The sequence below is a fragment of the Globicephala melas genome, chromosome 5 (assembly GCF_963455315.2).
Source record: "Globicephala melas chromosome 5, mGloMel1.2, whole genome shotgun sequence".
NCBI classification, from domain to species: Eukaryota; Metazoa; Chordata; class Mammalia; order Artiodactyla; family Delphinidae; genus Globicephala; species Globicephala melas.
Window position 1 is genome coordinate 101,266,211 of NC_083318.1, and position 72,089 is coordinate 101,338,299.

The following is a 72,089-nucleotide window of genomic DNA, read 5'->3' on the forward strand; positions in this document are numbered from 1 at the left end:
GATCATGGTCATTCTGACGAGTGAGAGGTGATACCTCATTGTAGTTTTGATTTGCATTTCTCTAATGATTAATGATGTTGAGGATCCTTTCCTGTGTTTGTTGGCAATCTGTATATCTTCTTTGAAGAAATCTCTATCTAGATCTTCGGCCCATTTTTGGATTGGGTTGTTTGATTTTTGATATTGATCTGCATGAGCTGCTTGTATATTTTGGAGATTAGTCCTCTGTCATTTGCTTCATTTGCAAATATATTCTCCCATTCTGAGGGTTTTCTTTTAGTCTTGTTTATGGTTTCCTTTGCAGTGCAAAAGCTTTTAAGCTTCATTAGGTTCCATTTGTTTATTTTTGTTTTTATTTCCATTTCTCTAGGAGGTGAGTCAAAAAGGATCTTCCTGTGATTTATGTCATACAGTGTTCTATGTTTTCCTCTGAGTTTGATAGTGTCTGGCCCTACATTTAGGTCTTTAATCCATTTTGAGTTTATTTTTGTTTATGGTGTTAGGGAGTGTTCTAACTTCAATGTTTTACTTGTAAAAGTACAGTTTTCCCAGCACAACTTATTGAAAAGGCTGTCTTTTCTCCATTGTATATTCTTGCCGCCTTTATGAAAAATAAGGTGACCTTATGTGTGTGGGTTTATCTCTGGACTTTCTATCCTATTCCATTGATCTATATTTCTGTTTTTGTGCCAGTACCATACTGTGTTGATTACTGTAGCTTTATTGTAGAGTCTGAAGTCTGGGAGCTTGATTCCTCCTACTCCATTTTTCTTTCTCAACATTGCTTTTGCTCTTCAGGGTCTTTTGTGTTTCCATACAAATTGTGAAATTTTTTCGTTCTAGTTCTGTGAAAAATGCCAGTGGTAGTTTGAGAGGGATTGCATTGGATCTGTACATGTCTTTGGGTAGGAAAGTCATTTTCACAATGTTGACGCTTCCAATCCAAGAACATGGTATATTATCTCTCCATCTGTTAGTATCATCTTTAATTTCTTTCATCAGTATCTTTTAGTTTGCTGTATACAGGTCTTTTATCTCCTTAGGTAGGTTTATTCCTAGGTATTTTATTCTTTTTGTTGCAATGGTAAGTGGGAGTGTTTCCTGAATTTCTCTTTCAGATTTTTCATCATTAGGGTATAGGAATGCCAGAGATTTCTGTGCATTAATTTTGTATCCTGCAACTTTACCAAATTCATTGATTACTTCTAGTAGTTTTCTCATACAGTCTTTAGGATTCCCTATGTATAGTATCATGTCATCTGCAAACAGTGACACCTTTACTTCTTCTTTTCTGATTTGGATTCCTTTTATTTCTTTTTCTTCTCTGATATCGCTGTGGCTAAAACCTCCAAAGCTATGTTGAATACTAGTGGTGAGAGTAGACAACCTTGTCTTGTTCCTGATCTTAGTGGAAAGGCTTTCAATTTTTCACAATTAAGAATGATGTTGGGTTTCCCTGGTGGCACAGTGGTTGAGAGTCCGCCTGCCGATGCAGGGGACGTGGGTTCGTGCCCCGGTCCGGGAAGATCCTTCATGCCGCAGAGCTGCTGGGCCGTGAGCCATGACCGCTGAGCCTGCACGTCCAGAGCCTGTGCTCTGCAACGGGAGAGGCCACGACAGTGAGAGGCCCGCGTACTGCAACAAACAAACAAACAAACAAAAACAATAAAAAAGAATGATGTTGGCTGTGAGTTTGTCATATATGGCCTTTATTATGTTGAGGTAAGTTCTCTCTGAACTTACTTTCTGAATTGTTTTTATCATAAATGGGTGTTGAATTTTGTCGAAAGCTTTCTCTGCATCTATTGAGATAATCATATGGTTTTTATCCTTCAGTTTGTTAATATGGTGTATCACATTGATTGATTTGCATGTATTTAAGATTCCTTGCATTCCTGGGGAAAAACCCCCAATTGATCATGGTGTATGATCCTTTTAATGTGTTGCTGGATTCTGTTCGCTAGTGTTTTGCTGAGGACTTTTGCATCTATGTTCATCAGTGATATTGGCCTGTAGTTTTCTTTCTTTGTGACATCTTTGTCTGGTTTTGGTATCAGGGAGATGGTGGCCTCATAGAATGAGTTTGGGAATGTTCCTCTCTCTGCTATATTTTGGAGGAGTTTGAGAAGGATAGGTGTTAGCTCTTCTCTAAATGTTTGATAGAATTCGCCTATGAAGCCATTTGGTCCTGGGCTTTTGTTTGTTGGAAGGTTTTTAATTACAGTCCCAGTTTCAGTGCTTGTGATTGGTATGTTTATATTTTCTGTTTCTTCCTGGTTCAGTCGTGAAAGGTTTGCATTTCTAAGAATTTGTCCATTTCTTCCAGATTGTCCATTTCATTGGCATGTTGTTCCTTGTAGTAATTTCTCATGATCCTTTGTAATTCTGCGGTGTAAGTTGTTGCTTCTTTTTCATTTCCAATTCTATTGATTTGAATTTTCTCTCTCTTTTCTTGATGAGTCTGGCTAATTAATGGTTTATCAATTTTGTTTATCTTCTCAAAGAACTAGCTTTTAGTTTTATTGATCTTTGGTATTGTTTCCTTCATTTCTTTTTCATTTATTTCTGATCTGAGCTTTATGATTTCTTTCCTTCTCCTAACTTTGGGGTATTTTTTGTTCTTCTTTATCTAATTGCTTTAGGTGTAAGCTTAGACTGTTTATTTGAGATGTTTCTTGTTTCATGATGTAAGATTGTATTGCTATAAATTTCCCTCTTAAAACTGCTTTTGCTGCATCCCATAAGTTTTAATTCATCATGTTTTCATTGTCATTTGTTTCTAGGTATTTTTTGATTTCCTCTTTGATTTCTTCAGTGATCCCTTGGTTATTACGTAGTGTATTGTCGAACCTCCATGTGTTTATATTTTTTACAGATTTTTTCCTGTAATTCATATCTAGTCTCATAGCACTGTGGTCGGAAAAGATACTTGATACGATTTTATTTTTCTTAAATTTACCAAGGCTTGATTTGTGACCCAAGATACGATCTATCCTGGAGAATGTTCCATGAGCACTTGAGAAAAATGTGTATTCTGTTGTTTTTGGATGGAATGTCCTATAAATATTAAGTCCATTTTGTTTAATATATCATTTAAAGCTTGTGTTTCCTTATTTATTTTCATTTTGGATGATCTGTCCATTGGTTAAAGTGGGGTGTTAAAGTCCCCTATGATTGTGTTACTGTCGATTTCCCCTTTTATGCCTGTTAGCATTTGCTATGTATTGAGGTGCTCCTATGTTGGGTGCATAAATATTTACAATTGTTATATCTTTTTCTTGGATCGATCCCTTGATTATGTAGTGTCCTTCCTCGTCTCTTGTGTCTCTATTTTTAAGTTTATTTAGTCTGTTATGAGAATTGCTACTCCAGCTTTCTTTTGATTTCCAGTTGCATGGAATATCTTTTTCTGTTCCCTCACTTTCAGTTAGTATGTGTCCCTGGGTCTGAACTGAGTCTCTTATATGCAGCATATATATGGGTCTTGTTTTTGTATCCATTCAGCCAGTCTATGTCTTTTGGTTGGAGCATTTAACACATTTACATTTAAGGTAATTATCGATATGTATGTTCCTATTACCATTTTTAAAATTGTGTTGGGTTTGTTATTGTACGTGTTTTCCTTCTCTTGTGTTTCCTGCCTAGAGAAGTTCCTTTACAGTTGTTGTAAAGCTGGTTTTGTGGTGTTGAATTCGCTTAGCTTTTGCTTGTCTGTAAAGGTTTTAATTTCTCCCTCTAATCTGAATGAGATCCTTGCTGGGAGAGTAACTTTAGTTGTAGGTGCTTCCCTTTCATCACTTTAAATACGTCCTGCCACTCCCTTCTGGCTTGCAGAGTTTCTGCTGAAAGATCAGCTGTTAACCTTATTGGGTTCCCTTGTATTTGTTGTTTTTCCCTTGCTGCTTTTAATTTTTTTCTTTGAATTTAATTTTTGATAGTTTGATTAATATGTGTCTTGGTGTGTTTCTCCTTGGATTTATCCTGTATGGGACTCTCTGCACTTCCTGGACTTATTTCCTTTCCCATATTAGAGAAAGTTTCAACTATAATCTCTTCAAATATTTTCTCAGTCCCTTTCTTTTTCTCTTCTTATTCTGGACCCCTTATAATTCAAATGTTGGTGTGTTTAATGTTGTCCCAGAGGTCTTTGAGACTGTCCTCAATTCTCTTCATTCTTTTTTCTTTATTCTGCTCTGTGGTAATTATTTCCACTATTTTATCTTCAGGTCACTTATCGTTCTTCTGCTTCAGTTATTCTTCTCTTGATTCCTTCTAGAGAATTTTTAATTTCATTTTTTCTGTTGTTCTTCCTTGTTTGCTCTTTAGTTCTTCTAGGTCCTTGTTAAATGTTTCTTGTATTTTCTTCATTCTATTTCCATAATTTTGCATATCTTTAATAACAGTACTCTGAGTTCTTTTTCAGGTAGACTGCCTATTTCCTCTTCATTTGTTTGGTCTGGTGAGTTTTTACTTTGCTCCTTCATCTGTTGTATATTGGAAGATAATTGCTGTTTACTATATAGAATGCTCAGTGTGGATGAACAGTGAAAACATAGCCCACGGTGACTGGAGCAGGCCCCTCTGCTGGGGACCCCATCCCTACCCCGTGGACCAGGCTGGCAACATCTACCCCTCCCTGGATCCCCGAGCCTTTTGCATAATGCTGAAGTGGGGGAGCTGCAGGCAGTGAAGTCCATTGACTCAAAGCAAAGACTTGGATGAGCACTGGGGGTATGGCAGCAGTGGAGCAGTTGGGCAGGCCCCTACAGGCTAGGTGGGGGAGCAGCAAAAGTGGAGGAAGCCAGGAGCTAGGGAGATGGTGTCTATTTCTGTTTTCTGAAAACGGGCACACAGGGACCTGCAGGCAGTCAGGAAGCAGCTGAGGTGGGCCATGTGCTGACATCTTTCTCATCACCCGGCTTGGAGGCTTCCAGCAAAGGGTCCCCGGGACTCATCTCCTCCTCCTCCTTGGCCTCGTTGGACTTGGAGTTGGGGATCCAGAGGCTGGAGTTGATGCAGTGATGCCTGTGGTACTTCATGTCGGTGGGGTCCATCTTGCTGATGGCATCTTGTAGAATCTGCACATCATTCACCTCAAAGCATTTCTGGAGTTCCTCAGGGAGGGACTCGTATACCTTGATGGGGTCCAGGCTGCTCAGCCAAGCTGCTGCTTGCACTCTTCCTCCTCGTACTCCTTCATGACCTTTTTTTTTCCTTCATGACCTTCTTTTTTTTTTTTTTTTTTTTTTTCTTCATGACCTTCTTGATGCGCAGCTTGGCCCGGCCCTGCACATAGTCTTTGAAGGCCTCCAGCTTGTCATTGAAGCCTTCCATGTACTGACGGTTGGCAGTCTTGATCTTGGTGAAGAATTGCCAGAAGCAGGCACAAGGGTCCACCTTCAGGCTCTTGGCCAGCTCCAGGATGAACTGCATGACAATGGTCTGGTGGGTCACCTGCTCCATCAGTGCACATTTCTCCTCCACCTTTAGGTCAAAGCACAAAATAACCAGGTAAGTTGGTGGTCTCCTCGCACACCAGGTGGACGTTGTCCAACAGGTACTTCTGGCTGTCATCCCAGCAGCAGAGCATGCTGAAGTGCTTGATCTGTTTCTCGTACTTTTCCATGAAGGCTTTGTGTTTCTGCTCCCTCATCTCCTCCAACTCCACCTCCGCTTGCTCAGGCTTGGTATTGACTATGCTCTTGCTGAAGCCGTCCTTGCTGAGCGGGTCCACGTTCCAGGGCATGCTCTTCTCCTTCTTGCACATCTCCTCTAGCTTCTGCTCCCAGCTCCGCTCCTCCTTGCACAGCTGCTGTGCCTCAGCCTACAACCGTTACAGCTCGGCCCTGCTGCCCACGCCCTTGGCCACCTCCAGCCCCTTCAGCTTCCACTGGCACTCAGACACCTGTCTTCTCATTTTGCTTAACTTACTGTGTTTGGGGGTCTCCTTTTTGCCAGCTGCAGGTTCGTAGTTCCCATTGTTTTTGGTGTCTAACCCTAGTGGGTAAGGTTGGTTCAATGGGTTGTGTAGGCTTTCTGGTGGAGGGGACTGGTGCCTGTGTTCTGGTGGATGAGGCTGGATCTTGTCTTTCTGGTGGACAGGACCATGTCCGGTGGTGTATTTTGGGATGTCTGTGACCTTATGATTTTAGGCAGCCACTCTGCTAATGGGTGAGGACGTGTTCCTGTTTTGCTAGTTGTTTGGCATGGGGTGTCCAGCATGGGAACTTGCTGCTCATTGAGTGGAGCTGGGTCTTAGCATTGAGACGGAGATCTCTGGGAGACCTCTCGCCAATTGATATTACATAGGGCCAGGTTGGCTCTGGTGGCTTAATGTCCTGAATTTGGCTCTCCCACCTCAGAAGTTCAGGCCTGACACCTGGCCGGAGCACCAAGACACTGTCAGCCACATGGCCACAGACGTAAGGAGTTTCTTGCCTTTTGGGAAGTCTGAGGTCTTCTGCCAGTGTTCAGTCGGTGTTCTGTAGGAGTTGTTCCACATGTGGATGTATTTTTGATGTATTTTGGGGGAGGAAGGTGATCTCAATGTCTCACTCCTCTGTCTTTTTCTTTTTCTTTTTTTTGGTAGTACGTGGACCTCTCACTGTTGTGGCCTCTCCCATTGTGGAGCACAGGCTCTGGAGCGTAGGCTCAGTGGCCATGGTTCACGGGCCTAGCCGCTTCATGGCATGTGGGATCCTCCCCGACCAGGGCACGAACCCATGTCCCCTGCGTCAGCAGGTGGACTCTCAACCACTGTGCCACCAGGGAAGCCCTCCTCTGTCATCTTGAAAGTCCTCTCCTGTCACCCTCAAACTGCATGGTCAGTGAGAAAAGCAGTGAGCAATGAAGGGCTCAAGGTGGGTACTGCCAATACTATTATTATCATAAGTCCTAAACTTTTCGTACCTTTCGTAGACACTATACATTTGGAAAACATGGTCATCAATGAAGAACAGAGAATTCATGGAAGGTTCCTACAGAAAACAGGCACTGAGGATGTGAGGGCGATCTGACCACAACAGCTGTCTCCCCTTTAATGGCCAGGGGTGATTTGGCTGATCTGAATATATATATATATATATATATATATATATATATATATATATATATATACACATACACACACAGATACATACATATACGTTACATAGCATGTAAGTTTTTTTGTTTCTTTTACCAAAGAAAGCAGTTTTGAAATGAAACCAAGAAACTGGTAAAAAAGATAATCAAAGGTGGCTCCTCTTTTATGTGCTTACTCTCCACGGCCTGCTTGTCTGTCCTTCTACATCCCCCGGCATGAGAATGCAAACAGATATTCCACTGAAGGGATTTCAAGGAAGGGAAGCAGTAACACACAGAAATGTTATTATGTTTGTAGGGTGGGTGGGAGAGTTTCTGCTGTTAAAGAATTCTGCCTCTGGGGCTTCCCTGGTGAGGCAGTTGTTGAGAGTCCGCCTGCTGATGCAGGGGACACGGGTTCCTGCCCTGGTCCGGGAAGATCCCACATGCCGTGGAGCGGCTGGGCCCGTGAGCCATGGCCGCTGAGCCTGCGCGTCCGGTGCCTGTGCTCCACAGCAGGAGAGGCCACAACAGTGAGAGGCCCGCATACACAAAAGAAAAAAAAAAGAATTCTGCTCTTGGCCCTAGGCACTATGCCTGTTTAGGTGCAGATGGGCAGCTTGCACTCTCACTCGCATAGTTTCTGCCTCGCAAGGCTTCCTCTCTTCATTCCCTGACCTCCTTTCTCCTTGTTGCTCTCTCTTGTCGGCCACGAGGATTATAGGCATGGTCACCCAGTACTACCTGGAGCCATCAGTCTTTCAGTCAGGCAAAAGATTTTCCCGGAGTCAGATGATACAAAACTTACATAAAATCACATGTATCTACTTTGCTTTCCTATATGGAAAGCTTTTCCATTCATTAAAAATAAATTGTGGAAATGTAAATTGATACAATCACTATGGAGAACAGTATGGAGGTTCCTTAAAAAACTAAAAATAGAACTACCATACGACCCAGCAGTCCCAATACTGGGCATATACCTTGAGAAAACCATAATTCAAAATGAGTCATGTACCACAGTGTTCATTGCAACACTATTTACAATAGTCAGGACATGGACGCAACCTAAGTGTCCATTGACAGATGAATAGATAAAGATGTGGCACATATATACAATGGAATATTACTCACCCATAAAAAGAAAAATTAAGTCATTTGTAGTGAGGTGGATGGACGTAGAGTCTGTCATACAAAGTGAAGTCAGAAAGAGGAAAACAAATACCGCATGCTAACACATATATACGGAATATAAAAAAAATGGTATTGGTGAACCTAGTGACAGGGCAGGAATAAAGACGTAGACAGAATGGACTTGAGAACACGGGGAAGGGGGAAGGGTAAGCTGGGACGAAGTGAAAGAGTGCCATTGACATACATACATTACCGAATGTAAAATGGCTAGTGGGAAGCAGCCACAAAGCACAGGTAGATCAGCTTGGTGCTTTGTGACCACCTAGGGTGGTGGGATAGGGAGGGTGGGAGAGAGGGAGATGCAAGAGGGAAGAGATATGGGGACATATGTATATGTATAACTGATTCACTTTGTTATAAAGCAGAAACTAACACATCATTATTGTAAAGCAATTACACTACAATAAAGGTGTTATACTCCAATAAAGGTGTTTTTTTAAAAAAAAGAAAATATGTGGATCGTTCTCTCAGGACCTCAACTGGTAAACACTCTGCGCATTTACTTCACATTCTCATTTTACGGTAGATAATAAAAATAAAGTTAGCTGTTTCCAGCCCTTCTCTGATCCTCTGTGAGAAATAGAAACTGTCAGAGATGAAACAGTAACACATAAGTAACCCTGGCATCTTTCAGCCCCTTATAGGAAATTCTGAAGTATAGAAAGAAAACAACTGAAAAATCAATGGTCCAATTCATATTTTAAGTAACGAAGAAGGCTGAAGTAGACTCTTCCAGATCATCACCCTATCGTATATAAACTACCCAGGTGTGTCCCCACACAAATCTCTGGCTAAATCTGCAAGGGGCAGTACCGTCTCCACAAAGGCTCCCACCCCTCGTTCCAGAAAGCCTAGATTTATACCAGAGGGAAAAATTTATTTAAGGGATTAAAATAAAAGTCATTAATAGCTGCTGAACTAAATGTAGACACCAGGTGCTATTGAAAGAAGAGCTCTTCTCTGTTATCTTTGTAGGATGCATTGTTAAGAGACATCTGGAGATGCTCGCAAATAAGGCATTGACCTCTTTGGGATGCAGCAGCATTCAGGTTAGTGACACGGATGAAGTGACCAAAAGATGTAAGGTCTGTGGTGTATTTCAATAGGAAGAAGGAAAATATATCAGAAAACAAACCCATAAAGAGGCACTTAACACATTCCCCAAGATATATGATCTGTTAACAGAAGAACAGACCTTTAAAAACTGTCCTAGAGATGGTTTGGGCTATTCTCAGCCGCGTTTTGACAAATTCTCTGCACAAAATTGAATAGGAAGTCATTAAAAAAAATCATGCTTGGGTCCCACCCTCAGATACTGTGATGTAATTGGAATGGGGTATAGCCTGGACATTAGGATTTTTAAAAAGTTTCCCAAATGATTCCAATGTGCACTAAGGTTCAAGCACCAGTGGAAATCATTATATTACACCATACAGGGTTTTGTTTCTATTCAACCAACATAGCATTTACCAACCCATTCTATAATAATATTTTCATTAAAAGCAAAAATTAAAATCACTTATCAAATATAGTGGAATGGGAACATGCAGTGTAGAAGACCTGGGCCCACAGCTCTGCCAGTGTATTTACACAGGCTTAAATCTCCCAGATTTGTCTGGATCTGGGCTTCATCAGTTATAATATGAAAAGAAGATTCACGACCAACAGATTTGTTCCCCTAGCACTGTGAAGTATTGTCTCATTTAAACTACACTCAGTTTTGTGACTGTTTACTGTTTATTACAGATGAGAAGATGAACTCAGAATATTCCAGCTCACATAAAAATAGAGACGAACAAAAACCTAGTGTGAAAATGAGGGCTTGAAATCTGGCCTTGCTGCCCCCAGGTGGGACAGTCAGATTCATCCCACTAACATCTTGATGCTCTCAAGAGGCCCCAAGAGCCTTAAGATTCTGTAGGACTATCAGCTACAAATAAGATCGACACTACCAGTTGCTCAAGGAATGTATCATACTGGGGTAAAGGATAGAAAGCAGTGGCACATTTTATTGTTTTTCAAGAAGGATAAGTGTTAAACACTACCAAGTGTTAAACACTACCAAAAAAATTCTTCTTAATGGGATTTAACCTCTCCTTATACCCAAGGGCTTAAAAAATGCATGAAACCCAATTGCACAATGTGACTCAGCAAGAAAAGCCACCAAACAAATTAATAACAAAATCCAGGTCAAAAGAAATAAGAAGAGATAACAATCCTGAAAGATGCCTAAGTTAAAAAACTAGTGAGATCCACTAATGTGCAAAACTTATCTTCAATGAAAATTTCGTAATTTTATATTTTCTGAAATACTGATATAAAACTAATTAATATGAGAAAAAAATTTCTTAGAGAAATTTAATTAATATAAGAGAACCTAATTAATTATAATTAATTAATTATATTTAATTAATATAAGAGAAAAATATAATAGAAAGATGACTAGAAAATAGAAGACCATGGGAATTATCATAATAAGACCCTGGGAATTATCATAATAAACAGTTATAATATTTTCGTTATACATATTGGATAGATCATTTTTCTCAAAGGAAACACAAACCAAAATATTTGGTCTAAGATCTGAGTATAAAAAGTTTTTAACAAAGCAAAGTAAAAAATAGATATACTTTTCATGCTGAATCTCATTTTAAGTAACTACCAACATCATTAAACACTTCTGCCTAATAATAAATAGTCAATTCCTTGTGAATCTTGTAGAGAACTGGTGAAACTTGTAGGAGGGCACAAAAAAATAAAGGGTACACTGGGAAATAATCATCAGGTAAATGCATTATTTCCCTTATGTCTAATCTGTCTCACAGAAACTACTCAGACCTCTTCATGGCAATTCATCATTCATTCACTGTGAAGCTCTCTTCACAGCTCTAGAGAGCTTCATTCACTGTGAAGCTCTCTAGAGAGGTGAAGACTATAGACTAACTGCTGGGTCTACCAGTGTGAAGGTCATCAGTTATCTTAACAAAAGCAGTTCACTGGAGTGGTACAGAATATGTGTTTTTGTCCCAAGTATTACTCTCATCTTTGCTTTGGTTGCAATTCCAAAACTCTATAGAGAATTGTAATGTTTAGTATGATATATTCTAAACTATATATTTTAATGTTTATTTAGGAGGCAAAGCCTTCAAATAAAATTTAAATTCCACAAGACAAGCCTTGATCACAGCCAGTAACCAGTTTCAAGTTGCCAGAATTCTGTAATAATTCTCACAAGAAGAATTTACTAAAGCACGCTAAAAATTTACAAAGCACAGTCAAATTTTATTTTCCTATTGTCTCCTAATTTATTACCAAAAAGTATTATCTCAACCATGAGAACGAGAAGAGAAATAAATATTTAAACTACAAGATAATTTTTCAGAAAGACTTGTCAGAATGACATTTTAAAACTGTGTGAAGCAATTCAATTAAGGTTTTTGCCTATTTCAAGAAAGCACACTAGAAAACAAGCTATATGATTTATATGATTATATGACATATGACAAATATCTTTCTTTGTGGTTACTTATATTTTTTTAAAAGACTCTATAGGTGATTATCATAAACCTAGAATATTACCAGAGTTATTTGTATACTTTTAGCATAATTTTTGTACTGTATTTTTTAATATAGTTAAATAATGCATAACAACTTCAGCACCCTTTCCAATTTTTTTCTGTTTTTATTAGAATGATGCATGAAATAAAATGACCATGTTGTCAAACCACAAGAATACTTTTTTTCAGAAAAAACAGTCAAAATCAATATCCTTTTTCTTAAGGGTAAACGGAATATTAGAAAATCTTTATTCTGTGTTTTTTAAAATTTATAGTTGAAGATATGCAAAAAAACATAATAAAGCATAGTGCAAATATATAGTCTGTCATTTAAAATACAATAATGACACCAAAAGCAAAATTCATGAAAAAAATAATTAATAAGCTAGACTTTATTAAAATGTAAAACTTTTGCTTTGCAAGAGACTTAGAAGACAAGTTACAGGCTGGGCAAAAATATTTGCAAAATAAACATCTGTAAAAGAAATTATCCAAACTATACAAAGAACTCTTAAAACTCAACAATAAGAAAACAAAAATTTCAATTAAAAATGGATAAAAGACCTTAATAGACACCTCACCAAAGAAGATATACAGATAACAAATAAGCATATGAAATGATGCTCCACATAATATGTTATCAGGGAAATGCAAATAATTATCATCAATATCTACTGATATGCATGCCTTTGGTTCTTATATCCACTTTTTTCATCACAAAAGTTATATATGTGCAACTACACAGAGGCAACTTTAATTTTTTAAATTGACATATAATATTGTATTAGTTTTAGATGTACAACAAAATGATTTAATTTACATATATTTTGGGAAATGTTTTCCATAGTAATTTTACCTAACATCCATCAACACTCATAGTTACAAATTTTTTCCCTGTGATGAAAACTTTTAAGATCTATCTCCTAGCAACTTTAAAATACTCAGTACAGTGTTATGAACTATAGTCACCATGCTGTACATTACATCTCTAAGACTTATTTTTCTTATAACTGGAAGTTTGTACCATTTGACCACTTTCACCCACCTACCCAACCCCAATCAATCCTCATCTCCAGCAACAACTAATCATCTGTTCTTTTTTGATTAGTTTGGTTTGTTTTTTGCATTGTTTTTTAGTTTAGATTTCACATATAAGCAAAATCATACAGTACTTGTCTTTCTCATCTGACTTATTTCACTTAGCATAATGCCCTCAAGGTCCATCCATGTTATCATAAATGGCCAGATTTCCTCCTTTTTTAATGCTAAATAATATTCAATTGTTTATACATATTTTATTCATCCTTTCATCCTTTATTGGACACAAGTTATTTCCATGACTTGGCTTTTAAAATAATGCTGCAATGAACATAGGTAAGCAGACATTTTTTCAAGATAGTGATTTTACTTCCTTCAGATAAATATCCAGCAGTGGAACGGCTGGATCATATAGTAGTTCTATTTTTAATTTTTTGAGGAGCCTCCATGCTGCTTTCCATAGTGGCTGCACCAATTTACATTCCCACCAATAGTTCACAATGGTTACCTTTTCTCCACATCCTCACCAACATTTTTTACCTCTTGTCTTTTCATGATAGCCATTCTAACAGGTGAGAGGTGACACCTTATTATGGTTTCGATTTTCATTTCCCTGATCATTAGTGATGTTAAATACCTTTTCATGCACCTGTTGGCCATTTGTATGTCTTCTTTGGAAAAACGTCTATTCAGATGCTCTGCCCATTTTTTAATCAGCCTGTTTTGTTTTGTTTTGTTTATACTACTGAGTTGTGTGAGTTCTTTACATATTTTGGATATTAACCCCTTATCAAACATATGATTTGCAAATATTTTCTCCCATTTGGTAGGTGGCATTTTCATTTTGTTGATGGTTTTCTTTGCTATACAAAAGCTTTTAAATTTAACTAGGTCCCACTTGTTTATTTTTATTTTTATTTCCATTACTCTAGGAGATGGATCCAAAAAGATATTGCTGAAATTTATGTCAAAGAGTGTTCTGCCTACGTTGTCCTCTAGGAGTTTTATAGTTTCCAGTCTTATATTTAGGTCTTTAATCCATTTTTAGTTTATTTTTGTGTATGGTGTTAGAGAATGTTCTAATTTCATTCTTTTACATGTAACTCTCCAGTTTTCCCAGCACTTATTGAAGAGACTGTCTTTTCTATTGTATATTCTCGCCTCCTTTGCCATAGATTAATTGACCATGGGTGCGTGGGTTTATCTCTGGGCTCTCTATCCTGTTCCACTGATCTATATGTATGTTTTTGTGTTAGTACCATACTGTTTTGATTACTATAGCTTTGTAATATCATCTGAAGTCAGGGAGCCTGATTCCTCCAGCTCTGTTTGTCTTTCTCAAGATTGTTTTGGCTATTCTTTTGTGTTTCAATACAAACTTTAAAAGTTTTTGTTCTGGTCCTGTGAAAAATGCCATTAGTAATTTGATAAGGATTGCATTAAATCTGTAAATTGCCTTGGGTAGTATAGTCATTTTGACAATATTTATTTTTCCAGTCCAAGAACACTTCTATCTGTTTGTGTCATCTTTGACTTCTTCCATCAGTGTCTTACAGTTTTCAGAGTACAGGTTTTTTGCCTCCTTAAGTAGTTTATTCCTAGTTATTTTATTATTTTTGTTATGATGGTAAATGAGATTGTTTCCTTAATTTCTCTTTTTGATACTTCATTGTTAGTGTATAGGAATGCAACAGATTTCTCAGTATTAATTTTGTATTCTGCAAATTTACTGAATTCATTGATGAGTTCTAGTAGTTTTCTGGTAGCATCTCTCAGATTTTCTATGTATCATTTTTTGTCATCTAAACAGTGACAGTATTACTTCTTCTTTTTCACTTTGGATTCCTTATATTTCTTTTTCTTCTCTGATTGCTATGACTAGGACTTCCAAACCTATGTTGAATAAAAGTGGCGAGAAGGACATCCTTCTCTTGTTTCTGATCTTAGAGGAAATGCTTTCACCTTTGAATATGATGTTAGCTGTGGGTTTGTCATATATGGCCTTTATTATGTTGAGATAGGTTCCCTATATGTCCACTTTCTGGAGTGTTTTTATCATAAATGGATGTTGAATTTTATCAAAAGCTTTTCCTGCATCTATTGAGATGATCATATGGGTTTTAATCCTCGACTTGTTAATATGGTGTACCACATTGATTGATTTGTGGATACTAAAAAATCCTTGCATCCCTGGGATAAATCCCACTTAAGCATGGTGTATGGTCATTTTAATGTATCACTGGATTTGATTTGTGACTGTTTTGCTGAGGATTTTTGTGTCTATGTTCATTAGTGATATTTGGCTGTAATTTTCTATTTTGTGGATCTTTGTCTGGTTTTGGTATCAGAGTGATGGTGGCCTAATAGAACCAGTTTGAAAGTGCTCCTTTCTCTGCAATTTTTTCTTCTCTGTTTGGTAGATTTTACCTGTGAAGCCATCTGGTCCTGCACTTTTGTTTCTTGGGAGTTTTTTAATCACAAATTCAATTTCAGTACTGGTAATTGGTCTATTCAAATTTTCTATTACTTCCTGATTCAGTCTTGAAAGATTGTACCTTTCTAAGAATTTGGTTGTTTCTTCTAGATTGTCCATTTTATTGGCATATAGTTGCTTGTAGCAATCTCTTATATTTCTGTGGTGTTCTTTGTAACTGTGTTCTTTGTAACTTCTTTTTCATTTCTAATTTTATTGATTTGGGACCTATCTCTTTTTTCTTGTTGAGGCTGGCTAAAAGTTTATCAATTTTGTTTATCTTTTCAAAGAATCAGCTTTTAGTTTCATTGATCTTTTCTGCTGTTTTCTTAGTCTCTATTTAATTTATTTCTGCTCTCATTTTTATGATATCTTTCCTTTTACTAAATTTGGATTCTGTTTGTTCTTCTTTCTATAGTTGCTTTAGATGTAAGGTTAGGTTGTTTATTTGAGACTTTTCTTCTTTTCTGATGTAAGCTTGTATTGCTATAAACTTTCTTCTTAGAATTGCTTTTGCTGCATCCCATAGGTTTTGGATCATTGTGTTTTCATTTTCATTTGTCTCTAGGTATTTTTTAATTTCCTCTTTGATTTCTTCAGTGATCCATTTGTTGTTTAGTAGCATATTGTTTAGCATCCTAGTGTTTGTGTTTTTTTGCAGTCTTTTTTTCTTGTAGTTGATTTTTAGCATTGTGGTCTGAAAAGATGCTTGATAGGATTGCAGTTTTTTGTTTTTTGGTTTTTTTTTTTTAGTTTGCCAAGGCTTGCTTTGTGGCCCAGAATGTGATCTATCCTGGAGAATGTTCCATGTGCACTTGATGTATTCAGCTGCTTTCAGATGGAATGCTCTATAAATATTGATTAAGTCCACTGGGTCTAATGTGTCATTTAAAACCTGTGTTTCGTTATTGATTTTCTGTCTGGATGATCTGTTCATTGATGTAAGTGGGGTATTAAAGTCCCCCATTATTATTGTGCTACTGTCAGTTTCTCCTTTTATGTTTTTTAACATTTGCCTTATATTTTGCAGTGCTCCTATGCTGGGTACATATATATTTACAATTGTTCTATCTTCTTCTTGGATTCATCATTTGTGCCACTCCCTCTGGCCTGCAGAGTTTCTGCTAAAATGTCAGCTGATAAGCTTAGGGGGATTCCCATATATGTTATTTGTTGCTTTTCCCTTGTTGCTTTTAATATTTTCTCTTTATCTTTAATTGTTGTCAGTTTGATTACTATGTGTCTCAGTGTGTTCCTCCTGGGGTTAATCCTGTGTGGGACTCTCTGTTCTTCCTGGACTTGGTTGACTGTTTCCTTTCCCATGTTAGGAAAGTTTTCAGCTATTGTTACTCAGCTAATGTTATCTCTTCAAGTATTTTCTCAGGCCCTTTTTCTCTCTCTTTTCTTCCAGGAACCCTATAATGTGAACGCTGGTGTGTTTGAGGTTGTCCCGGAGGTCTCTAAACTGCCCTCATTTCTTTTCATTCTTTTTTCTTTATTCTCTTCTGTGACAGTGATTTCCACCATTCTCTTCCAGCTGACTTATCTGTTCTTCTGCCTCATTTATTCTATTATTGATTCTTCCTAGTGTATTTTTCATTTCAGTTACTGAATTCTTTAACTCTGGTTTCTTTATATTTTCTAACTCTTTGTTAAAAACTTCTTGTAACTTCTCACTCTGTGAATTCACTCTTTACCCGAGTTCTTGGATCATCTTCACGATCATTACTTTGAATTCTTTCTCAGGTAGGTTGCCTATCTCCACTTCCCTTAGTTGTTCTTCTGGGGTTTTATCTTGTTCCTTTACCTGGAACATATTCCTCTGCTGTCTCATTTTGTCTAAATTCTGGTGTTTGTGGACTCAGTTCCACAGGCTGCAGGATTATCATTTTCTTGCATCTGTTTTCTGTCTCCTGGTGGGTAAGGCTGGTCTAGAGACTCATACAGGCTTCCTGGTGGGAGAGGCCAGTGCCTGCCCAATGGTAGGTGGAGCTGTGTCTTGACCTTCTGGTGGGTAGAGCTGTGTTGAGAGTCATGTCTATAGGTGGCTGTGGGCTCAGGAAAGGCGGTCTGTCCAGCCTGTCTGTTGATGGGTAGGGCTGTGTTCCACCCTGTTGGTTGCTTGGTCTGAGTCCTGGAGCCTACAGGCTATTGGATGTGGCCAGGTCTTGGTGCCAAAATGTCAGCCTCCAGGAGAGCTCATGCTAATGAATACTCCCTGATACTTCTGCCACTGGTGTCCTTGTCCCCAGAGTGAGCCATAGCTGGCCCCTACCCCTGATACCTTCCAAGGCCAATAGGCCCAGTCTCCTATGAAGTCACTGTTTTTGGTCTGGGTCCTGGTATGCATGAGTCCTTGTGTGTGTCTTCCAAGAGTGGAGTCTCTGTTTCCCTCAGTCCTGTGGAGCTCCTTTGATCAAGACCTGCTGGCTTTCAGAGCCAAATGCTCTGGGGGCTCCTCTTCCCAGTGCAGACTCCCAGGCTGGGAAGCCTGACAAGGGGCTCAGAACCCTCACTCCTGAGGAAGACCTTCTGTGATATAATTATTCTCCAGTTTGTGGCTTGCCCAACCAGGGGGTATGGGATTTGATTATATCACAAGTGTGCCCCTCCTGCCATCTTGGTTTGGTTTCTTCTTTATGTCTTTGAATATAGAATATCTTTTTTGGTAGGTTCCAATCTTTTTTATCAATGGTTATTCAGCAGTTAGTTGTGATTTTGGTGGGCTCATGAGAGGAGGTGAGTTTAAGGTCTTTCTGCTCCACCATCTTGTCCAGGAAGCCCTCTTAAACTCTTGTTTCTGATGCTTGTTCAGCCTCTTTAAACTGTGTTTTGTTTTATTTTGTTTTCCCTTTAGTATGCCTTATAATTTTCTGTTGAAATGTAGACATGACATAATTGGTAAAAGGCCTTTAGTAACATAATGGTAAAGTGGGAGGGAAAGCGTCATATGGTCTTATAATTATGTCTCAGACTTTTGGTGAATCTGTGGCCCTGAATTGTGAATTTCACCATTGCTTGTCTGCTTTTCCCCCCTAAGGTGGAACTGGATGGCTAGAGGGAGCTGGATTTGGGTATTTCTTTTCCCCAGGTAAGTTGGTCTCTGCCAAAACCCTACCAGCTTTACCTCTGATAAAATAGTTTCACCAGAAAGCAGGCCTTGTAAAGAAAAGCAAAATGTTCTGGTATTTTCCTGAATAGTTCCTTTCCATTCTCCCTTCCAGAAACACCAGGAAATTTTTCTTCCAAATTTACTGTGAGAACCAGGTTGGACTCTTGGTCGTAGAAGTCACAAAAATGTGGGAATGTTATGACTGTGTTCTCCTGGAGTTTTTAACTCTCAGACTTGTCCAAACAGAGCCTGCAGCAGCTTGGTAATTATAGTTCAATTTTTCCTACTCCAGCACTAGTTTCTGCAGAGGTTTTTGCTCATGTGTTTATGCTCCAATAAGTTGTGATTATCTGTCTATCTCTCCAGGGACAGCAGTTTGCCCTGTGGCCTCACTTTTCTTCTGGATCTAAGAAGAATTATTGATTTTTCAGTTTGTTCTGCTGAGGACAAACTGAACAATTAAGACAGAGTGATGATTTCTAAGCTCCTTACACATTGGACTAGAAACCAGAAGCCCTGTGCTACCTTTTAAACATAATATGTTGCTCTTCACTCATGAAATGTCAATAGTAAAACTCAACATTTGAAGGGTACCATGTGCCATGGAAATGTATGGTAATTATTGTTTAATAGCAGATTGAGCTATCCTAATTTCAGTACATTGGATATGTAGAAATCTTGGGCAATATTTTTCATTAAAATATTAGTTCACACCTAACTTATTAAATTTTTCTTCATTTTGCAAAACAAGTTAACTGCAGGCAGTTTAATTGACCAGTAAAACAATTCTATCTGAATATCTCTATCTGGAATCAATGAATCATCCATCATTCTTAAAATGCATTGAAGCGTCCTCAAATTTAGAACTTTTATCTTCTTGTGCAATTAAACAATAACCACCCAAACCAAAGAATCACCACCCACAAGGGAGAACTGAAATTCAATGTTATAAAACTAAACTTAATAATCCAAAAGTGGACTGCCTAAGCATAGTACCAATGAATTCTTAGCTGAATCCTGATAAATATAAAATTTTTTTCAAGAAAAACAGTCACTATTAAAAAATCCAATGAGTGAAACGAAAAGGAAATCTCACAATGTTTGCGGGATTTATGAACCAAAACTGATATTTTTCCCCCTAATTATTACAATTCCCCTGATTTCGTACAAGCTATTTCCTTAACTGCTTTTGTAATGTTAGCTGCTTCAAATTCATATGCACCATTTAAGAAGGGGGAAAAAAGTAGTTAACTTGTTTTCTGTCTGCCTTATGAAGTTTCCATTCCACTATCCTGAATCCTTGCTTTATGAGATAGGGGTGGAATACTTATATCCCTTGCTCTCAAAATGAGTTCCTGCAACAAAACAGAGATGACTCAGTCTTCCAAGTGCTTGCTGAGCACCATAGGGGCAAGTTTCTATGAAGGTTTACAGGGTACAAGGATTTTGCTTATTGATTCAACCTTCCTACAATTGTTTGGTGAGTACCACAGAGAACACACTGTTTGCTAAGGTTGACAGGGTAAGGGGGTTAGTGCCTCCTTCCAACAGTTTATTATATGCTATGTTTAGGTAGTCTGTCTTAGCAGCTGTATTTATGGTGCCAGGAGGCTATGGAGGTATTAGCAAAGAGCTTCAGAGGGGGTTAATTAACCTAAAAACATTTAAACTAAATATAATAGACCCCAAAATAGAATTTTACTTGGCAAATTTCTAACAGTCTTGCCATCTGACTGTTGGACCTTAAAAGAATCCTAACATAATGACAAATTCCTAGATCTAGAAATTAGGCTATATTTACCATCCAATGGCAAATGTGCTCAAAACAGTGACATCCTGGAAGTACTTTCAGTTTATTATCATAATTATGATCTTTTTGTTCTCACTTTAGGGCTAGAGATAAAAAAAGAGGAAAAGTAGGGTAGACCAGACTAAAAGAAAATAATTTAGTAGACTAGACTAAAAGAATAGAATTATAGAAATCATTAATAACATCATTTTGTAGAATGGCAGTTCGTATCAGTTGACTTAGAGAACAAAATCACCCTAACAGTGACTGAGCTATCAGACAGGTCTCCTGACTCCTGGTCTATGCTCTGTCCTTTAAACCAGAACAAAAGCTGAACAGTGAATTTATAGAAGGAGATGACAAGTCACATCAGAATCTGAAACACTTGCAACAGTGGAGTGAAGCTGGTGACAGGGGTAAGCAACAAGAGCTGAGAGATTGCTAATAACAGGACCAGATGTGCCATTAGGAGAAAAAGGTATATGGCCCCCAAATCAAAGAGAGTGAGCTCTAAAAGATTATCATTGCTTATGGAGATATAGTTCCCACTAAACAAAGTATAGAGAGTTAATGGGAAAGGTTAACACTAATGCAGGGGCCATTTGGGTCATTTCTTGTACCCTGAGACATGATGGGATGCTGTTACACGTCATGTTTTCTAAAACAAAAAAATAATTCAATTTCAAAGAGAATTCAGCATATTGTCAACTTTTATCACACTGCCAGAGAAACAGTATGGATTTCAGTTTGCTTCTAGAATTATCTGTATCAGAATAATGAGGATACATTTGTTAAAACTGTAGATTCCTAGGCCTACAGAATCAGGATCTCTGAATTAGTTGATTCTGTGCAGCACCATAAAGTCTGAGAACCACTGAAAGAAAGCTCTTACCTCTTGCTTACCTCTAAATTCTGCCTTAACTGCTGTAATTCTTTTCTGAGTCACTGAACAGAAGTTTGAAATGCTGCAAAAATCACTTACGTCTTCCTACGTTTTACTCTGAACAGTTTTTAAAGTTTGTTTTCTAATTCTCAGAGCCTTGGATAATATTGTTTTTAAGTGTTTCAAATTTCTGCTTAAACTAGGATAATAATGGTGGAAAAGAAATGCTTTCAAGAGGTATCTAAGATGAGGGAGGTAATAGCCAAAGCTTACAATATGCCAGGCATTATTTTTACTGCTTTAGATGTATTAATTCAATTCCAAAACAAATTTAAGATTTATTACCGCTGATAACATCATTTCCATTTTGGAGTTGTAGAAACTGATGCACAGAAGAGTTAAATAAATTTCCCAGCATAAAGAACTAGCAAATGGAAGAAGCAGGATTCAAGTCAAAACAGTTGAGTATAATCACCAGTGTTCTTAACCATCACCCTAGTGGCTCCCTGTGGAAGTCAGTATTTAGTGACTGGTTGTATATGAACTGCAATGCCAAAGGTGACGCTTTGCTTCTGATAAGTTATACTCTTGATCCACATTCACTGTAATAGGAATAATTACTAACAAGTGCAATTGCAACATAGAATGGTATTGTTTCATGCTGGTCTCAGCCTATCAATAAGCAATGTTGTGGCTGGACCAGATCTTGTGTTTCTTATTATAATTGTAAGACGTCCTTTAGAAACAATCATCAGAAAAACTTGAAAAAAAATAAAGGCTTATTTCTAACAGGATCAGGAAATCACACAGCACATCTGGGGTCACAGAGTGAGGAGGGCATGGGTAGAGTGAGAGAGAGCTTAAGAGCCTGGGGTTCTGTTTTTATTATGGTCAAGGGTGGGGCCAAGGAATTCAAGGACTCATTCTTTATTGGTGAATTTAAAACATAAGAGTGGGAATTTAAAGCTCTGGAAGATGAAAAAAAAAAAAGTTGCCCAAATGTCAATTATCCAAATCAGTCAAAATCTCTAAAACAAAGAAACCTCAGTGAGGCGAGGTCCTGTGACCGGCAGCGTTTACTGCATTCCTGGGATAGATGGGAGTGATAGCCAGCTTTGAAATGGATGCCTAGTAATCAAAAGCCTCAGTCAGTCATTTGCATTACAAAAAAGGGGGGAAAAATAACAACTGTCAGGTTTACACTACTGGTTCTACTGTAACAATTAACATTTTAGAAGAAATTGCTGATTTCCAGTACCAACCAAGATGGAATAAGCCTAGTATGGACTATCCCTCCTAACAGATTACAACCATACACTCTGAGAAAATACAAAAGCAACTACCTGAAAACTCTGAAAATTAAAAAGTAGATGAACAACCAGGAAGAAAAATCAAAACATGAATAATGGCCAGAAGCATATATTCTCATTTATCTCTAGATTTTCACCCCAAAGTGGGCCAAGTCCCAGGACTGTGCAACAGGTATGAACAGTTGGAAACTCCAGGAAAAACACCCTCTCTCTAGCCAGAGAATCAGAAAAGAGGTCCTCTGCATGCTGATGGGTATGCAGAGATTCCCTCCTTTCTTTCTCTTTTTCTTTTTCTATCTCCTGGCCTTCCCTGAGGCCAGCCCCAGTCTCAAAATGGCAATGCTGTGGCAGCAGTAGTACTGGCAGCCGTGTAGTGGGCACCCAAAATCTTAAGGGAAAACCCTTCCCTCTAGCAAGAGGAATGGAGAACTGGACTCTTGTGTTTCTCACAGTGTTGGGAGGAGGGGAGGATTTCTTTCTTTTTTAATTTTCCTCTTCTTTCTTTATCCTAAGGGTAGTCGCCGTTGCACAAACAGCGCAACTGCATGGGGAGCCAAAATTCTGAGAGTAAACCCAGATTCTGAGCCAGAAAACAGTTGCCCTAGGAAAGCATGGCTGAAACTACAGACAAAATTTTACTGATTGCTTTACTATGTAAGTTCCACTCCCCCTGTGGGTTTCAACTACCCTCTGTGATTTATTTGCTGATTATATTCCAGCAAAACCTGTATGGCAATAATTCTCACTCCTACACTCCCCAACAACTATAGGTAAATGGTTAGATGGGGGAATACAGCAGGGTCTTCTTCTGGGTGAGAACAGAGTCTCTGCAGTTTAGAAATTGGAGTTGGTCCCTTCCTCTTACATTGATGGGAAAAAGACAGGAAGAGCACCTTGAACTATATCCTCAACCTCAGAAAATAGTCTCCAGACAACCACTTGTAAGGTTTGAAGTTGATAGCAGACTCTAATGGACTTCTAAATACTTCAGCATGGACCATGTGATAATATATTTCCAGCAGTTGGTTAAAACTTTAAGTTTAGAGGAGTTGCCCTAATCAAGAATGCACAGTCCAGAGTGGTCAACTAACATTATATCAAAAAGGTCCATACTCTAGAAATTGCTATTATAAGTACTTCTTTTATCCTGTACAAATCAACTATTGACACTTTGGCAATTATCATACTATCAGACATGGATCTTTACAACTGAAACTTATGGCTTTAGTGTTTAGAATATAAATCTTAGAAACTGGCTCTTATTGGTGAAACAGGCAAGCATTTATGACATGTGGGCTGACTAAAATACTTGAGATATGCTCCCCATCCTTGGATGAAGAAGTTATAAAAATCTACCTATCTTTCACCTTTAGAGATAAAACTTGAGTCTTGATTCCCTAATCTGTCCTTTGCCTAGTCATTGATAATGAGAGGATTTCTGAATGTCTGATATAAGAATAAAATAATCCCACTTCTGTAATGCTGTTGTGTCTGTTTCAAGTGAACCTTTCATTCAAGGTATGGTCAGAGCACCTAAGTGAATGAAGAGTTGGGACTTTATTGAGCCTATAGGATAAGTTGTAGGAAATATCGAAGGCATCATATGCTAATAAACTTTAGCTTAATACATCTCTGTATATGAGGCATAAATTTTCTTTTGTTATAATATAATAGAGAGATCATAGCCAACCCTCACCACTTTTTCTTTGGCAGCTACATTACATATTAACAAGAACCTAGTTATGGTAAGCGGCCAAATTATTTTAGGTCAATTCTCATAACTATGGGGATGTCCTCCTTCTCCACTGAGGTACTAAACAGCTTGTGATTCATGTTAAGTGCCAGAGCTGTGGATATTTAAGGATTATGGTACAGCATACCTAATAGAGAATATGTGGCTATACTGTGGCTCTGGAAGGGCACAAGAGGGGAACCAGAAAGTTCCCACAATCCTTAGAGAGAAAAGCACAGAGGTTATTCTGGGGAGCAACCTCAGCAGGTTTCCCCTAAAGAGTTTTACCGCTTTGAGAAGATGCCTGCACCCAAAGAGGTGGAGTGAAAACCACTGGTATAGACAGACATCATTTGATGCGTCACCCTGCCTTGGCCAGACCATGGGGAGGAGTAATCAATACGCACATCAAGACCACTCTGGCTACAGAAACCCCCACTGAACACCCCTATGCAACTATATCCATTATAGTAATAAAATGCTCTTGAAACATAGTACAGTGCTGCCAATACCAATCTTATACTAGTTACTGATTAAGCAAGTAACACCATTTTTCCAAGAAGCTCAAGGTTACTGAAACTGAGAGGAAGAAATCGTCAAAATACTCTTCTAGTCCATCAGTCTTCTCCTGGCTTCACTCACCTCCCATCAGGCCTTGACTCCAAACTCAGTCTTTAACCACTGCTCCCTATAGTGTCACATAATATCATGCCTTTCCTCCTCAGCCATGACAATTTTCACCCAAAGCCACTCTCACCATCAGTTTTCTCTAGTTCCACTCCTAGGGCTACCACACTGTTTACTGGGACGACGGAAATTGTAGCTTAATCTTACCTGAGTCCTTACTGATATTCAGTTCTCAGATAATCTTAGGGTTGGAAAAACTTGAGGTGATACTCAGTTCAACGTTCCCATTTAAGACAGAATTGCCCTCTACAATATCCCTTAGAAATCCAATTTATGACTAAACTCACTTAGCAATAGGTCAATAATTTTCCCTGAAATAATTTCCCTAAAGTTTTACACAATGTCTATAAACTGATAAAAGTCAATCTCACTGAGTTTTCTATCAAATGATTTTGGTTCTGTCTTCTGTCAAAAGGAAAATGAATCTGCTCCCTAAGCTCTATATCATCCCCTCAGTCATTTGAAGCCCTTTCCCCTGTGTCTCCTAAATCTCCTCATCATAAAATAAGGTTACGATTTCCTTTTATGACATGGTTTTTAGATCCTTCTCCATCATGGTTGTCTCTTAAATTATAGTGAGTGAGCACAAATTAGATTGGGGTGAGGTGAGGTGGAAGTAGTGAAGAGACAGATCATCTGGTGCCCAAGGAGAACATTATTAAGTTTGAGGAGGAGAACTGGTGGGGAACGGAACAATGGAAAAATAGGGCACTATCAGATGTCTACTTGACAATGGTTTCCAAAGTTTCCACTAAATTAATTGGTGCCTAGTTCCACAGACTACCCTGACCAGCTTTGTTCTACAAGGTCTTATCTAGAGGTACACCTCATTTAGTGCTTGCCACCTAACACACTAGATATTTGAATAAAGAAAATAGAGAAATTCTTGGGTTCTAAGAATTTCTACCTCATAGAGAGATATAAAGTTGCTAGATATTTTCATACTTTAGGAAAAACCTTAGGGTTTTTCTGAGAAAAAAATTAAAATATAAAACTTGAAATTTTAGTGTGCTTTGCAATTTTTGTCATTTCATCATTTTTGAAATGTGTCATCTATAATTTGCTCAGAAAAATCATTATATTTTAGTGTATTTAAAGGTAAAAACCCCAAAGAAAAAAAAATGATATAATTGTTAATTTTCTGTATTGTTAAGTGTGGCTTGTTTCTGTTTTGTTTTTGCATTACAGTCGTAGGGAAAAACAAAAACAAAATTCCTTGGCCAGCAGGAAGAATTTCACTCAGGCCTTTCAAAACCGCAGCCTCTTTCCAACCAAATCCTTCTCTCCCTCTGCTCCCAAGAGTATGCTCCCAATGTATTCCCATTTTAAAGCTACGCTGCTCGCACCCCAGGCTTAGCTCCCTCAAATGAATTTCCTAGATACCCACCAAAGCTACTTTCTTCTGATCTTCAGGTCCTAGTTATGCCTGGGTACCTCTAGGAACTCACCAGCAACTTTCACTCAGCCACCTCTTTTCACATTCCTCCAAACTACTTTTGACTTTTGCTTCAAGGCCTATTGATTTACCTTTGATTTGAATTTTCAGGGATAATCTGTTTCTTCTGAAATCTAGTTGTGTCTCTTTAATTCATAAGTCCTAGAAATAATCCATTCTGTACAGATGCACAGAAATAGCAATATTACACTGGAAAGAAATTACCAACAATGGACAAATAACACAGAAGCAGACTCATAAATACAGAGAATAAACTGGTGGTCACTGGAAGGCAGGGGGTACAGGGCTGGGCAAAATAGGTGAAGGGAATTAAGAGATACACACTTCTAGTTATAAGATAAATAATTCATGGGAATGTCATGTACAGCATAGGGAATATAGTCAATAATATTGTAATAACTTGGCACAGTGATAGATTACTAGACATCATGGTGATCAATTCATAATATATATAAATGTTGAATCACTATTTCATACACCTGAAACTGACATAACATTGTATGTAAATTATACTTCAATAAAAAAAGAAAAAGTCTATTTCTAAAGGGCCAGAAGACAGGGACTTCCCTGGAGGTCCAGTGGTTACGACTTCTCCTTCCAGTGCAGGGGGTGGGGGTTCCATCCCTGGTCGGGGAACCAAGATCCTACATGCCTCACGGCCAAAATACCAAAACATAAAACAGAAGCAATACTGTAACAAATTCAGTAAAGACTTTAAAAATAGTCCACATCAAAAAGAAAAAAAAAGGAATCATAAAAGAGCCGGAAAACAATCACCAACAGGCTATGGTAAACGCAACTATAGTATAGGTAACAACTTCTTTTCTTTCAAGATTGGTTTTAGCAATATAAAGACAAGACAACAGTAATATGGGAGCTGAAATGCAGGAATTGCACAGATTAAAATGTTTTAATAATAATAATTGACTTCTGCAGTACAGTGCTGAACCCAAGACTAATGGGCTTTCTCTGAATGATTTTGGAAATTGTGGAGTATTTTGAGCTTCCCTGAATTCTGTTCAGAGATTATGCTGACATTTTTTGGTGTGGCCAATATATTTCTTATCCGTCTATACTGTTTCATTAATTCAATTAGATGCTGACTCTTCAACTGGGAATTTGTTAAATTCTGAGGCATAGTAAGCCATCTATTCCTGGCTGGGAGCCAGGAATGATGGGAAAGCATTTCACAAAGAAACTGCTTGAATATAAATGTCCCAGGATAGTTCTTGAAATTATGGTGCTAAATGCACCCACCAGCTTTAGATCATACTAGGCAATGCCAAATTCTCAGAAAATGAAATCATCAAGATAGAATGGATATTGAATAAGTTAACCTAAAAAAAAAACTGTTATAAATACAGAAGATAGAAGATTCACATCACATTTCCAGGAAAACCTACTCACATGCACTGTCAGAAAAGCAGAATCTGTGTAACTTACCCAGAAAAGTGGAGGAGCCAATGCAGGGATCATTGACAGGAAAATTCAGCAAAAGAGAGAACTAAGAAAGCATGTGAACTTGAACAAGGCATATAAGCTCCCTGGGCCTCTGTCTCCTCATTATTGAAATAATAAGATGATTGGAATGAGTGAATCTGACTCCAAAATTAATTATAATTTTGACCAGAAGAATTACAAGAGGAATTGTCCATTGTCCCTTCCTTTTTTTCTTCTTTCCACAACATTGATTTTAACAATCCTTGAAAGCATCTAGGTTTGTATTTAATAATTGCCCTCATCTATGCAAAAATTTTAAACTTTAAGTTTTTTGCACACTTACGGTTTAAGTGGAAGAGATATATTTACAGCAATAAAAATAATGGGAATTAAATTATACACAATAGATGTTCAAAAAAGAAATGCAGTAATAGCATTTTTTTCTAATTCACGGAGGTTATGAAAATATTAAAAGTGCCCCACTTCATATGGGATTGGGGGTAATTCATACTTTTTCTTTATTCTGTTTTCTAAATTACCTTCAATGTCCATGTGTAGCTTCTATTATCAGAAAAAGAAAATGAGTTTGTTTATAAAGAAAGGGAAAGGGAAAATAACCTATTTTGTGTATCAACTATGAAGCATTCTTTTTTATATAGAATATATTAATTGAAATGCTTATCTGCATAAGTGTTCTGGTTCTTTCCCATTTTATGATATTTTCTATTTCTTAAAACAATTTTCTCAGTTTTAAGAAAAATCGAGGTAAATCGTGCTTAAATTTAGACTGAAATTAAGGATAGAAGGGAAACATTCAACCTGAAAATAATTTGGTACCTTAAGAGTTTAGTAAATATCACTAGTTATTTGACTTAGTTGGTGTAGGCAAGGAAGGAAGATTTGTCCAGAGCTAAGGGGTCTCTGCAACCATTTAGAGAGAGCCAAAGTGTCAAGGGCTTGAGGGGTGGGGCGGGGGTGTGTGAAGGACACACCTCATAGAACATGTCAGTCACAGCACCTGGGAGTCAAGGCATGAGCTTTGGAAGACTCTTCCTCAGACAAAGGCAGGGATAGGACAGCATGAAACATGGGGGCAAAGAAGAAGGATGGGAAAGTGAGGTCCCCTCCAAAGGTGGGGCCTCTGGGTTCCTGAGGAGCTATCTTTTCTCCCGCCTGGAACCAAGAGTTGTCCCTTTCCCATCTCTGTGGCCCTCAGAATGCCTTGTGTAGAGTCAGAATAACTACTAGCTATTAACAACTACTGACTAACATTTATGAGCAATTGCAAAGTGCCAGACACTATTCTAAATGCCTTACACATATGAACTCATTGAATCCTCACAGCAGCAAATGTTTTTACAGATAAGGAAACCAATTCAGAGTGATCCAGGCACTTGCTCTAAGGGCCAGAGTGTTGGAAGAAGCATTCAGCCCAGGTAGTCAGACCCCAGAGCTGGCATTCTTCCCTGCTTCTCCACAAGTGGAAAAAAGGAAGGAGGGAAGGAGGTGAAATATCTTATAATGAAGAGAGAGGTTTTTCCACGTATAGGGGGCAGTAAAGAAAATCAGCAAAATGTAGCCTAATAATCCACAGGGGCAGAGAGAAGACTCTGGCTTCTGGGTGTGGGTTCCTGTTGTCTTCACCAGAAGCTGCTTCATCAGTTCCCAAGACCCCCAGCTAGAGAACGTCTGAAAGACAAGAAACTATTGATCAGGAAACTATTCAAGTAGGTTAGAGACATACATCTACCATGCGAGAGGAGACTGAAACTCCAGCGAGCAGTGCCAAAATCAACCCTTTCCAGAATGAAAAACTTATCTCTCAGTACTTCTCAATCTAATTGAAATCCACCTCTATGGGATAGATTCACAGACAGCAGATAAACTATATTCCATAGTTGAGTACCCTCTCAGCACAAATAATACTTGGGCTGAATTCTCAGCTGCAAATATTCAAGTTAGACAAAAACAAGAGTAACAGAAAAGCACTGTTTTTACATATCTGAAATATATACCCCAACATCTCCACTTGGGAATAAGAATAGTTGTGTGTATATGTATTTTTAATATAGTATTTGTACATATTACTGTGCCTGGTTGGAGATTGGGGTGGGGATTTTTATGAAAGAGATGTGTAAAGGGAGTGCTCGCCGGAGAAGCCTGAGGGAAGTGGAGGGACTCAGCCAGCACGTGGCTAAGTATGGCTGGAGACAGCTCTTCCTTTTTTCCATATTTCTTGCCATAAGGTCTAAATTTAAATTTGGTTAACAAACAACTTTCATTTCAAGGTCCATTTCATTTTTATTTTCCTATGAAAAATAAATCATATGATGCCAGTAATGCAGACATACTACAGCTGTTTCTCTTTTCTGTATCAAATCTGAAAATAAACTTGAAAAGCTACACCTTACAACTCTGACATTTTCTGAAGTTTTTGTTCTAGTTAAGACTTAGTTTTTTTATACTTACAGAATAAATTCAGTTACTTCTGGTACATAGTAAACCCAAGCTCAAAGTGTTAGGTTCACAAACATATATCCACTTTCCTAAATATGAAACGCAAGGAATGGGCTGCAGCCAATGTGAGAACATAGACCAATGTGCATCCTCTAGAATTTGAACCAGGAAAACACAACCAATGGTGTCCATCCCTATAGTGACACAAGAGGTGGCTTAAAACAACAACATGACTGATGAAAATATTTAAACTCAAAATTGTTCAATTGTAGTCATTTATTTCCTGCTGACTTCAATTTGGAATTGGAAATAGCATCACCCTTAATCTATCTCATGCTAGATTGAGATTATTTTGTTTGGCATCTGTACAAATTCAAAAGTATGTATATTGTAATTTTCCCCTCCTATATGTAACTCAAATGGTTTTACCAAAAAAAAAAAAAAATCCTTTCTGGCCGGTCAAATAAAATAAGCTTGAATCACACCCCACTAGAGGAGATCATTCCTCTAGCTACTCCAAACATTGAGAGGGATGTAGTCATGGATTCAGATTAACCTCTGACTCTGAGCTTTAGCTTATGAATTGTTTTACTCTTATTCTGTACCATGTCAACCCAGATGTAAAACTGAAAACTCTTTCCTGTTTGCCACCAGAATCCACTTGCACAAGGTTTTAGTGTTAAAAGCATCGGCTGAAAGCTTTGGTGAGACAGGGAGGTTTACAACTGAAACTGTAAAGTCAGATCTTAAAATAATTCTTTTTCTACTCAAAAGTTATATTTTGGTAAATTTTTGCTTTAGTGCATTAACCAAAAACAAGTTCCTTTCTGAGCCTTTGAACTACCTGTCATCTTTGCAAGAGTGAGGATTTTGTTTCCGTGCAGCTTCTTCAACCCTGTGCAGCACACATTTTTTGTGCATCTTCCTTTCTCTTTCTGGCAGCCTTACCTATGGTACCTGAGTCCAAACTGGCACTCTCATCCATAATGAGGAGTTTCTGAGATCTGGTGTACACAGAGGCACATACCCATAATTACATCCATTAAGATGTTCACAATAGCAATTAAGAATAAATGTCCAAAAAGAACTTACTAGTCCGTCTGATTGGGAAGTCCAGAGGCTGGATGAGCCTTGAAGTTGGTTTATACAGAGATGTCATAAGGACACAGCACCTTTTCCTTCGCAGTCAGGGCCATCCCAAAGTGGCCTCACCTAAGCCCTAGGAATGCTACTGATGTTTCCTCACTTTACCAGTAGGACACAGAGCTTGAGTTCTACAACCTTTAAACAGAATTCCTCACATTTTCAGTGACTGAACCACCCCAAACTCACCCTTGTAGCTGGGAGCATGCCAGACACTGACTGGCTTTGTTGTAAATGACCAGAACTGTAGCCAGGAGGAGGGGATTGCCCTCTGGGTTTACACCAAGCCAGGCTGGAGACAGGGTCGATGCTAATGGGGGAGGATGTTAATGGATGTTGAGGAGACTCACAGCATCCACAAGAGTGAGGCCTCATCTGCGGGCCAGCAGCCCAACAGCACGCTCTGTGGGGACTGCCTACGAGAGACTTTTAAGTTTCAGCAGCTCTTGGGAAGTCAAAGAGGATAAGAGTGATGGTGGTCAGAAGATTTTAAGACAGAGAGGGGAAAAACAGATACCTGAGATACAGAGGCGGAATATGCTCAGGAAGAAAGCAGGATGCAACCTTGGAAACAAATCCTATGAACAGATAGACATGCAGACCCTGCCCCAGGAATCCCACTCTGTCAAGTCCTGTGTGGTGTAAGCCATAAATACCCCCAGCAGGTGGCAAACATGACTTAGTATGGAAGTTTCCCCACAAGTTATTCACTCTCTCACTTCCACTCTGCCTCACCATTTGGACATGATAAATACCCTCACTTCCTCACTTCGTCTTCAGGGGCTTCACAAAGCTATTGCGCTCATCCAAGCCAGCCACTGCTGCCTGCTCGGCCTTAAGAGAGCTTCACAGTCCTGTGACCTCTGCTTTATTCTTCATTCCTCCAGGCTCCTGCAGCCCTGAGGAGTACTCACCCCTGGGCTTTGTGAGTGGAATGCTAGACACTTACAAGCATGCAGAAAGCACATTTCTATATAATAAATCTAATAGTAGCCACACATTTTTCCTAGCCTAGAATGTGCTCATTTCATCTTTGTTTCCATATTATAGACACATGTTCTGTGTCTGGCACTGTACTAGATAATTTTTAAATCTTAACAAATTGTAATAAATCCTCACAACCAAAGAGCGTTTAACAACCAGTTTACAGCTGGGAGACTCAGGCTCAAGTGAAATAACTTGTTTGAATCATTTACTACAGTGGCAGAGCCAAGTTTGTCTAATTCTCTCTCCACCAGATCACAGTAAAATACAGCCTTCTTCCTGAGAACGCTATACTTATATATGAAGAGGGCAAAGAGATGCAAAATACTGTATTATTTAGCTTAAGCTTTGGGTCCAAAATCCATTGTAGGAACTAGGATATTGGGCTGGACCACAGGAAAATTCCGTTTTTTGCCTTGGTTAGAGACTTGGGGATCCTTCTTCCCCTCAAACCCAGACTCAAATCTTGAATCTTAAAACTCAAAGAAAAAGAAAATCCACATCCCATAGGGCCAGGGATATTGGAGATGGAGACAAGGGGAAAGAGGGAGCAGATTACTCAATACTCAACTTATATTAAAGTGGACCAGGCCACCTGCCCTAGGTTTTTCAGGCTGATATGGTAGTAGTAAACTTGGCTGCATGTGGGCAAAGTGAAAGTGAGAACTGGCTAGGGCTGACTGAGCCCAGATTCTTAAGTCCAGACACACAGAAGAAAACACATCCATGCAACCCACCTAGGGGACACCAGCTCTAGGCAAAAAACAAAAAACGAAAAACCTTCCAGGATGTTCTAGCATTTGCACAACACATCTGCTTTTGAGAGTGATTGCTCTTGCCCTAACTTCTCTCTAGAGGGTTATAAAAGGGGTATCAGGGTAGAGAAACTTTGAATTCCCTCTTCGCATAGGCATCACAGATGCTAATTATAAGTGGAAATGCCTTGTTGATAAATTTCATTATTTATTACGTGCAACAGAGAATAAAGTTGTAAGAAAAATTCCTTAGTCAGGATGGGTTTAATATGAGGAAAGTGAGAATATTAACAAGTCATTGGAATACTCATTTCAGATACAAGAACACTTTTTCAGATAACCGTGCTGCACCTCCACAAACTGAAATCATCCCCATCCTTTGAGTCCTAGCATGTGAGTGATGGAGACCCCACTCACTGCTCCTGTGTCAAAGCCACCTCAGTGCCCTCAACAGAGGATGGCCATAGCCAAGGCTGCCTGTTGACTGAGAAAGGAAAAGAACAATTTGTGCAACAAAAGGAAAAAAGAAAAGAAAGAGAAAGAAAGAAAAGCCTTGAATACAGAGTAAAGCAGTTTTCTTTAAAAGGGCCTGGTCTGCTTGCTCAACTGACTAAGCTAGTTCCACATAAAAGCATAAAAGAACATTCATGAACTGAAGAACCTAAGCATAGTGAACTGAGTGGTTCACCACCAAGACCAGTAAGTTGACCTTATTATCTGCCTGCTGCATACATGCCATCAGTAACAAAGGATGGAGCCTTCATTTAAACTTTGAGTCTTTGGTCCTTTCACAATAGTCTTTTCAGGGTCTCAAAACTCTCGATACTTTTCCAGAAGTTCTTTATTACTCTGGACACTTACTCCTTCCCTCCCACTCAGAACAGGAAGATGAAATTGGAGTTAAAAATATTCACAGACCCCAGAGATAAATTTGGTTTTTGTTCGTTTTATTTTCCTTTAGCTAAAACCATGTTTTGTACTACAAATATTAAAGCCCTGCTCATGTGTATTCTAAACCTCCAGATAGTAGGACTCACTGCTCATATTTAGTTTCAAGTAGAGTTTGTGTTGGACTTTCTTTAAGCAACAGATCAGGTTCATTTGCAATTATCAAGATTCCTTTCAATTGTTCTTCTCTGGCAAGTTCAATGCGTTCCCCAAGAAAGGGTTTATATAACAATATCCAGGGACTTCCCTGCTGGTCCAGTGGTTAAGACTCTGTGCTTTCATTGCTGTGGGTGTGGGTTCGATCCATGGTCGGGGAACTAAGATCCCACAAGCCACTCAGCGTGACCAAAAAAACAACCCCAAAGAACAAAATCCACAAAGAATGAAAATAAAAGTTTCAAATCAGCCTCAAGTCAAATAATGACAAATAGACAATTGATAAAACTGGCTTTGATGGAGTTCTACTGTATATTCTGACCTTCACAGAAATTAAACTTTTGTTTTTTTTCTCCTAATCTTCTGGTTGCCACCAAGTATGACGGCAACTTACTGTGCCCCAAACCAATACGTGGTATAAGGGCAACACTTTCTAAGTCCCAACTTCCTAATCCATAGTGAAAAAAAAGTTTAAACCTGCCCAATCTATCCCTCAGAAATTTTATGAAAATAAATGAGATTTTATGAAAGCACTTTGCCTTATCAAAGGAGGAAGGAGTGTGACATAAATACAAGAGTGTGATAACTGGTAGCAAAAAAAAAATTAGTCCTGTGTTATTCCAATATAGATATTTCATACATTATAACAATATGGGCACTCATCAGGAATAAAATAACCTTCAATTAGATTGAAATAGAGACAGGTGTGTAATGCAATGCCTTCTGACTGAATGTCAACATGAAATAAGTCCCTAGGGGTTTAAAATTCTTAAAGAATAAGCACTACAGGGCTTCCCTGGTGGCGCAGTGGTTGACAGTCCGCCTGCCGATGCAGGGGACACGGGTTCATGCCCCGGTCCGGGAAGATCCCACATGCCACGGAGCGCCTGGGCCCGTGAGCCATGGCCGCTGAGCCTGCGCGTCCGGAGCCTGTGCTCCGCAACGGGAGAGGCCACAACAGTGAGAGCCCCGCATACCGCAAAAAAAAAAAGAATAAGCACTACAAAGATGAGCAGCCTCACTGGGATATAATTCAATCTCCACTTTTATTTCCAATTCCCCTTTCAACCCACACACCTATTGTCTGTTCTGCATATGTTATTGATATGCATCTACATCGTTATTATAATCAATAACAGAAAAAAATCAGTGCCCTTAGTCTTGCATAGCAACCCTTTTCATATCTTCTGTAGTGTCTGCAAATGAAATGAATCATAAGAAACCATACAGACCATAAGAGAATTTGGAGAACAAATCCCATTATATAAATATAATTTACATAAAAATGCAGATTCCTATGTGGAAAGCTAAAAGGCCTTTGCTAAACTCTTTCCCCCCATTAGAAATACATATTGAAGTAGAAAAAAATGTTCTCTATTTTTCCCTAAGCATATATTGCTACTAAAGATGATAAATCAAATGAAGGAGAAGCGACGGGCTTCTTCGAACACAGAATTGTAAGGTGAGTGGGCAGGCTGTACTTACTACAGAGTCCTTCCCATGTCATAGCCCACCTAGTCAGTTTCAATAAATGGCATGTGGATATTTGTAGGAAAACAAACAAACAAGCAAAAAAAAAAAACCAGAAACTGAAACTTTTAAATAAGAAAGGGACTGGTCCAGTGACATCACATTGTTTACCCACGTTCTACTTCCAGTCAGTCATCATACATCATTTCAAGGAGTAGCTTTGCATCCATTGAAAGTACTTTCTCTTTCACGATCCCTCCAACCCTCTTGAGCTACAGGAACACAAAATGTTCTCATATGAATTATCACCTGGTTTGTTCTGTACTGTTCTGAAACCTTAATGTGTCCTAAAGAGATCTTTACATGGCACTGTTACATTTGCCCAAAATTATTATATCTGTGCATGTCCCAATGTGGGTTCCCTGGGAAACAAACTCTGAGAAGGTTCACTGGGGAGGACTCTCAGCACCAAGGGGTGGTGAGGGGGAGGGAGGGCTGAGGACTGGGCAGAGGGAGGAGCGACCGCACTGCACACACAAAAGCCTCAGGTGATCCCACTGGGAGCTCAGGGGCCAGGAGGGCCCCTCGGCAGAGCCTCGAATCCATTACATTCCTTCTCAGACAAGTCATTAGCCTCAAGCTGACTGAAGAGGTGCCTGAGGTGACTTTGGGCAAGGCTGCTCACCCCAGCTGAGGGCAGTGTTTAGGGAGAGGCTCAGCTGAGAGTGTTCAGCGCAGCCTCTCAGAGTGTTTCACTCCCCAAGGGGGAGGTGTGGCCCATGTACCAAGGCATCCCTTGCAGTGCAACAGACTCTACAGGCTTCACCAGCAAAGCAGCCAGTTGCAATATGCAGGGCGTTTGCACTTGGTGGGTGCCAAGATCACTGCTTATCCTCTCTATTACCACTTCCACAAACTTCTGACAAAGGCAAGGGTCATATTTTGTCAATTACTTATCAAGTGATGTTTTAAATATTGTCCATTCAGTGTGGTAATCTTGCTATGGCTATCGTGCCTGAGGTGTAACTAACACATACCAGTAAATTGTTCTTTGAATATTTACATTTTTAATACAATTTGAATTAAAATGCTAACCCAGGGTTTCTTAACAGCAACACTATTGACATGTTGGACCAGATTATTCTTTGCTGGGGTCAAACATGTTTAGCAGTATCCTCTGTCTCTACACACTAGAGGCCAGTAGCATTTTTCCCCACAGCTGTGACAGCCAAAATGTCTCCAGACATGGCCGGATGTCCCCTAGGCCAAGTTGTCCACTGTTAAGAACAACTGAGTCAGCTTCTGATGCCCACATGCTCAGGGACAGCAGATGGGTTTGAGATGATCCAATGAGAACGTCCTCCTGCATTCTGCCACTGAGACACAGACTCCTCTCTGTGGAGAACTATATGCAAGATAGATGAATTTTTTCTCTTCCACAGAGAGTCACTGAGATGTGAAGTTTAAAATAAGCCCCTGCCAAATGACTTGCTCTGCAGTTGGGCTGTGTGGTCCCATTTGGTCTTTCCTGCCTCTCCCCTCCTCCAGTGTTCGCCTCCTGTGTCCTCAGTCTCTGACCTGGGCAGGAGTGGACTTGAGAACTTGGGTGCCTGACGTTGTGCTTCTCGAAGCAGCAGCACAGCAAGCCCTCTTGGGGTGCCACCCTCTCCAGAGAGGAAAGTGCTGTCTGGGAGGAAAGGGCTAAGTTAGCAAGGTTGGGAAAGACATTAGGAATCAAAAAGAGGGAAAATACATTGAGTTTGGCTCCGTTTTTTCAACATTTATTGAGAACTTATGTCCTCACGAACCAATCTGGATACTTGATGAAAATATAAGTAAGACGGAGCCTCTATGCTCTCGGTTTCAGGGCTTCCATCCAAGTGCTCACATTAATGGGACCCCAGGAGAGCCTCATCTGAGACATGTCACCATGTCAGATTCTGTCCTCAGCTCTGCAGATTCTGCCTTTCATGGTTGCCAGTACCCTGAGAGTGGGTGCATTTCTCCAGCTTGGACTTAGACAAATAAAGCTCATTAAAAGTCAGACAAGCTAAAACAGCCATGGATTTAGCTATGCCAATAAATATGGCTGTGAAAGAAAGCAGACACTTCAACCGGCTGGCACATTTAGGGAAACATCCCCGGAAGTCAATTTATAATCCAATGACTAGTAGACGTACCCAGGTCACAAACTTGGGTGTGCAAAATATAACTTTACACTCCTACAGCTCCCCTGAACCTCTGTTTGGTACCGTATTTTTCCAGTATGAGTCCTAAAATAGCTAAGTTGATTTGGAATTGCCAGTCTTAAGTACAAACTTGTTTTTAGGAATAGTCTCAGTGAAATTCAGTATTTTCCCTCTCTCGATTACACAGGGTGGACTTAACTCCAGGGCAAATGGTTGGTCCTTGACATCTGCTGAGATGTGGTCCCTTTCAGTCCCTGGATGGTGTCACTTCTCTTCCCTGGTGCGTGCTGGTTGACCACAGCTCCATGGGTGTCTGTCACAGAACTCTTTCTTGTTCTGAACCTGAAATCCCTGAATCCATCCCTCTCTCTGACACAGGCAAGGCCCGCTCATGCTTGCGGGCCTCTGTCAGGGGAGGCCGGTGGGCCCTCTCTCAGCCACACAGGAGGGTGCTTGCTGTGGGGCAGGGTTCTCTCTGAGGATGCCTCAGCCTGGTCTGCTACTCCTGGCAGCCCCGTATACACACCTCCACTCTCTTTCTGGGGTCCTAGTGGCACAGGAGCTCAAGGTGGGGCTAACCATCTCTCAGATCTCCAGGCAGAAAGCAGTACACAAGTTATTCTACTCCTGGGTTTCCCAAAGTTAACCTAGAGAGTTCTATCAAACACTGCCTCCACTCCCTCGCCTATCCACCCAGTCAAGCCCGAGTCTAGCAGCCCTTACAAAGGTCTGACTCTTGTTCCCTCTCCAATTCTGCCTTTCCCATCAGAAGGTCTTCTTGATTCATGCCTGGAAGGAGGATTATGCTCAATCAGTAAATTTTTTTTCTAATTATGTTTGTCCTATGCTGAGGCTTCAACTTTTAACACCTGAAAGCTAAGAAAACGTCATCTTTGTTTTCTTCTGTCAGCTCTGAGAAAATGCAAGCTTAGGTGTCAGAACCAAATGCAGACACTTAAAATAGCAAAATATATTATTAATAAATATATTTAAGCACATCTGTCTGTGAGAAATTGATACATCATCTCCATAACAAGGAGCAGTCTGCCTCAGGGACCAGAGAGCTTGAGGGCTGATTTAGGGAAGGGGAGCTGTTCCAAATATGTAAGAACCAGGAATGACCCATCAGATGAGGCCCCTGGTGGAGAGGAAGCCAGCCACATGGAACTGAGTGTCACAAGTCCTTGCTTAGGGCACACCCATTCCTGGGAAGGGGGTCCTGCCCACTGAACTCTGGACAATTTTTAAAAACAGATGAACAAAAATTGACAGCCTAATGGTTGACAACAAAGATATTTTAAATTCAATAAAAATGAAACAGAAACAGAAAAAACACTTTGTTCTGATGTGATGTTCTGAAACAACCAACTCTGAAAGCCATTTACTAAGAAAAGACAAGGTAAAAGTAATTATCTAAACGAAAGCAGTTGTATGGCATTTTACAATGAAACTCTCCATTTTCCCTTGTGTATTCATTACTCTTCCTAAGCAAAATATCAAACATTTGGTCCATGGGGAAATGTGTCCTTCACTAGCCTGGGTTCACAAATTGTGATTTCCCACCCTCCAAGTTGGGATAGAGCTGGAACAGTGAAGAGACGTTTTGAACCAACTCTGGTTTGTATCCTTTGAGTTCTGTAATGGTGAAGCGTTTTGTTCCCTGTGCCATTAAGAGGTTGGTTAGCTGATAGCGCTGTGCCCACAAGGAGTAGTGTGGCTTTTTATTTTCAAGAATATTGAACAATAAGAAGATGTGGATGTTGAAAGGCCATTGCCTTTCAAGTTTGGTCATAATTAGAAATTATAGTGAGTGAATTTTCCCATGTTTAGACAAACCTCTGTAAAATAATTTTCATCAAGTAGTAAATATTAGAATAAACATTAAAAAAATCCTACCCATGTTTTTCAATTTAAAAAATAAATTTATTATTTTCAGTTATAAAATATATTTCACATAATTTAGAAAATCAATCTAGGACTGAATTTAGAAACTCAATCTAGCACAATGTAAAAGTTGAGAATTACGTTTGATTTAGCAGACTTTCTGAGGACTTCAATCCCGGGAGGCAGGCTCGGGGATCACTCTGAGGAATGGCTCCCAAGAGGGAGGGGAGGAACCAGGATATGTAGTTTTTGCAACAAAGACCAGGAAAGTCAGAACGCCAAAAAAATTATTGTTAATTAAAGAAAACCAGATATCTCAATTAATGAATTCAGTGCTTTTCTATGTATGGGAAGATGCAAAAGTCTGGACTCATTAAAATCATTCCTTTGATATTCAGTTCAGCTAGTTAGGGCCGGTACCCTGTGCTCTTTCATCCTGAGTCTCCTCAGAATGCACTATTGGGGATGGCCGCAGTGTTTGACTGCTTGATGGCAGATATCCTGTTTCCATCCTGAGTTTCCTCAGGGCTCACCAGCGGGGATGATGGCTTGATGGCTGCAACATCTTTTGTTTACTGATATGGCAGGCAAGGTTTCTCATTCACAAGTCCTTGAAGCACCTTCACCGTGTTTGCCACTAGGGGGCATCACCAGGACATGGAGCAGATGGTCCAGCGCACAGTCATAGGCAAACGGCAGCAACAGGACAGCCACTGAATGAACAAAGCTTAACTTGAAAACTTTAATTGTAAAGGGAATAGGAGCTATAGGTCATTGTCCCAAAAGAGTAGTGTTTATTTGTTCTTAGGTTTGGTGCTTCCAAAACAGGCCTTCTGGGAGGGAAATAGAATGCTGTCGGAGTAACACCAGAATCTGGTTTTACCTCCTGGCTCATTTGCAGAAAGTTCAGAATGCAGTTAACTGACAGCTTTCAGATGTAGCCCGGGATGGCAGCCCCCCAGAGAGCTCTGAGGGACTGTTCTGAAGACCGAAGGGAGGAATCGGGATACTTAGGAGATTTGCTGAGGAAAAAAAATGTAGTCGAACATCAAGGGATTACTGCCAATCACAAAAATCAGTCATTTCAAGTTAACTATTTTAGTGCTTTTCTCTGCATGGGAAGATACAAGAGCCTGGGCTTACTGAATCATTCCTTGCATATACATCTTAACTATCTAGGGCCAGTATCCAGTTTTTCCCCATCCTGAATCCCCTCAGGGTGCACCATCAGCGGTGCCTGCAGTGGCTGATGGCTTTACAGTGGCAGTATCCTTTGTTTATTGAAACAGTAGGCAGGCTGTGATATTTGTCCTCAATACTTTCAAATAAGCAGCAGACAATACAGGAGTCAGGAATCATCAAACCTTGTATTTATGTCACATTCAAAAACAGCATGTTTCATATATCATTTAAGTAAAAATTTAAGCTATGTGTTATGTAGGTATAAAATGTTAATGGTAGTTATCTCAGGGTGGTGGAACTTTAATTTACATGGCTTTCATTTTCTTCCTTACACTGTAAATTTTTTTCAACTTTACAATATTAAAAATCTGTTAATATTACAAAAAAAAATTTTTTTTAATTTTATAGTAAACCACCAGGCCACAGATTCCTTACACTAGACTCATAAAAAAAAAGTCCTGAATAGTGGGCTGCTTTCCATATTTTATTTTTCTATTATTTTTATTGAAGTATAGTTGATTTACAATATTATATAAGTTACAGGTGTACATTATAGTAATTAATAATTTTTAAAGGTTATACTCCATTTACAGTTATTATAAAATATTGGCTATATTCCCCGTGTTGAACAATATATATTTGTAGCTTATTTTATACCTAATAGTTTATACTTCTTAACCCCCCACCCCTATATTGCCCCTCCCCTCTTCCCTCTCCCCACTGGTAACCACTAGTTTGTTCTCTATATCTGTGAGTCTGCTTCTTTTCTGTTTTATTCACTAGTTAGTTGTATTTTTTAAATTCCACATATAAGTGATATCATACAGTATTTGTCTTTCTCTCTCTGACTTATTTCATTTAGCATAATGCCCTCTAAGCCCATCCATATTGCTGCAAATGGCAAAATTTCATTCTTTTTTATGGCTGAGTAATATTCCATTGTGTATATATGTACCACATCTTCTTTATCCATTTATCTGTTGATGGACACTTAGGTTGCTACCATATTTTATCAATTGTAAATAATACTGCTATGAATATTGGGGTACATGTATCTTTTCTAATTAGTGTTTTTATGTTTTTCAAATATATACCTTTTGGATATATATGCTTCCCATATTTTCTTCCCACAGGAAGATGTGGGCCAATGATACTAATGTTGATGCTGATTTTCCACTGGCCATGTGACTACAATGTTACACTGCCTTCTGCACATCTTATTCAAGCTTCACCTTATCATTTGTTTGGACTTAATTTCGCTATGGAAACCAACATATTCATTAGAGCTTATGTGAATGTTATTCACAGAGACTGGAAAGAATCATGTAAATGTTTTCCCAGACATTGCTGCCCCTAAGTGATCATTCTGCCAAAAGCAGGCCTGATATCTACCTCTCCTACCCCTTACTAAGCTCATAACAGAACAATGTAATGATGACCTCCCTCTTATTGTTCTATAGATCTTGAGGACCTCAGCTAAGCATGCACATTCCAGTGGTCGTAAGTTAACCAGGACGTGGTTAGCTTTGCAGAGCAAGGTGGCAGAAAAGCTCCATTTATTTTGTTCTAACAGAGAGAACTAAATATAATGATAACAAAAGCTTTTTACTAATGTTAAAAAGGAATTTTAACTTTTCATAAGCATTATATAGGGCACAGTCAAGAGTTTAAAAGTTCACTCAGACACTTTATGCTGAGTATAAACCAAGTAAACCAAATAAGCTCCCAATGGGTGAGGCTCCTGGAGGTGGGATTTGTAATGCCAATGAATACCCAGCAGTGGCACCAGAAACAGAGAGGAGTTTATCCATCAAACATGATTGTCCCTCCTCCAAGAGCAAGCAGCACTGTAAAAGTCACAGGCCAATTGACCTCCAAGGAGGTCCAACCCATGTTGATTTCTGAATTAATTAGGTATGTTGCTTTCTAGTTTTCTGCATACATCATCCCCTGAATTTAACACATTTGTTGAGTATTTAACTGTGTTCTTTTTTTTTAGTAGATAAGAAAAGTGAAGCAGACAGATTTAAAAACTTATTTAAGCAAAACAGCTGACAAGGGCTTCCCTGGTGGCTCAGTGGTTGAGAGTCCTCCTGCTAATGCAGGGGACACGGGTTCAAGCCCTGGTCTAGGAAGATCCCACATGCCGCGGAGCAACTAGGCCCGTGAGCCACAACTACTGAGCCTGCGCGTCTGGAGCCTGTGCTCCGCAACACGAGAGGCCGCGATAGTGAGAGGCCTGCGCACCGCGATGAAGAGTGGCCCCCGCTCACTGCAACTAGAGAAAGCCCTCGCACAGAAACAAAGACTCAATGCAGCCAAAATAAATAAGTTAATTAATAATTTTTAAAAAATCTGACAAAATAAATTAAAATTTGTTGTCTGTGTGACCTTTCCAGAATGCAAGCTCCCTGAGGGCAGGAGCATTTTTTTACTATTCATTTCTGTATCTCTAGTGCCTGGGACACTCGCCAGCACATGAGAGGCTTTCGGTAAATATCTGTTGGATGGATGAACGACTCCGTTCATTAGAGTATTGTCCTTTATATTCTATTAAAAAAATTGAAGGAAGTTTATTGATATGGGGTGTCCAGAGCCTGCAGAAAGAAACACAGCATAGATTAAACCAATTACTTTTAATTCCAAATGCTTTAAATGCAAACATTCCCCATTGATTAGAAGACAGTGTTGTAAAAAATGTAATTACACATTCATTTTGATGAGTCCTTTCACCTGTTCTTCTTGTGCACATATCTTTATAATAATTCTCATAGTGGAAAACTGCAGGGAGTCCCATGGCAACAGGGCCTATGCTTTGCCAAGAAGAGACACATAGGTTCCCTCATTTTGTGATTTAATTTACCGATGAAGCAGGGAAGAGGAACTACAGGAAGAGATAAAAAGGAAAATCATTATCTCACTGAATCATCGATATTTTCTAGGTGGATGCATCCATGGAGTTAATAAACTGGTAGGCAGTTCTGATGTATTCACTGTCCTCCCTATCCTCTCTGCAAATATGGAGACACACCCTCAGCCCTAGCAACTCCCAGAGCCACCCACAACAGGAATGCATCACTGAGCACCCACATCATCCTTTGGCTTCTCTCTCTGAGCTTCCTGATTCCCTTCCTGTTTTCTGATTGCTGCTTCCCTGCCCATCTCTCTCCCTGCCCTCTCAATGCCATCACCCTACAAGGTTCCGTCATAGTTCTTGGCATCTGGGCACCCCAGCACAGTGGCCCCTTACCCCTTGCCACAGCATCAACACTTCCACTTTTGCAAATCTGGATCTCCAGCCCCAACTCTCTCAAGGGCCCAAGGCCAGCATTTCCAACTTTGTGCTTGTCATCTTCCAGAAGGGAAGGTACGTCACAGGTCAAACACTGCAGAAAGGTGGACAAAGGGAAGAACTGAGATAACACTTTGGGATCTAGGAGATCATTGATGATGTGCAGGAGAGCATTTCTGTAAAGCACTGAGAGAAGCCATATTAGGAAGCTGTGTATTGACCACCCAGCCAAAAACCACTTGCCTAACCTGTAATCTCTCCATATTTTGACATTACCCCTTTTATCCAACCTTTTCTTTCCTACTCCTCATTAACTCAGAATCTCAGTCACTCTCACACTTTCCTTCCTATCTTTATTACTAATATTACCTATGTTTCATCAATTTACAGAGGCTCAAGTTTCGCCCTCTCTGCTAGTGTCTCAGATCCTTCTGAATTACTGGGTTCAGTGGATCATACTGAACCACTGCACCTTCATATACCCTAGTCTATTATCCTTTTCTTGTGACGTGAACGTAATTTAGTTTGACCATATGCACTTCTTAGGATAGACCATGTTTGTAGGTAATCCTACAAAGTTTTATTTGATATGGAGAGTTAGCTTCTCCCCCACAACCTCTCCACTGGGCTATAATAAAAGCAAGTCTCAGAACAAATTCTCTCATATAAATATAATTATTACACAAATATTCATTAGCAGGTAGGCAAACAAATGTTCATATAATCTGTTGGAAGCTCCATGAATTCCAGTTCTTTATGTTTTTACTGTTCTAATTACCTTCATACAGTAAATGTCTAATCAAGGCAAAATGATAATATTTCAAGGCAGAATTCTGTTTCCTTTACAGTTGGCATCAGGAAACCAGAATCCTTTGACTTAATTGCTGGACCCAGAATAATTAAGGATTAAATCTTGAACGTCATGCCTGCTAGCCTTGCTCTTATATCCTGTTCATGCAAGGGTAGAAGGACAGAGCGTGTCTTTAGGTTATGCTAACCAATCTACACAATTTGAATACCTTTAATTTCACCAGTGAGAACCCATTTCTGACATTTAGCATGTTATTAAGCAAGATATCTGATGTCAACTGATTTTATTTGTTTAACACTTATACAGCATTTACTACGTGGCATATACTACTCTAAAAATGATATCCATATTAATTCATTTAATCCTCTTAGCAGCCTATAAGGCGGCCACTAGTATTATCCCCCTTTTACAGATTCAGAAACTGAAGTGCAGGTAAGTTAAATTCCTGAGATTTTATAACTAGTAAATAAAAGAGCCAGGATTCCAATGGAGGCAGTCTGATTCCAGGGTTCACAGTCTCCACAAATCCTCTGCCCCTCTGGACAAAAGAAGCATTTACAGATGTTACCTCTGGAATATGGGCTTCCTGACTGGAAATGCTAGCTGATCCAGTGACTATACCAGGACGACTTGTGTTGTGGCTTAACCTGACTAATAATGACAGCCATAATGTCCCACTCTCTATATTGAAGTATTTTTAAGTGAATAGCTAATAAAATAGTTAACTTTATGCTTTATTAGTATGTCAGTGAAGAATGCTGTTTTTTACAAGAACCTATTTACTAATTATTTAGGTTTGTAGATCTTGTTTCTCCAGCTCTACTGTTTATCCCTTGTGCTGGTAAGCATTCAGTGTACTTTGGAATGCATAGAATTATAGAATCTATATATAAAGGGAATTGGAGCTCAACCAGTCTAACTGCCCTTCCAAACTTTTCAATTCTCTGTCTACATCCTCACTGTCAGATGACTGTGTAGTATTTGCTTGAACAGTACCCATTTGGAGGATACTCACCCTCTTGGGGGCAGCCATCTAACTGATAGATTTTTCTGCCTGTAAGAAAGTTCTTCTTTTGTTAAGCAGGATATTTTCCCCCCAAACTTCCACTGAATTGGTCATGATTCTATGTGGCCATTAAGGGGTAGAACTTATGAAAACAAGACATGCCCCCTCACAAAATAGTACCAAAGATACGGTGTTTCCTGAGGTTACACACTGCCCTCATGAAGGACGTGGTCCCATGAGAAGAGTTCATTGTGGTGGGGTTAACAGACCAGCAAGTCCACGAATGTAGGACTAAGAGGAGAGAGGTCTGTGAGGACTGGTGTGGTCAGGGAGGGTTTTGGCAGAGGCGGTACCAGAATGACCAAGTTCACAGTAGGCAAACAATGCATTTTGTTGATGGATGGATTGAGCTGGTTTTAGGCAACCTGGTATCTAAGCATGGTTCCTTTTATCATAATTCTTGATTTCTGCTTTTGACTGATCATGAATCAAGATGCAGCTGTGGAAGTATCCCAAAGGTGGCTAATTGCTAATTTCTTGCAGCTTGAGGCAGAAACACAAATCAACAACCCTTGCATGATTATTTTACACGTCTGAATCTGCCTCCAGAGCTGATTCTGAATTGCAAGTTGCCGATGGTTAAGTGTTTCACATGGAGTAAGGCTGCTATGCATTCTGAGCAAAGTATGGATAACAACTTACAGATTTGTCCACATTGGAAAACCCCAGTCTTCATGTTGATGATAAGAATAACAGAAAGAGGATTAGGAACCAATATGGTGGAGTAGAAGGACGTGCTCTCACTCCCTCTTGCGAGAACACCAGAATCTCAACTAGCTGCTGGACAATCATTGAAAGGAAGACACTGGAACTCACCAAAAAGATACCCTACATCCAAAGACAAAGGACAAGCCACAGTGAGATGGTAGGAGGGGCACAATCATAGTAAAATCAAATCCCATAATTGCTGGGTGAGTGACTCACAGACTGGAGACCACTTATACCACAGTAGTCCACCCACTGGAGTGAAGGTTCTGAGCCCCACGTCAGGTTCCCAACCTGGGGGTCCAGCAATGGGAGGAGGAATTCCTAGAGAATCAGACTTTGAAGGCTAATGGGAGTGGGATTTGATTGCAGGACTTAGACAGGACTGGGGGAAACAGAGACTACACTCTTGGAGGGCACACACAAAGTAGTTTGTGTATTGGGACCCAGGGGAAGGAGCAGTGACCCCAGGGGAAACTGAACCAGACCTACCTGCTAGTGTTGGAAGGTATCCTGCAGAGGCGGGTGGTGGCTGTGGTTAACCGTGGGGACAAAGACACTGACAGCAGAAGTTCTGGGAAGTACTCCTTGGCTTGAGCCCTCCCAGAGACAGAAATTAGCCCTACCAAAGGGCCCACGTAGGCTCCAGTGTTAGGTTGCCTCAAGCCAAACAACAAACAGGGAAGGAACACAGCCCCACCCATCAGCAGTCAAGTGGATTAAAGTTTTACTGAGCTCTACCCACCAGAGCAACAGTCAGCTCTACTCACCACCAGTCGCTCCCATCAGGAAACTTGCACAAGCCTCTTAGATAGCCTCATCCACCAGAGGGAAGACAGCAGAAGCAAGAAGAACTACAATCCTGCAGCCTGCAGAAAGATAGACAAGATGAAAAGGCAGAGGGCCATATACCAGATGAAGGAACAAGATAAAACCCCAGAAAAACAACTAAATGAAGTGGAGATAGGCAATCTTCCAGAAAAAGAATTCAGAATAATGATACTGAAGATGATCCAGGACCTCGGAAAAACAATGAAGGCAAAGATGGAGAAGATGCAAGAAATGTTTAACAAAGACCTAGAAGAATTAAAGAACAAACAAACAGAGATTAACAATACAATAACTGAAATGAAAACTACACTAGAAGGAATCAATAGCAGAATAACTGAGGCAGAAGAATGGATAAGTGACCGGGAAGACAAAATGGTGGGATTCACTGCTGTGGGACAGAATAAAGAAAAATGAATGAAAACAAATGAAGACAGCCTAAGAGACCTCTGGGAAAACATTGAATGCAACAACATTCGCATTATAGGAGTTACAGAAGGAGAAGAGAGAGAGAAGGGACCCGAGAAAATATTTGAAGAGATTATACTCAAAAACTTCCCTAACATGGGAAAGGAAATAGCCACCCAAGTCCAGGAAGTGCAGAGACTCCCATAGAGGATAAACCCAAGGAGAAACACGCTGAGACACATAGTAATCGAACTGGCAAAAATTAAAGACAAAGAAAAATTATTGAAAGCAGCAAGGGAAAAATGACAAATAACATACAAGGGAACTCCCATAAGGTTAACAGCTGATTTCTCAGCAGAAACTGTACAAGCCAGAAGGGAGTGGCATGATATGCTTAAAGTGATGAAAGGAAAGAACCTACAACCAAGATTACTCTACCTTGCAATGATCTCATTCAGATTTGATGCAGAAATCAAAAGCTTTACAGACAATCAAAAGCTAGGAGGATTCAGCACCACCAAAACAGCTCTACAACAAATGCTAAAGGAACTTCTCTAAGCGGGAAACACAAGAGGAGAAAAGGACGTACAAAACCAAACCCAAAACAATTAAGAAAATGGTAATAGGAACATACATATCAATAATTACCTTAAACATGAATGGATTAAATGTTCCAACCAAAAGACACAGGCTTACTGAATGGATACAAAAACAAGACCCATCTATATGCTGTCTAAAAGAGACCCACTTCAGACCTAAGGACACATACAGACGGAAAGTGAGGGAATGGAAAAAGATATTCCATGCAAAAGGAAATTTTAAAAAAGCTGGAGTAGCAATACTCATATCAGATAAAACAGACTTTAAAATAAAGAATGTTACAAGAGACAAGGAAAGACACTACATAACAATCAAGGGATCAATCCAAGAAGAAGATATAACAATTATAAATATATATGCACCCAACATAGGAGCACACCAACACATAAGGCACCTGCTAACAGCTATAAAAGAGGAAATCGACAGTAACACAATAATAGTGAGGGACTTTAAAACCTCACTTACACCAAACGACAGGTCATCCAAAATGAAAATAAATAAGGAAACAGAAGCTTTAAATGACACAGTAGACCAGATAGATTTAATTGATATTTATAGGATATTCCTACCAAAAACAGCAGATTACACTTTTTCTCAAGTGCACATGGAAAATTCTCCAGCATAGATCACATCTTGGGTCACAAATCAAGCCTCAGTAAAATTAAGAAAATTGAAATCAAATCAAGCATATTTTCTAACCACAACACTATGAGATTAGAAATGAATTACAGGGAAAAAAACGTAAAAACCACAAACACATGGAGGCTAAACAATATGTTACTAAATAACCAAGATATCACTGAAGAAATCAAAGAGGAAAAATAAAATACCTAAAGACAAATTACAATGAAAACATGATGATCCAAATCCTATGGGATGCAGAAAAGCAGTTCTAAGAGGGAAGTTTATAGCTATACAAGCCTACCTCAAGAAAAAAGAAAAATCTCAAATAAACAATCTAACCTTACACCTAAAGGAACTAGAGAAAGAAGAAGAAACAAAACCCAAAATTAGTAGAAGGAAAGAAATCATAAATATCAGAGCAGAAATAAATGAAATAGAGACAAAGAAAACAATAGCAAACATCAATAAAACTAAAAGCTGGTTCTTTGAGAAGATAAACAAAATTGATAAACCATTAGTCAGATTCATCAAGAAAATAGAGAGAGGACTCAAGTCAATAAAATTAGAAATGAAAAAAGAGAAGTTACAACAGACACCGCAGAAATACAAAGCATCCTAAGAAACTACTACAAGCAATTCTATGCTAATAAAATGGACAACCTGGAAGAAATGGAGAAATTCTTAGAAAGGTATAACCTTCCTAGACTGAACCATGAAGAAACAGAAAATATGAAGAGACCAATCCCAAGTAATGAAATTGAAACTGTGATGAAAAATCTTCCAAGAAACAAAAGTCCAGGACCAGATGGCTTCACAGGTGAATTCTACCAAACATTTAGGAAAGAACTAACACCCATCCTTCTCAAACTCTTCCAAAAAACAGCAGAGAAAAGAACACCCCCAAACTCATTCTACGAGGCCACCATCACCCTGATACCTGAACCAGACAAAGATACTACAAAAAAAAGAAAATTACAGACCAATATCACTGATGAACATAGATGCAAAAATCCTCAGCAAAATACTAGCAAACAGAATCCAAGAACACATTAAAAGCATCATACACCATGATCAAGTGGGATTTATCCAAGGGATGCAAGGATTCTTCGATATACATAAATCAGCTCAATACGATAAACCATATTAACAAATTGAAGAATAAAAACCATATGATCATCTCAATAGATGCAGAAAAAGTTTTGACAAAATTCAACAGCCATTCATGATAAAACTCTCCAGAAGGTGGGCAAACAGGGAACCTACCTCAACATAATAAAGGCCATGTACAACAAACCCACAGCAAACATCATTCTCAATAGTGAAAAACTGAAACCATTTCCTCTAAGATCAGGAGCAAGACAAGGATGTCCAGTCTCACCACTATTATTCCACATAGTTTTGGAAGTCCTAGCCACAGCAATCAGAGAAGAAAAAGAAATAAAAGGAATACAAATTGGAAAAGAAGAAGTAAAGCTGTCACTGTTTGCAGATGACATGATTCCATAAATAGAGAATCCTAAAGATGTCACCAGAAAATTACTAGAGCTAATGAATGAATTTGGTAAAGTTGCAGGATACAAAATTAATGCACAGAAATCTCTTGCATTCCTATACACTAACGATGAATAATCTGAAAGAGAAATTAAGGAAACACTCCCACTTACCATTGCAACAAAGAGAATAAAATACCTAGGAATAAACCTACCTAGGGAGAGAACAACCTGTATGCAGAAAACTATAAGACACTGATGAAAGAAATTAAAGATGATAGCAACAGGTGGAGAGATATACCATGTTCTTGGATTGGAAGAATCAATATTGTAAAAATGACTATACTACCCAAAGCAATCTACAGATCCAATGCAATCCCTATCAAATTACCAATGGCATTTTTTACAGAACTAACACAAAAAATCTTAAAATTTGTATGTAGACACAAAAGACACCGAATAGCCAAAGCATTCTTGAGGGATAAAAATGGAGCTGGAGGAATCAGACTCCCTGACTTCAGACTATACTACAAAGCTACAGTAATCAAGACAATATGGTACTGGCACAAAAACAGAAACATAGATCAATGGAACAGGATAGAAAGCCCAGAGATAAACCCGCGCACCTATGGTCAACTAATCTATGACAAAGGAGGCAAAGATACACAATGGAGAAAAGACAGTCTCTTCAGTAAGTGGTGCTGGGAAAACTGGACAGCTACATGTGAAAGAATGAAATTTGAACACTCTCTAACACCATACACAAAAATAAACTCAACATTGATTCAAGACCTAAATGTAAGACCAGACACTATAAAACTCTTAGAGGAAAACATAGGAAGAACACTCTTTGACATAAATCACAGCAAGATCTTTTTTGATCCACCTTCTAGATTAATGGAAATAAAAACAAAAATTTACAAGTGGGACCTAATGAAACTTAAGTTTTTGCACAGCAAAGGAAACCGTAAACAAGACGAAAAGACAACCCTCAAAATGGGAGAAAATATTTGCAAACGAATCAACGGAGAAAGGATTAATCTCCAAAATATATAAACAGCTCATGCAGCTCAATATTAAAGAAACAAACAACCCAATCCAAAAATGGCCAGAAGACCTAAATAGACATTTCTCCGAAGAAGACATAAAGATGGCCAAGAAGTACATGAAAAGCTGCTCAACATCACTAATTATTAGAGAAAGACAAACAAAAACTACCATGAGGTATCTCTTCACACCAGTTACTATGGGCATCATCAGAAAATCTAGAAACAACAAATGCTGGAGTGGGTGTGGAGAAAAGGGGATCCTCTTGCACTGTTGGTGGGAATGTAAATCAATACAGCTACTATGGAGAACTGTATGGAGGTTCCTTAGAAAACTAAAAATAGATTTACCATATGATCCAGCAATCCCACTAATGGGCATATACCCAGAGAAAACCATAATTCTAACAGACACATGCACCCCAATGTTCATTGCAGCACTATTTACAATAGCCAGGTCATGGAAGCAACCTAAATGTACATCGGCAGATGAATGGATAAAGAAGTTGTGGTACATATATACAATGGAATATTAGCCATAAAAAGGAACGAAATTGAGTCATTTGTTGAGATGTGGACAGATCTAGAGACTGTCATACAGAGTGAAGTAAGTCAGAAAGATAAAAACAAATATCATATAATAACACATGTATGTGGAACCTAGAAAAGTGGTACAGATGAGCTGGTTTGCAGGGCTGAAGTTGAGACACAGATGTAGAGAACAGATATATGGACACCAAGCGGGGAAAAGCGCAGTGGGGTGGGGATGGTGATGTGCTGAATTGGCCAATCAGGATTGACATGTATACACTGATGTGTATAAAATTGATGACTAATAAGAACCGGCAGTATAAAAAACCAAACAAACAAACAAATCAACTAATACTAAACTTTCATTGAATTATTTGTATGGAAATATGTTAATATAAATGTTTCAGACATTACATGAAATTTCTAAAAATCTTATATGTTCTGGTATAATGTTATAAGTCATAGTTCTAGTTATTACTTTAAAATGTATATTTCAGAAATAACTAAATTTCCTTGTCAATTCTGAAAAAAAATAAATAATAAGGATTTCAAATCAATACCTTAATACTCCACCTCAAGAATCTAGATGAAGAAGAGACAACTTATCCCAAATGTTCACCTACTGATGAACAGGTAAACAAATTTGGTATATCCATAATAGAATATTATTCAGCAATAAAAAGGATTGAAATATCAATAAATGAGACATCATAGTTGACCCTTGAAAGCATTAAGGGATGATGCCTAGTCACAAAAGGACACATATTGCATGTATCCATTTGAATGAAATGTTGAGAATTAGGTAAATCAATAAAGATTAAAAAGTAGATTAGTAGTTGCATAGGGCTGGGAGGAAGGGAAAGTGTGTTGTGACTGCTAATGGCTGTGAGAGTTCTCTTCAGGGTGATGAAAATGATCCGAAATTATATTGTGGTGATAACTGCACAATTCTGTGTATAAAGACCACTGAATCATACACTTTAAAAAAGTGAATTGTACAGTATGTTAGATCTCAATACATTTGTTATTAAAATAAAATGCAGGCTTTGTTCCTAGAGATTCTGATTCAGGTTTGGGGTGGACTCAGATCATGTACTGTGGGAAGTGTGTGAGCTACAAGTCATGCTATTGTGTTTTCAGAAGACTGCTGTCAAAAATGCAAATATAGCATCTGGGAAGAGTACGGTAATAAACATCTGTTCTCCCACTGATATGAGTTAAATCCTCCATCTGTCTTGTGGACTCTGAAAGACTGAAACCTAATCATGAGAATCTTAGTGACAAGAAAGTGGAAGATAGTTAAGTGGCTGGCGATGGAGGGTGGAAGGGAGTCCTTGGAGGGACACTTAGTAGGAAAAAGGGGTGCTGGGCAGATGGAGGTGCCTGAAGCCCACTATTCCTAGACTAACACGGCTGCATCTGCCTCTCCACTTAAGTATCAGGGTGAATATGATAGCCCACATGTATTAGGCACTTATTTTGTAGCAGGCAATGTTCTAAGTGCTTTTTAGTGTAGAAACTTCTTTATTCCTTAAAAAAAATGAGATTGGTACAATTATTATTTCAATACTACAAAAGAGGAAACTGAGGCACAGAGCAATTATCATGTCCCAAATCACATAGCTGATGCAATAAACAGCCAGAATTCAAACTTTGCAGTCTTGCTTCAGAGCCTTGTAACCACCACACTACTTTGTTCCTCCAATGCTACCTGGGAATCACCAGCCAAGGCAGATGGTGGAAGGAGAAGCTGCCAAGTGCCTTATCTGTGGCTTCTAGAGGCCGTGATAAGGCTGTGTGGAGCTCCAGAGAAGTTGAGTAACACACGTGGTTGTAGAAATGAGTATTAGACTTGCATTTGGACCATCCTGAGATTAAAACCACAGCAGAGGCCTAGCTTTTAGGTTCTCGTGATTCCTGGAGGCTCTTGGATTTATAAGTGATCTGGGAAAGAAAAACTGTCTTTTCAGACCACTCCTTAGAGATGAGAGATGTCCATTGCAGTTTGAGGATAGCTGTCTCAAACAGGATACAGGTCTCCTAGTAGGTAAGTCCAGTTTTAAGTAATTGACATTAAAAATAATAATTTTTTCTAGAAAATTATTGTTAGTTTGTTTCGTGAAAAAAAAAAGTGGCAGAAGAAAAGTTAGTTCACCTCCACCTCAGGGCAATTGTTCAGCAAATCTTACAGAAGTCTGGCTGTGCATGGGGGAACAGGCTCTGAAAAGTTCACCTCGAGGGCTCGCTTCATATTATGACGTCACTCTTTAGTCAGGTGGGGTCCATCTTTTATGTCTGTGTTATGTACAGTTCAATGGCAGGAGGGAAGAGGAAAAAGGATTTGATTTTGATTTCAGCTTGCTCTGATTAGGGGGTGGTGGAGGACTTTTTCTGAATGTGCTGTTAGGATGGCTGACAGATGTCTTCTTAACATTTGTACTGGAATTTAGAAATTCGCCAAGTGTGTTCAATGACTTTCTGGTAGCTGTGGGATTTCATAGCTCCTGAATGTGCTAATTTAACATTTGTTTAGTTTGGATGGCCTTGGTTTGAAATGGTAGCAAAGAAGGCTCTGAGGATCATTTTGAAAGAGAGTTGTTTTGGAATGTAGTGACAAGCTCATAAACTGAAGGTCATAACTGTGACCAGTGGATCATTAATTTGTTTTTCTACTTCTTGGCAGACCAGATCCTGTGTATTTGCAGCAGACTTTAATGATGATGATTTAGACAATGAGAAATGTCCCTGCTCGTATTCCTGCATTCAGAGGCTCTGAAGTATAAGTGAAAACATGCTGAGCTGAAAGCCTAGAACAGGTCTTAGCACCATTTTACTCTAGTGGATCCTTTTACCCCAGTCTGTCTCTCTTTCTTTTTAACTGGTACAATAGAAACCTACAGATAGATTTCTGAGCCCAGTTGAGGAAATTATTCTTCTAGGAATTTTTTTTAAATTAAGTTTTATATTTTCTTCCTTGGCTAGATTCATTAATCAACAGGTAGAAATAGTTTAAAAGTAGTATGGGACCCTCTCTGCTGCTCTCCTAGGGCAACCTAACCAGGTTGCTCTCTCCTATTCTCTTTCTTCTGAATATGTAATTACGCATCCAAGAGGATTTGTGTTCCTCTGGTTCCTGCCTTTTTATACTGCATTAGTCCAGTTCTTCCAGGCATATTTACGATTTACTTTCAGAAGAAGATGTGTCCTACCTCATCAATCATGCCTGAGTCACATACTCCAACTCTGCTTTCACCAAAAGGCCCTACTTTGGCAGTGTCTAATATTGACTCACTTATATATAAATAATTGCTTCCCTACATGACTAGTCTTTCTTTCCCAGAGTTCTCTAGGACAGAGGCTGTGTAATAGCTCAGGACATGGATATCCCTGATCTCCTGATCATAATATTCTCAAAATAAAATAAAACATTTTTTAGAACTCAAAACAGTAAGCGTTTCACTGCATGCTTGTCTGACTATTGCTTTTGCCACAGTAAAATTGGAAGTACGCTGACTTGGTGATCCTTGATTCTATTCTGTTCCAACTCCGCCTCTTACTCCTTTGGTGCCCTTGGCCCTTAATTTCCTCATTTGTAAAATAAAGAAGAAGTAGATTCTTTCAGGTTAACCTTTAATCTTTAACATTTTCTGATACTGAAAATACCTCTCTAATGAATTCAGAGCCCACTTACATAGGAAATTTATTTTTATTTTTAATCTTTCCTCTGAATTTACTTTTGAATCTCAATCTGCCTCTCTCTCCCTCTCTGCTACCTCCACCCCCATACACACACTTAAATATCAGTGAATTAAATACATTTTCTGTGAATGGAGAAAAAATTTACATGACATAAAACGTCTATGGGGAAATGGAAGAAAACACCCAGAGTAAAACAGGTCTCACCATATTTAGGAGGTGTTTTTTAACGCAACTTCAAACGAAATATCCTCGTGTCAGAAGAAGCAGTTTCAAGCAGATCAAGCAGTTTCTAATATGCCTCATTTATAGCCTTTTCACATAACCAAAGATATCACATTTTTAAAAAGAATGAGCCATGCCGAACTCTGAAAAGAGCTTAATGTTTCTATGAGTAACATAATTACGATGAACATTCACATCAATGACTTAATCTGGGCCATTGCTTTATGAAGAAGTTCAGAAAGAAGGATTTATTCAGGAGGCCTGTGGAGACGATAGTGAAAAATAAAAATACAGCTCGGCTTTGGAGCAGGAGGTTATACAGTCACAGAGGGCAGCTGCTGAGTCCAAGCTGGATGAAAGGTTCTGCCTGGAATCGCAGGCCAAATGGACAGGAGAAGAACTGGATGGAGAAAAGGAGAGCAAAATCCAAAATACAAAGTGTAGTATCTCAGGATGAGTACATGAGGCTCAGCCTCAATAATACGTAGCTGAAAAGGAGCACTTGCTGGAGCACCGCGCTTGTGAAAGAACAGAGTGACAAAGGGGATGGAGATGCAGCACCTGCTCTGTGCAGTCTGTGTAGTCTTCTTTGTGCTTAACCCTGGAACTTTCAGGGGTTAGAATGGGTTGAGCTGTTTGTGCAGATATTCAATATTATCCTCATATCCTTGAGGAAATACCCTTTGCTCTGACAAATCCCTGTTTGATTTCAGTTTACGATCTGAGTACCTGGTGCTTCGTGTGTTTTTGCTGGATCATCTCATGTGGAAGAAAGGGGGAAAGGACAGTGTGAAGTGGTGGAAAGCAAGCCAAGCTCATCACCAACTTTTACCATCATCCCAGAGGAAGTTCTATTTCATGCACAAATTGCTTGGCATATATTATTCATGGAGTCACCCAATGAAAACAATGAACTGTCAAATACAAAATAATCACTTTTATTCACTCACGGACTTGGTCTCCCAAATCTAATTATTATTTGGAGAATTTAGGAGAGTTTTAATCCAAGCCAGTAGAATGTTGATTTTTTTTTTAACCAAATTCTTATTTGTATTGTTAGGACAACATTCTCCATGGATCTCTCAATGTTCCTGTGTGTCTTATGACAGAGGCACTAATTGCTCTCTTATTCTGAGCTACCTCTTAGTGTTTATATACCAAACAGCCTTGAAAAGATAGCTCCAAAACAAAGAGCAGGCATGTCTCTCTAAGCAAAGGGCGTGCATGCATACCACCAATTACAGAAGATGAAGGTTCTTCTGCTCTAATGCAAACCACTCTGTGTGCAGCCATCTTTCTGGGCTTATTCATGTCTCCCTCTGGGACTTGGGACAAGGGGAAATATGCTGATTCTCATGCCTTTTGCTACGTCATGAGTAATAAAGTCCTTTGTCTCTGACCCAGGAATCTTGTGCCTTCCACCAGCATCCATGAACTGCTAATGAGTTGTGGTTAACTTGTTAGCTTGTAAATCAAGTAGTATTTCAGACAATTAACAGTTCTTGATGAGGTGGTGCTAAGGTTGAGATGTTGACAGAGATATACAACTGAGAACGATCCTAACATTCTCCTCTTCCCTTTCACTTCACTAAATGGGAGTTAGGCCAAGAAAATAAAGTGATCCAACAATTTTTATGAGCTTTAAAAAAATTTGTCATCAGGAAGCAAAAGATTAGATTTATAAAATCTTTAGACTTATATTACTTTCTGTTGTAAATATTGTGTTCCAAATGGGCTTTGTGTGCACATGAGTGACCAATATTGAAAGTGGAAACAGGCAGAACTCACAAATTCAGAAAACATTGTAGTCTTTGGGAGCATCTGAGTGGCAATGTAAATTCAAGTTCTCTAGGGCTAAATCTTTACCTAAATCTCAGTTTTATCTAATATATGATAGATAAACATACACTGATGTTTGTTAAACTGAATTAACTAAAAGCCAGTACACACATGATACACATGACCAGTACACAGTTAAACATTTACAAAATTTATCGTCTTGGTTGATTAAAAAAAATTGGTTTCAGGATAAAGAGAGAGAGAGAAAAAAAACCCAGTATTGTAGAAGGACTTCACAAGGCTGGGAAAATGCAGTTATGAGGAAGGGCTTCCGGGACAAATATGATTTGACAATAGAATAATCAAGTTTCCCAAAGAGCATGAAACTCCTCTGAACCATTCTTATCACTTAACAAAGAGGAAGAGGGTGATGCTGTAAATAAACCCTATCTGTGCATATGGATATACCTATGGTTCCCTCATATTTGAGAGCTAGACTTAGCTATGTTATCTAGGCGTGTGGTTGTGACTGATAAGCTGGTATTCAACCAGCTGGGCTTGCTAGACCTGTGGATTAGGACTTCAGCTCCTCCTGGCAGAGCCTTGTTTTTATTTGTAAATCTGCACTTTTGCTAGGAGTCTGACTACCTGCACTCAGAAAAGGTTCCTACAGGCTCCATTCCCACCACCTAGTTGATGCACCCCAAACTGGTTTCGATAGGGACAGAGTAAAGGGACAAAGTAGGGAATTAAGTAGCTAACCCTACTAGGGGATTGTAAGTAAAGAAAAAAATATGGGAAACCCCTGTAAATTAATGATCACTCAAGAAAGCATGTTTGCTTAACCACAAAACCAAGCAGGCTTGCTTAGCAACAAAACCATGCAACAGAAGCATGAGACATACCCCAAAACAATAAAACAATGGTGACATGAGACCCACTTCCTGCCCAGTGAGCTCAGTAAAGTCAATGATTCCTAGGACATGCTCCTCTGTGCACATTAAAAAAAAAAAAAAATAAGGAAAGGGTGACATTATACTGAAACCTGAAATGATTTGCCATTTTTAGCATATGTTACCTCCTTTTTCTTATTTCTATTGTGCCATGACAGTCCCAGCTTCACCCTGTAGGGACAAGAAAACTCCCCTGCCCAATGTGGAGGAGGAACTGATAAATGGAGGTGTGATGTCTACTAGACAAGAATGAGGAAGAAGGCGGTCTTTTCCCCCTCCCCTCTTTTCCTTTGATTATAAAACTGTAACCCTGTTCTCAGGGTACAGCACCCTCTCGCCCACCTGCTTGTAAGCCTCACAAGCATCCTATTCTAATAAATCACTTCTTATCTATCACTTTGCCTCTCGTTGAATTCTTTCTGTGCTGAGACATAAAGAACTGGAGCTCCTCAGAGATCCCCTGAAACAGAACTTAGCTGTTTCAGCTTCTCTCGTCATGCTCCAGTTAAGGCCCTCTACACCGCTTAGGACTTATAGCAGGTGTCTCACCTGATTGCAGCTGCTGTTTATTATTATTTTTCATTACCATTTATGCTAATAGATTTATTATTTTCTCCATTAATTTTTTATGCTTATAAACTTTCCATATCTCAGGTCTCTAGCCTATTTTTTAAACTTTATCTTTTACAAAAATATAATTTTTACATATACACACATATGTACATATATATAACAAGATGTGTACAAATGTGTGCAATAAAAATTCCTGTGTATCTATCAAACTGATCAAGAAATAAAATTTAAAACCCTCTTTCATGCTTTCTTTGAATAAGTACTTTCTCCTATCAAAAGTAGTTAGTATCTTGACTTCTAACACTAGAGAGGAGTTTTGTCTTTTTTTGAACATCGTGTGAAGGGAATCGGACAGTATGTATTTTTGTGTGTGTCTGTTCTCCTTGAATCAGAATTTTTTTTATATTTGTGAGATTCATCCATGATATTGCATATAGGCATTGTTATAATTCACCCCCCCTCCCACACACACCATGCTTTATACACTCTACTGTTTATAGACTGTTGTGTTGTTTCCAATATTTGGCCATTATGAATAAGACTTCAAAAATCATTTTTATGCATCTTTTAGGGCACATATGTACACCACTCTGTTGGATATATAACTAGGAGTAGAACTGCTGGGTATATTACATATATGTGAAGTTTAATGTTATGTGTCAACTTGACTGGCCATGGGGTACTCCCACATTTAACATATTTCTGGGTGTGTCTGTGAGGGTATTTCTGGATGATATTACCATTTGAATCAGTAGACTCAATAAAGTAGATTGTCCTCCCCAATGTGACAGGCATGATGTAATCCACTGAGGGTCTGAATAGAATGAAAATAGAGGGAAGGAGGAATTCCTGTCTCTTTGCTTCCTGTCTGCTTGAGTTGGGTCATTTCATCTCATCTCTTGCTCTCAGACTGGGATTTAAACCATCAGCAGCTCCCCTGATTCTCAGGCCTATGGACTTGGACTGAAGTACACTATTGGCTTTCCTTGGTCTCCAGCTTGCAGAAGGCAGATTTTGGGACTTCTTAGCCTCTGTAATCATGTGAACCAATTCCTCATAGTAAATCAATCTCTACATATATATATATATATATATATATATATATATATATATCATCTACACCCTCACAGACACACAAAGACAAAAATATGTATATATGTCTTACTGGTTCTGTTTCTGTGGAGAACCCTGACTAATACAACATGTGTGCTCAGTTTAATAGATATGAATAAATACTTTTCTAAAGAAGTCATGTTAATTGCAGTCCTACCAACAGTATACAAGGGTTCCACTTCCTTGTCAGTATTCAATACTGTCAATTGTTTAATTTTCTTATGTCTATATAGTATCACATTGAACATTAATTTGCATTTATTTGAGGGCTGATGAGGTTTAATAACTTTTTTTTTTGCAGTAAGCGGGCCTCTCACTGTTGTGGCCTCTCCCAAAGGCTCCGGAGCACAGGCTCCAGATGCGCAGGCTCAGTGGCCATGGCTCACAGGCCCAGCCGCTCCTCAGCATGTGGGATCTTCCCAGACCGGGGCACGAATCCGTGTCCCCTGCATCAGCAGGTGGACTCTCAACCATTGAGCCACCAGGGAAGCCCTTAATAACTTTTGATATAATATTTGGCCTTTTGCAATGTTGGTGTTTTGTCATTTTCTCTTTTTCTTTCCGAAGCTTCAATTACACATGTTAGATCCTTTGTTTCTGTGTTCCCTTTATTTTATGCTTTTTTCTGAACTTCCTATCCTTGTACTTCTCTGGACCCCAGTCTGTCCATTTTTTATTCTCTTATATTCTAATTTATTAATTTTTCTTCAACTGTGTCTAATCTGCTCTTAATGCCATTTATTGAGTTCTTGATCTCAGTTATGACAATTTTATTTTCAGGATATTGGCTGATTTCTTTTTTTAAATTTTTATTGAAATATATTTTATCTACAATGTTGTGTTAGTTTCAGGTATACAGCAAAGTCATTCAGTTTTTTATATATATATATTCTTTTTAGATTATTTTCCATTATAAAGTACTACAAGATATTGAGTATAGTTCCCTGTGCTATAAAATAGGTCCTTGTTTTATATATATATATATAGTAGTGTGCATATTTTAATCTCAAATTCCTAATTTATCCCCCCCACCCCTTTCCCCTTTGATAATCATAAGTTTATTTTCCATGTCTGTGAGTCTATTTCTGTTTTAGAATTGTTCATTTGTATCATTTTTTAAGATTCCACAAATAAGCAATATCATATGATATTTGTCTTTGTCTGGCTTACTTCACTTAGTATGATAATCCCTAGGTCAATCCATGTTGCTGCAAATGGCATTATTTCATTCTTTTTTATGGCTGAATAATATTCCATTGTGTACATATGCCACATTTTCTCTATCCATTCATCTGTCAATTGATACTTAGGTTGCTTCCATGTCCTTGCTATTGTAAATAGTGCTGCTATGAACATTGGAGTGCATGTGTCTTTTTGAATTATAGTTTTGTCCGGATATATGTCCAGGAGTGTAATTGCTGGATCATATGGTAGCTCTATGTTTAGTTTTTTAAGGAACCTCCATACTATTCTCCATGGTGATTCCTTTTATTGTTGCCAGCTCTGTACTGAAATTCTCTTTCCTCTAATTTATTGAACAAATTAATCACAGTTGTTTTAAAGAGAGTGTATCTTTGATAATCTCCAGTGGATATATTTCTATTTTCTCTTTTCCCTCACTCTCTCTCTCTTCTCTCTCTCTCTCTCTGTCTTTCTCAATTCTCAGTTCCTTTTGGTCAAGTTTTCTAATCTCTTGCTAATTCTGGTAACATTTAATTAAATCCTGGAAAATTATAGAGGTAATTTGAGGTGCTAGAAGATTATATTTTTCTCTAGCAAGAATTTAATTCTCCTTCTAAAAGGCAAGTATATGTTACATTAATGCATCTAGCAATTGAACTGATTTGAAGCAATTTGTGAGGCTTGACCTTCTTCATTACTAGTTCTAGAGTACAGATTTTCTGGAGTTTCAGCCAGAAACCTGGTTGGTTGGCATGGCCCTTCCTTCTGGGGTTTCCAATTTATATAAAAACAAACAAACAATAAAAAACAAAAAAACCCTAAAATGAAGCAAAAAGAATGCCCAGTTAATTTTGAACTTTGAATTACTAATATTATGTGAGGCATATTATGCTAAAATTTTTTTGTTTTTTTTTTTCTGAAATTCAAAGCTAACTGGCATCTTGTATTTTATCTGGCAGCCTTGTTGGACCTGATCTTCAATTTCCCATTAGCCGACCCTGTGAGATTTTTGCAGCTTCTGCTCAGTTTCTCTTTTACCAATTTCTATTTAGCTTCTGCTTTGGAAATGGCAAATACCTCATGATGAAATTTGGGGCTGAATACTGGGCTTACCACTGAGCTTCCTTTCTTAATCTTGATCTCTTAAGTCTTCACACAATTGTAACTATTTTTCTAGGAAATTTTGTTCTAGACACCAGTAATGAAATAGAAATCTTAGGTTAGCCAGGATTCAAACTTCAAATACATTTATTAAAGTTACTATTTTTGATTGTTTCATTATTAATAGCAATATTAATACTAATAATAATAGAAGATAACATATTGAGCACACGATGTGTGCCTGGTAATATTTTAAGTGTTTTTCATAAATTAACTAATTCTCACTATCTGTATGCCCATTTTTCAGATAAAGTATTAAGCAGCTGCGTGAGGTGTTTGCTAATGTCTGAGAAGTACAACCACAGAGAAATTAGAAAACATTTACTGCTCTCAGCTGGAGCTTGCCATGGTGCCTAGTACTAAATTTTCACTCAATGAATAATAAATTATGGTCATTAGATACTTCTCTATTCAGGTAGCACACATCCCATTAGCTGTTTGAATTTATTGGCCTCGGTAATGCCTACCTCATTCAGAATCTTAGTCTTTAAACAGCATTATACTTTGGTTGGTGTGTTTCCCCAGACGATTTTAGAACCATGTTTTTCAAAACCCTGTTTTAACAGCAGTAGACCAATACCCCAAACACATGAAAGTTGTTTACTCTGGTTGAAGAAAATTAGAGTGACACAACCCACCCAATTATCTTTCCCTCTCTCCACTGTGGACTGAGAATCATCTAGAAATTTCTAGGACTCTGGGACAGCACATATTTTTGGAAAATGTCTACTGTCAGTCCAACCTGATTGGTCTAGAAATTTTATGATAGTAAAATATGATTCCAGCTCATGGGCATAGCTAATTGATCAGGACTGGGAACCTGATGCAAGCGGAGGCTAACTCTCCTCCAGTGTTTGGGAAAATAAGCTGAGGAAAGAGCTGAGATTTAAAGCATAAAGGAACTAATTCTCAGTCCTATCACAGATAGCTTGGATTTTTCTCAGGAGTTTCCTGCTTGGAAACATTGATTCTTTACTTATTTTTACTGAGGGAAATTACCAGAAATTTATTATGAGGTCTCTCAGATGGTAGGCCTCTTGGAGGGCCCAGGCCATGTGCTTTTGTCACAGGGCACCCTCTGCAGCAATGATCGTAGTTGTACTCATGTTTGTTGAGGACAGAGCAAAACCCTGGAAGAAGGTGACTCTGCACATCTCAATTATAGTAGCAACTGGTCTAAGTTCAGAAATTCTAACTTATCAGTGCGCTAGATCTCTGGTTCTTCAGTTAACTTCAGAGGGTGTCATGCAATCTCTCTGGTCAGAAAGAAAAAAGGATTTTCTTTTGTATTTATTTAAAATGTAGAAAAGAGATGACACAGAAACAAATAGAAAATAGTACAGGTTCACAACTACAGAAAGTCAAAAAATCTGACTAAAAAAAAGAAAGATAGATGAGGGTGACAGAATTTTTAAAGAACTATAAAAAGAGTGGAAATCTTTATCTTCTGAGAGAAATGGAGGTTCAGTCCAATATTTTTTTTTTTTCTCCAAGAAAGTCTGGTAGCTGAAAAGGAAGGAAAGAAAGAAAGACGAGCTTTATTTTTCAACTTAAGGACAATGTATACATTAAAATGGACATACTGCTGTCTTCTTTGAAGAATTCTGGTATGATTATCATGGAGTGGTGTCTTGTCGACCAAATAGCCTTTGTTGTATTTGTTTTCTGCAGGTGATTTCTCCACCCCACCCATATTTTAAGTAGAAATGTTGATGCTGCTTTTGTGCCTGCAGAGCCCTGCAGTCATCAGATGGGAGTATGAAAAGTCAAGGATATTAACTTAATAGGTTACGCTTCCGCAGCCCCTTCATTTCTCAAATTTGTTTCTGGCATGAGGCAGCAACAGATTCTCCACTGCTGCAGTAGGAGACCAAGGAAATTGCTTTTTAGCTCTTCTCTGTTGCCCAAGGTCATTTCCCAGACTGTTGGTATCCAATTTGGATTATTCTGTAAGCAGCCCAAATGTCAATCAAATAATAATTTATACAGTGACATATATTAGGATAGACATGGAAGAGAAGAAGCTGATGCCAAAGAAATAGCTACAAAGCTGATTATTATAGTTATAAAAGTCATCTTGGGTACTAGGGCTCAAAATGCTGAGGGCAGAGCTATGGAACACTGTACATGGATCAATATACTAGCTTCAATTAACCAATTACATTTATATGAGGCACTTTGGTTATTGTGGTTTCTTCTCTAACTCATCCTGGAAATATTGAAACATGGTTTGGAACTAAGGTTCCAATGAAAAGAAAAGTCTTTTGACTGGCATGACTAGCTATCTTGTAATACAAAATCAGAGAACACCAGAATAATAAGCAAAGTTGGGTGAAATTCCATACAGTCTATAGTATAAATAATATTAAAAGTATCAACTTGCTGGCAAAACCAGGATGGCACGTGCCTGCACCTTTCCGTCATGTGCTTTCACGTTCTTTGCTTTTTTTCCTCCTATTACCTGTACACTGTGAGGTTCTCCACAATCAAAGAGGTCTACGATCAGATAAATTTGGGAAACTGAATATTGTCAACTTTCTCCACAGCTATTTGACCATAAAACACTTGATTTTTTTTTATCACATAACATTTATATGAATAGTAAAGTGGGGGAATCATCTTCTGTTAAAGTAGTAATCAAGAACTACAGATATTAAAATGTTTTTTTCGCTACTTTATTGGATCTCTGGTCAAAATATTCAACGTTACATTCTCTCTGTTGGTGAGATGAGAACTCCAATAACAGTGTTTAAAACACTTACTAATCCAGTGTCTCTTTCCTGCCAAGTTCCTCCAGGTCTTGGAGTTTGCGTGTCTTGAGAGCTTCCTCCTCTCCTCCCCTGGTGCAGCCCTCTTGTCCACAGCTCTCACCAAGGCAGAAGGTGGGACACCCAGCGGTTTGAGACATCCTCATGCTTTAATCCAGGGATCAAAAGTTGGCTTTGGAGACCTGAAAGTAAATAGCATATGTATTTTAATAATAATAGTATCTTGTATTCATTTATTTATTCATCTATGCATTCACTGTTTTTTCTTTTTTTCTATGATTTATCTTTTGTCCATCTCTATCTATGGCCTCCTGCTTTTTTCAAGTCACAATTTTGTAAAATTTCTGTATAAACATGTATGTATTAGTTAAGGTACCACTAACTGCAGTAACAGGCAAACCCTGAAATCGTATCCATCAATCCACTACAAGATTATTTCTCCATTCGTGAAGTTCAAAGTAAGTGTTACGATTCAGTCTCCTTCCATTTTGTTCTCCATGATCTTCATTTGGCCTCCAAAGTCTCTGCAGGAGGGAAAAAGTGTGGAGGTTCACACGGGAGGTTTCATAGGCTAGGTGTGAAAGAGGTACAAATAACTTCTTGTTCCATGGGCTACAGTGCAGTCACACAACCCAACTGTAAGGAAGATCAGGGAAGACAGTCAAGCTATTTGCCAGACCTGACTGAGAGCTATCGAAACAGTGGCACTGAGCATCTCTAACCTGAGGAGGGCTGGGAAGACTGAATTTCAATTGTTTGGGAAGAAATTTCAAGCTGCTGGCTAAATTAAAATGAAAGGTGAAATATTGTATCTTACCAATGCTCTTACATGTTTCTCTACGAACAGATTCTTAAAGGAATTTACCAAGAAGACATATTTGACAAGTAACAAAAATTTATTATGTGAGCATGATTCCAGTTAGGTAGGAAGGTGAATAACGGAGAAAAGCCAAATATTCATGAAGCATACACAATTCTCTAAAGGAATCATCTTTATACAAACAATAAGCACACTATACTTGCATTTCATTGACAATTTAATCGTCAGTTTAGACTTTTTTAAGCTTTGTCTTATCATTTTTATTACAAAACCTAACTTCTAAACCAGCACCCTGACAGCAATAAATTTCAAAACCTTCTCAAATGTGACATTCCGTTTGCTACACATGCTATATTGCATTCGTAGGAGAAAATTTCATAATAAGCCCCAAAGATTTAATATTCTTATTATAAGAAAAAAGTTTTCAAAGTCACCACCATTTGAATATCAAAACTTTCTCTAGATCCAAAGAAATAAAAGAAAAACTTGATATGATGATAAATATCTTCATTAAACAAAAGATATGCAGAAAAGGGCTCTCTTACCTCACTATAACTGACAGTATTAAAAACAGTAATCAAATAAGAAAATTGAGGTTTTGGTTTTCAAGAAAATGTACTTTTTACTCGAGGTCCAGATTGATTTTAATACCGACGCAGTTGTTTTCAACAGAATTTATGGTTAAAGTATGCAAATTGCTTTAAAAAAATAATGGTACACACAGAACTTCTGTCTGATATTTTCCTTGGCTATTTCTAGCTTTCACTTACTCCCAAATTCCTACCAATTCCTTCCACATTTCTGTTTCCAAACCTTTTGGCTAAAAAACAATAAATCTTCCTCCAGCAAATATCTTCATATTCTATGCTCATACATAAATGTGTAAAAAAAGTGATTAGAAGAAAGAGTATATGTGAGTCCTTATAGTATACTGACTAAATTTTTTCTATTTTTTTTTTTTAGTCTATTACTTTGGCCATACAAAAGCCAAAACATTTTATTTCCAGGTCTCTTGGATTTTACACATTTGATCACTCTGTTTTGTACACTTGGGTGGACAGTGTTAGAAATATTTAAGATCAAGTTGTAATGGTTGACTCCTCTCTGCTCCTACCAGCCACTCTGTGGCTTTTGCAGAAGACATGTGCTATCACCAAGAAACTTACCCTCAGACCTGACAATTGATACTATTGCTGGTTAATTCCTTTGACCAGGATTAATCTGTGTGGTCCATATTGAAAAAAATTAAATTCTTGTGCGAAGGCTAACCCTTCAAAGAGTTGGAGAAACAAGCAGCTAATTTTATTCTTCATTTCATGACAAGTGGGGGGGGTCGCAATCTCATATCAGATGAAATAGACTTTAAAACAAACACTATAAAGAAAGATAAAGAAGGGCACTACATAATGATAAAAAGGATCAATACAAGGAGAGGATATTATTCTTCATTTCAAGCTTGAGTAAGAAGTATGTTTGTTTTCTATATTTATTTGTGTCCTCTGCTTCTTCTTGCTAGATAAACTTTTCAAGACAAGACCAAAATTTGATATTTTTTATCATGAATTCTGAACACAGGTATAATGCTAATGATCATTTACATAATGATAATTGTCTAAACAGAACATATTAATTAGGAATTCAATTTTCATGTCATTTGACTTGTCAGAAGAACATAGGTGTTGCTATTCTTATCTTTTGAGATCCAAAAGGAAATGGAATTTACCAGTTGCAGGGGCATCACTTCAGGAATAAGTGGCTTAAAATTGAGAAATGACTAGTGTTTTATGTGTGAGAGATTTTAAGTGACGTGAATGTTAAGAAAAGATTGTAAAGATATAGTATCCAAACATAGCAGTAATCCATGAGAGAAAAATGATTGAAAGAAATTTGTAACTGTAAATTATTTTAGAAAATGTGGAATTCCCTTTGTAATGAGCAAAATATTAAATATTCATAGTACAATACTCATTTATGAACTGTAATCAGCATTCTATAAAAGTGTCCTGAAATGATCAGAACATGTTAATTACCTAATTAAATACAAATTTGACTAAAATATAGCATGTTAACCTAAGTTTAATTTAGATCAATTTACATGTAATTACTTTAAGTTGAAGGGAGCTTTCACCAAATACAGATTCTACAAATCATTTATGCACTTGTTAATTTACTACACAAAGATATTTTTTACATGACGTCAATGTTCTAAGTTTTCTTTGATTTATCTATGAACGCCCACTATGTTCCAGACACTGTGCCAGTGTGGAGTGTGGGGGGAGTGTTGCTAGGTCCGGCCCCCTCAAGATGTCTCATGGGGCTGTCAGAAGCACTGACCAATCACCGTTTCCCAGTGAACCAGAGCTCTTCCTCATGTGCCCAGCTCAGCCCCCCACATCCTAGCTTGACGTTGTCTGCTGTGCTGACCTTACCTTGGCTAAGTCAGGAGACAGCTGGGTTCACTGAGAGCTGAGGAGGCAGCAGGGATGGGGGCTGCTGGATCACAACTGAGGGAGGATGGAAGGAAGCAAAGAACAGAGCCAGGAGCAAGGCCCTGGTGGCAGCGACTGTGGCTTCTGCTCACCCTACATCACAGACAGGTGCAGGTTGGCAGGTGCCCTCTGCAACAGCCCTGCCTCCAAGACCCCTCACTCCCCACCCAGAGCCCATGCATCCTGCCCTACCTGCAGTACATCAGCCAAATTCCTCCAGCTAAAGAGAACTCATGAATCCTGTCATCAGCTCCTCCCAGACATCCAGGCACCTGCCCAGGCTGCTTACTTTGGGAGTGTCCAATGTAGGGGTAGGGTGAGGGTATGGAAGCTGAGAATGCAGGCACCCCACTGTGGGGCATTGCCCCTTGAGGGGAGCCCCCATGGCTCTGGGGTAGGTGCAGCATCATCATCTGGGACAGGTGGGGGCCCCAGGGTGAGGAGGCTGGGCTGTTGTGATTCCAGTTTGGACATGGGCGTGGGTAACATGGGCCATATTGGTGACACCATGGGGCAGCTGCTGGTGGGCATGGATGGAATACACAGCGGCTGGTTGGGGAAAGCTACTTTGACGGGACTGGGCAGAAGGTCCAGGTGGCAGAGAAGGTGGTGTACCTGTCAAGACCCCTGGGTGGTACAGGTTCTGCTATGGCTATACACTGCCCAGGTGTGGGGCCTGCCCCACCTGGTGCTGGATGGGACCAGGGTCCACATTCTGGGACTGCAGTTGGCTCCCAATAGGTATGGTGTCTGGTTGCGGCTGGTGCACATGGAGCTACATGGCATGGTGCAGATAGGACTGGTGAACCGTGGCATAAAGGGCTTGGGGGGTGGGCTACTCTGCAGAAGTGTACTGAGGGGTGAAGGGTGACACAATGGCCTGGGGATGGCTCCCTGACGTCAGCATGCGTCGGTTGCTTTGAAGCATAGGGGCAAACACTGTGAGGGGTAAGGGGCTATGGGCTGCATCATGGTGGGCTGGCCTGGGAACTGCTGTGGGTTGTAGGGAATGTAGGAAGAATAAGATGTGGCAGCCACCAGAAGTGGGGCAGAAGTGGTGGCGGTGACCTGCATCATCAGAGGGGCTGAAGCTGTCTATTTGTCCGAGTGCTGGGAGGGCAGGGAGCCTTTGCTCCCTGGTACTTGTCCTGCTGTCCAGGCATTGAGTTGGACACAGGATTTCTGTCCTGAGGTGCCTGAACAGCTGGTCCCATGTGTATCTGAGGTATGTAGGAAATGTACTGGGGGCTTTATAGCCCACTCTGACCTGCTGTCAGCACCGGGATGGAGGGAGTTGAATGAGTCCGGGGCCCAGGAGAAGGTGGAGTACTGGTTGATTTATTAACAGACAGCAGGGGCTTAGTGGGATTGAACTCCTTGGTCTTAGGGTTCAGCGTTGACTTCTTCACTTGTTCAGCAACAGAGACCTCATCCTTGTCATCTCTTTGGCTTGGGCAAGGCAGAGGGGCTGACCCCACCCCTCGGTGCCTCCTGTTGGTAGCAGGGGTAGTTCGTCCTCCTTAAGCGATATGGATTCTAAAAGGAAGAAACAGCCCCCATGGAGTCTGAAGCCAAAAGACCTCCTTCTCCTTCCCTTTGGCCTCCTTCTTTAGGATCTGGGGAGGGAAAGGATCCAGGCTGGTCTCAGGGGAGCTACTAGGCTGAAACTTAAACTGGGCCCCAAACTTTCTCAGTTCTTCCAGTTGAAAGTGTTTCTGTTTGTTCTGAAGGCCAGGGACTTTCCTAGCTATCCAGGACAGCTCCTGGAACTGCAGCGTTCTCTCAGGGTACTTGGCCAGGAGTTCTTTTACATCTGTGGGGGCCAGTGAGATCTTTGGAGAAGCTGGGGAAATGAAGCCTATTCCAGGATCCCCAACTGATGACATCATGGAGATGGAAGCTGAAGAGGTCGGTACTGCTGAGCAGATGGGAGGCTCAGGACAGGAAGCTGAGACTGGGGCAGGGACAGCTGACTTGGGAGAGTGCAGGGGGTACATCCGGCCCACTGCAGGTGGAACAGAAGCTTCTCCAGACGGCCTGTTGCTGGGGAAAGACAGAGTCTTGGTACCTCTCAGAGGCCACTGTGCCTTAGGGAACATGTGGGAGGCGTCTCCATTGATACTGCGTTTCTCAGAACCTGGGCTAGAGCTGCTATTGTCAAGATGGTGAAGGCCAAGAAGTGGCAAAGAGCTAAGGCCAGGCCGGCCGGCACGAGAACTACTGCATCAAACTCCTCCTCTGGGACACTCCTGAACTCGATGGGGTAGAGGGATGTACTTTCCCTCTCTAGATGCCAAGCTGGGGCTCTCTCCTCCTGAACCCCGTTGCTGAATTGTACTGTTCTCCTCCTCGGTGCACCCTTCATCATTGTCTATGGTGATCCGCAGGCAGTACTGGGGGCTCGATTTAGTCTTTCAATCAACTGGGCTGCGCACAGCTCCCGCTGATGAAATTCTTCTGAGTTGTCCTTCTCTAAGGGACAAGAAGAGAGACTACTGTCATAGGTGGTCTTTACACTGTAGTTCTCTTCATTGAACTTGAACATTTCATTGGGGCGCCATCCATTGGACATGTCAGACTCCAGGTCATAGTCATCGCTGTTGCTGTCACCCACCCTCCCAGCACTGAAGCATCTTCTCTTTGTGCTTCCCACTCACTTTTGAGTTCATGGCAATGGCTGAATCAGTGAACTTTAGTAGCATAAGTGAAGTCAACATTTTGGAAGTAGACAAGCACGACATCACTTGACTTAAACACCATGGTGTCCACAATGTCTTCCTGACGAGGACCACCTGCTGGCTCCGATGCTTTCTGTGCACAGCGTCTACTGCCAGTTCGAACTTTGAGCTCAGCATCTTGAAGATACTTTCACAGGTGGTACAATTCTTCACCTTTACATCACAAGTGGAGCCCACAACAGTTGTAAGGAAATGCAGCATTCTAGAATTGCTGTCACCCTCAAACACCAGTGACTGTGGGGTGCCTTTCCTGTGCTTTGTCCCCTGGCGCTGCTGATGGCTGCTGCCCT

At 39.2% G+C, this 72,089-nt stretch overlaps 2 pseudogenes; both read right to left on the reverse strand.

Annotated features, from left to right (window-relative positions):
* Positions 1-4,868: 4,868 nt before the first annotated feature.
* LOC115864411 (hsp90 co-chaperone Cdc37-like) lies at positions 4,869-17,158 on the reverse strand (annotated as a pseudogene).
* A 51,848-nt stretch (positions 17,159-69,006) lies between these two features.
* LOC132597297 (ataxin-2-like protein pseudogene) overlaps positions 69,007-72,089 on the reverse strand; it is a 3,553-nt pseudogene continuing 470 nt past the window's right edge.